Raw genomic sequence first — 61,685 nt, forward strand, 5'->3', positions numbered from 1 at the left:
AAACCAAACCAAACCAAGAAATAAGTGCCGAGGTATACGGTAACTTTCTGAATCACGGATAGAATCAAGGACGCCGCGGTTCTTCTACCGGGCAATTCCGCAGCTACAAATTTTTTATGATTTTCTTTTATAGAGATTAGATATTTTGCAGACGAAGTTACAACCTGCATAGAGGTAAAACATTCGCGATTGCAACAAATTTAAGTAAATAATAGGGTAGGGCGATTTATGTCACAGGAATTGAGAGGTTATATGCAACTAGAAGCACAAAAAATACTGTTTTTCAAGGCTGATTTCTTTGTTGCCTGTCTTCGCGTAACTTATTTTTGGCACCTCTATGAAAGAAATACTAGGTACTATGTGGTACTTACGTCTGCTATGTCGAGTACGTTGTTCAAGGTGATGTTGATGCAGTCTGTACAACAACAAAAAAGATCTGGTTTAACACTGTTTGGTGCTACATCAATTGAATGAAATACGCGCCTTACTGAAAAGCCAAGAAACATAACCAAAATCTAATACATAAAGCGGCTCGCTAATACGTAGTGAACCAACGGTGCGATCGTAATTTAGTGCACACCTCATGTCCATGTACCTTCCCCATTCTACGCCGTATAAGTGGCTTGTTTGCGTGCTGTGTTAAAAGTCCAAAAGGGGTGGCAAGCTCTGTCATTCTAGGGTCCATTTATTGCCCCAGTGTACTTATTGTAGTATCGCCGTTGAAGTGGGTCATCGGAGCAGGATAATAATAATATATTTTATTCATCTCAATTAGTATAATGCATGCTTCAGCCCGTTTAACCGTTATCGCTTGAGTGCGGGGCTGTGCAGCCGGGGTCTGAAGTGCACGGCTCAACAGTGAATAAGACACAAAAACACCAAACAGAACACAAACCAGATACAGACTCAGAAATTGCTTCCGTGATGTAATACAAGAAAGTGTTCTACCATTTACACTTTCATGCACAAAATAAAAACACCAAGAACATGCCAAAAAAAAATTATCTGCAATAGAGGATTCATTGATGAGATTTTTTTATTGCGAAAGCAATACTGCTTGCACTTTTCTGCCATCGATGGAGGTTCATCCTTCGCTCCGGCGCAGCTGCGGCGCGCTACCACGTGACCGCGTGACGTCACGACAAGAGGAGAGCTGGGGGCCCAACTCGTCTCATCGATGGAGGCCCATCCTTCGCTCTGGCGCAGCTGCCGAGTGAGGGCGCTCGCCAGACTGGCATAAAACGGGGCTGCGGCTGTGCTCCTCGCAGTGCTGTGCTATGTCGGAGGATGCGTACAAGGCGAGGCTGGAACGGTGTGCCGCGGCCAAGCGACGGCGCCGTGCCGAAGAAACAGACGAAGAAAGGGAACAACGGTTGGCGAAGCAACGTGCGTATGCCGCAGAACGGCGAGCACGCCGGCTTGCTGCGGGTGCATCTACAAGTTCAGAGGGAAGTTTAAAGCAGGGTAGTTTCATGGACGGTCTTAATGCCGAAGAAGAATCTGTGAGTAGCGCGGATCGATATAATCACAAGACAAGAAAACGCCGGAACCGAAAGAAGAGTGCAGTATACAGCCAAGAAGAAAGAGCAGGGCATTGTGGTGATTCGAGACGGTGACATCGTGGCTCAGCGACGTGAAGAACAAGAGATAAGAGTTGGCGAGTTCGAGTCTGCTACGCGTGAATTCGAAAAACGAAACTACCAGCAGAACCAAGCGCAGCCAGGTGTTATTGCTTTCGCAATCAGCCAGGTTTAACCAACCTAAGCCTTCAGCCAATTTTCTCATACGGCAACATGGTGGATCAGAACTTCTATCATTCATCTCTTCTTTTGACAACGTGCATGATGCCGTTACTCTTGTTTTTGGTCGCCAGCCAAATTTAGTTCTATAATGTGAGAGTATCAATAAAAAATGGCATTTAGCAATTACTGATGCCGGAAACTTAGTGGTGGTGGTGTAAAACATTTATTTGTACTATATACAGGGGTATTTCTTGGACCGCGCCTGAAGGGCCCGGCCCTCACAATCACTAGGAGGGATCCCTAGTCCGGGACCCCTGTGGCCTCCGCGGCGGCCCGGGCTCTTGTCACCATGGCTCGTTGCTCCTGGAGAGTTGAGCAGCCGAGCAGGGCAGCCTCCCAGTACTCTCGGGTGGGGTGGGGGTGGGGTGGGAAAGCAGGATTCGCCGGGCATGCCCACACCATGTGATATGTGTCCGCAAACACTTCCCCACAGTGTGGACACTCGCCCGAAAAGGCCGAATTGAAATGTTTGAGCACTGCCGGGCACAGTACCGTGTTGGTGTAGAGGCGAAGTAGCCAACGCTCCTCTGACTTATTGAGGCCTTTACAGGGGGGTGGGTATCGGCCGTGAGCGTTTTGATACAGGAGAGAGATCTCCCGAAAAGTAATAGCCGGATTAAAATCAGTAGCCGTATCAGGCGGTGAGAGAGGCGATGCCCGGTGGTTAAGCGCGCGGGTGATAGTGTCTGCTACCTTATTTCCCTCTATCCCCGCATGTGCTGGGGCCCAGATGATGGTGCGCCGGGTTGGGAAATCCCGGTACTCACATCTGTGTAAAATTTGGAAAGCACGATCTGGAATTTGGCCCTGTTCAAAATTGCGGCAAGCTTCTCTTGAGTCGGTGATAATGACTCGGGACGCTGGATCCGCAGCTGCAAGTGCGATAGCAACTTCCTCCGCGAATGTAATGTTGGGGGCACGGAAGGTGAGGCCCTGAACTGGGTTGTTTTGGTGGACAACGGCAGCCGTGTACCAACCCCCATGGTGTGGACCTGCCGCGTCCGTGTAAAATACCCCTGGTCGAGCACCATACTGCTTGGAAATGGCCTCCGCTCGCGCGAGGCGGCGGCCATCATGGGCATCTTTTGTCATGTTATTGGGGAGGGGGCGAACCTTTAGTGCGAAGCGCCAGGCCTCGGGCATGGATACCCGCTTCTCCTCTTGGGTTGTGTAATTGATGTGGAGGCGGGTCAGTAGGCGGCTACCCGCACGTGTTTTGCTTAACCGCAAGTATTGATTGCTGAGATGAACCTGGCGCAGCTCCCCAAAGGTGTTCGTCATCCCCAGGCCGAGAAGACGTTGGTTGGATGTTGCAATTGGGAGGTCGAGAGCTCTCTTATAGATTTTTCGGAGAATCACTTCGAAAGCGTTCTCATCGCATTTGTGACGGACTTGTATGCTTACATTTCAAAAGCACCCAGCCTACACAGTGGAAGGCTAGCATCCCTGCAGGCAAGCTGTGCGCCTTAAACGGATATATTCTGACGAACGCGACTTCGAACTGAACTTTACCAACCTCCGGAACGCCTTGATTAGACAAAAGTGCACAGCGCGACTAAACGATACTGAATAACGCTCAGGCCTTCATCACAGCGAGGTAATCCTCAAAGCAGAAAGCCACCAAGTCCATCAATCACAAATCAGCATGGTACTAACCGATCCAGCTTCGGCTCCGAACGTCGCGATGATTTTGAGAAAAAGCACGATGTCATTATCATGCAAAGTGATCGACTGAAGCACATTTTTCAGCAAGCCCCCCCCCCCCCCCATGTTGAATTTCATCTAAAAGAAACCCAAGTGTGCCAATCGGCTGTCATACGTGCAATAAATTTTATTGCAAAGTTTGCACGCAGATGAGGACATCAGTAGTGGCTTCCAGCACTGCATCGAAATTTAATGAAAAAATTCGGCGTTACAGCAACGTCATCTCCGAGCTTCGATGTTGAATCTGCAAAATTCAATATGTTGGTCAAGCAAAAACTTGGCTGCAATATCCGTTTCAATAATAATCAAGCTCATAGCAAGACTACCTAACCTTCCTATCGCTGAACATGTGAACAATAAGCACCCTTTTGAAAAAAAAATTCAAGTAACTTTGCTGGAATCCGAACAGATCGCCTATGTAAACTGAACCTGGCAACATTTAACGCTAGAACCTTATTCAGTTAGTCTAACCTAGTACTGCTCTTCGGTGAAGTAGCAGGTATTAAATGGGAAGTCATAGGGCTTACTGGCGTTAGGGGGACAGATGAGACGTACACAGTACCAAGGAGAGGGGCGTACTGTGCTACCGTGGATTAGCGGACAGACGAGAACTAGGTGTGGCATTCCTCATCATTCAAGATATAACTGGGAACAATGAGGAGCTCTAGAGCATTAACGAGAGGATGGCAGCTATCATAATTGGGCTTAATAAGAGGTACAAGCTGAAGGCTGCATCAAGCTATGATGACCAAATCTTTGAAAGCTTCTATGAAGACGTGGAATACGCAATGAATCAAGTAAAATCAGAGTACACTGCACTGATGAGCGACTTCAATGCGAAGGTAGGCAAGAAGCTGGACGGTGACCAGGCGGTAGGCGACTCCAGGACTGTACGCTCCAGCAAAAGCAGTGGAGGGTTATTAGTAGAGTAGGCAGAGAGAAATAATTTACGGGTTATGAATACCTTTTTCCAGTAACGAAAGAACAGGAAGTAGACGGAAAAGAGCCCCAGTGGGGAGACTAAAAAAATTTACGACGCTTTAGCTTTGGTCAGAACGAGTGAGAAGGGGCAGCTTCATAATGGCTTAGCATGGAGAGCACCAAAGAAACGCTCAACGAACAGCATAACACCTCGTCAGGCTATCGTGAATTTGTCACGATAGTTCAGCCTAGAAATGTCTAAAGCACCTTTAATTTTATTCAAACGTCTAGATGTTTAACTAATGAGTACACTTGACATGTGAAGCAATCTCTTTTATTGCTGACTCTTCAGCAGCGCGGCGGTCGTGGCAGCGTCGGCACGTCGCCGCTTGACGAGACGTTCTTCATGCTCTTGCAGTGTCTCGGCTGCTGTCTTCGCTTTCTCCCGTTTTCGAATTTTCCGCAGACTCTCCTGGCGAATAGCAATGCTGCCCGGATCGTCAGACGAGGCGAAGCGCCGTTTGTAACGCCGCTTTAAGGCTCCTCGGCGAGCCCAAAGTCGATCACGTGACCAAATTTTGATGACCTTCACGTCTCCGGCTTGAGCTTGTTTTAACCTTGAAATGACCTTGATCTTGACGTTTGACCTGTCCGATTGCTTGACCGTCTGTCTGACCATTGACCATCCATCGGTTCTCCAAGCTTATAAACTGAGGTTTAACCTTGGCTAAGCCTTGAAGGTCATCGGCAACCCACGGCGATCTCAGCCCAAAACGTCCAGTAGTGACGCCACTGCTTCGAAATAGAATAGACTTCATGCTATGCGCTTACTCTGCTATCGTGCAGGATCTGGAGGGCCTTGGAAAGGTATACGTTGTAGCGACCACAGAAAGTTAGGGTCCCGAATTAGTTTAGACCTGAAAAGGGAACGGAAGAAATTAACGAAGCGGAAGCCCATTAACAAGTTAGCTGTAAGAGGGAAAGGAGAGAAATTCATGATACCGCTGCAGAACAGATATTCGGATGTAACTGAGGAAGATGATCTTAATGTTCAAAGATTCAACGATAATCTGACAGCTGTCATTACGGAGTGCACTATACAGGGCGTCCAGGCTAACTTTAGCCAAGGGCTAAAAAATAGGATAATTGAGGTAGGCCAGGGAAACCACTTACTTACTGCTGCCAGCCGGCTTGCGCATCTCGGGAATTTTTTGTACTGCTATTAATTAAGTAATAATTAAGATGATTTTTGAATGCGTAAACAATGACTACAGACTGCAGATGTGGATAGCAAAGTTGGAGGGCACCTTATGAAACCCCCGTTCTGTTTATTTTCGATAAAGAATGCCTAACGTGTATCTTTTTCCCGAGCTCCAAAGAATGCCCACGAAATACAAAAAAATCACGTGACTAGCGCATTCGCGCGCCACGATTGTGCTGCTCTCAATCTTCGCTTGAGTGAACGAAATCAGCTGCTGGTATAGCTCGACGACCCCACTGCTCCGGCAGGCCGGTACATCGACGATGGTTGCGACGCGTGCGCGAGCCAGTCTCCAAGCGCGACGGTGCAAGTTGAGCGAACGCACAGGGCATTGTGAGCGCGACGAAAAGCCCAAAGGTGGTAAATACAAATGCGACGAGTTTTATTCGTCACTGAAAGGTAAAACAAGCTAAGTAAAATACTTATCTAAGTAAAAACCATCGTCGACGTATCGGCCTGCCGGAGCAATAAGGTCGTCGCGCCTTGCCAGCAGCTGATTTCGTTCACACAAGCCACGGTTATGCGCAGCACGCATTTAGAATAATTATCTTAATTGCTAATTAACTAATTGCAAAACAAAAATTCCCTATGACGCGAAAGCCGGTTGGTAGGAGTATGTAAGTGATTTTCCGGTCCTAGATCAAATATTTTATCTTTTAACCCTTCGCTAAAGTTAGCCTGGTCGCCCTGTATAAGTAGGCGGTAGGATGGTTAGACAGGATACTGGCAAGCTATCTGAGGAGGCGAAAAATCTCATTAAGAAATGCCAAACTAGAATAGAAGTGGCAGAGCTATCAAAGCTAGCAAATAAACTCAAGGTAGCCGGCAAAAGGACGTTTACATGAGAAAATCGAGCATGCTCTAAAGAGCGGAGGTAGCCTAAAAGCAGTGAAGAGAATACTGAGCATAGAAAAAACTAGATGTACTCGCTAAGAGACAAAGAGGGCAATTTCACTGGCTACATTGACGACATAATTAAAGTAGCCGAAGAGTTCTACACAAATCTATAGAGCAGCGAATGTAATAAGAACGTTAATGGGAGGAGCAGTAGAGCCTACCAATGGAACATCCGGCCAGTAACGAAGGAGGAAGTAAAGAAAGCCTTAGGAGCAATGCAAAAAGAGAAAGCAGCTGGTAAGGATCAGATAACAGCAGATTTGTTGAAGGATGGAGGAGAGACTGTGCTGGAAAAATAAGCCACCCTGTATACGCAATGCGTTATGGCCTTTATCATACCAGAAGCTTAGAAGAATGCTATCATTACCTTAATTCATTGCAAAGGAGACGTCAAGGGCTTGAAAAATTACACCTATCAGCTTACCGTCTGTTGCCTACAAGGTATTGACTAAGGTAATCGCAAATAAGAGCAGGACAACCTTAGACTTCAATCAGCGAAATGATCGGGCAGGCTTTCGCAAATGATACTCGACAATAGACCACAATCACACTATCAAACAGGTGACAGAGATATGCGCAAAATATAACTGATCTTTATATATAGCCTCATTGATTATGAAAAAGCGTTTCACTCAGTTAAAACCTCAGCTGTCATGCAGGCATTCCGAAATTAGGATGCAGAAAGGGCTTATATGAAAATACTGGACGATATCTATATCGACTGCGCGGCCACCATATTACTTCATAAAGTGGGCAATAAAATTCCAAAGTAGGGAGTAAGGCAAGAATAAACGATATCGCCAATGATATTCACCGCCTGTTTACAGCAGATATTCCAGGGCCTGGATTGGGAACAGTTGGGGCCAGGAGGTCATTGAGAATGCCTAAGTAAGTTGCGATTCGCTGATGACTAGGCCATGCGAAGTTACTCAGGAGATGGGCTGCAAAGCATGATGAATGTGTTAAACAGGCAGAGCAGAACGGAAGGTCCCAATATTAACATGCAGAAGACAAAAGCAATGTTCAAAACACTCGCAAGAGGACAGTTGTTCACAATTGCTAGTGAGGTGCTGGAAGCCGTAAGAGAATATGTCTACTTAGGGCAGGTGGTGACTGCAGATCCAGATTACGATGGTGAAATAACCAGACGAATAAAAATGGGGTGGAGGGCATATGGCAGGCTCTCGGACATCATGAACGCAGTTTGCCAACATACCTCTAGAAAAAACTATAGAACAGCTGTATCTTACCGGTACTCACCTACGGGGCAGAACCGTGGAAACTAACGAAGAGGGTTCTGCTTAAGGTAAGGACAACGCAGCGAGCTGTGGAAGGAAAGTGATAAGTGTAACATTAAGAGATTGCAAGCACGCAGAGTGGGAGAGAGAACAGACGCGGAATAATGACATCGGAGTAGAAATTAAGAGGAAGAAATCGGCTTGCTCAGGGCATGTAATGTGAAGGCAAGATGACTTCTGGTCCTTAAGGGTAACGGAGCGAATTCCAAGAGAAGGTAAGCATAGAAGGGGGCACCAGAAAGTTTGGTGCGCGGATGAGATTAAGAAGTTAGAAGTTAAAGGGGGTACGGTGGCGGCAACTGGCAAAGGGCAGAGTTAACTGGAGAGGCATGGGAGAGGCCCTTGCACTGTAGTGGGCGTAGTCAGCCTGATGACAATGATGACTGCTACTATAAAATGATGACTGATGCTATAAAATGCTTGCATTATGTAGAGTACAGGCAACCAAGTGTTCATGACACGCACGAGACGTCAAAAGCGAGGCGATAATTTACAATACAATTTTAAGAACTTCCGCGCCTCGCAGTGACCAGCGGTGCCGAGCTTTCGCCCGAATCCGCGCGCATTGCGTCCCGTAGCGCTCTTTACGTCAGAAGCGCAATGCCATCATTGGTTGGCCGCGCCAGCGCCGTCGACGCCAAACCAGTTCAGGAGACGTTGGCTCCGCCCCCTGGGGAATTCCCGCGCGCGTCGGCGGTCGGCGGAGGGGCCGAGTGCGTGGAGCCGGCGGGCCGACATTTCAGCGTGCAAAAAGTGACGAGAGGTGCGGGAAAGGCGCGAAGACGCGGAAATTCAAATTTTTACTGCGAATAACTCAGCTTCCGCAAAACGCATAAAAAAATTGGCTATGGCTTAGCTTAGCTTAAAAGCCGAGCGCGCGCCGGTGCACACTCGGTAAACACGCGCAGAGCGCGCGAACGACGGCGAAGGTCGACCGACGGAGCCGCGCTCGGCGGCGGCTCCGCCGACCACCTGCGCCTCCCCAGTGACGTGACGCGGCGAAGTCGCGCACGCGCAGATGTGTCTAAAATTGTTCACGGCCATGGAGTTCTTTCTTCCTCCATGTTCACGGCGCACGCCAGGCCCAGTGTTGACTAGCCTAGTGAAGCTTTTCACTTCAAAAAAAATTGCTGGAGGATATTTGTGACTCGGCGTCATTTAGCATCCTAGGCATATCACATCTTTTTTGCGACCCCCTTTCACAGCCATTTTAAGTCTGCAGTGAAGCTACGCCACAGTGGTGATCTGGCATAGCTGATGTTGCCTAACATATATGAAAGATGGCGCAGCTATGTTACGCTGGAGAAATGGATAGGGTGATTTCATGCAAGATCGAAGAAAGCATGGCTGCTCGATCACTTAAATTTATTTTAATTTTTTTATGTATTGTTGCCTGATGACTAGAAAGAAGAGATCTACAATTGGTTTTACCCCAATTTTTTTCTTGGTGAGTACATACAGCACGCATGGCCTTCTGCAGATAAGGTTAACAACAAGTACCCACCAAGAACAAAAAAAGGGCTCCTACCCTTTGACTCTAATCACTCTAAACTAGTCAAGCGAGGTATTACCTAGGCTTGTTTCCATAACGCCGTGAAAAAATGTTGCCACACCGTGTCCACCAGTGTCACAACGAAAGCCCAATGTCTGTCTGATGCAGGCTTCCCAGCAGAAATGTCGAGAGCGGTTGCTGAATCCGTATTAAAGGAGGTGAACGGCATGGCCAAGAAGGGAAACAATAATGCCACTGACAAAAGGAAAAAAAGCCCAAGTGTCACCCACACTTCGCGCAATTTTAAGCGTGAAGTTCCCAGACACCTTTAGAGCGTGTGGGGGTAGCGGTCTCGGACTCAAAGGACCCAGACAACACCAAAGATCCGTAGGACGTCCCAAAAATGTACGCACGTCCCACATCCCTAACAGGACGTCCCTGGGACATCCGTATGAAGTCCGCACTGGGATTATCCCGGGAACAGTCGCGGCTCGAACGTTATACGGACATGGCGTCCGTATAAAAGCCGCGGTGGGATCATCCCTAAAACAGTCGCAGATCGGTTGTTATAAGGAAGTGTTTATATTCAGAGGGTCTGAGTCGTGCAGATGGCCATACAATTCTCATGAGCGCTCGAGTGGCACGCTCCACTGTCCTTTTCCGACGTCTTTGGCTAGCGGGCTTGATACAGCTGTTTAGAACAAGTAAACAATAATCCATGCGATGTATAAGCGCAAGATGTCACAAAGTAATACACAACTCAGTACACATTTTTTGAAAGAGCCAAAAACCGTTAAAAGCAGGGCGAAAATAAGCAATTCCAAAAGGGCCATTATAGCTGAATACAAAAACCCTAAACATTAAAACTTCGAAATTAGGGAACGGCGACCTAATTACTCGAAGTGAACCTGGCTCAAATAGTCTAATTCCCGTTTTGTTATAGCTATCGAGGGTGAGCATACACTTTTCTCCTCCAAGCTTACAACATAACCACCTTGACGCCAATTGTATATTCTAGGCACTATACACCATTTTACGAGGAGCGGGCAGGAGAGGGAGAAATACTCTCAAACACGTGCGCTGCGCGACACCCCACTGTTGCCGTCCTCCCCTGGGCTGATAATCCGGCGCTCGGAGCAGCGTCCGCGGCTGCTTAGCTACCGGTCAAGCGCGTGTTTGCATCTGTACAACAAAAGCAGCAATGCTGTACGGAACACCAACGTCTTCTAGAGATCACTGTTTTATTGTCGGTAGCGGAAAGAGTAGACGAAAGTAGAAAAAAAACAAACGCCGCCAGTATGTACGCGCACCATGTTATGCGAAGGTCTCATCACGTCTGCGGTGTACATTTCTTCACCACTTTTCCGCCGGTCCCGAGTTGCATTGGCAGTGGACGTAGTTGGTGAACAAAAAATACTTGAGCCAACAAAAAGCTAAACGTTAGCGCAGTTTGTGAACGAAATGCAGACAGAAACAAACCCACTGCCTGTGCCTAATATCGGGCGCGGAACGAAGCGCAGCGCCTGGGTTACCAAACTATAATCTGTGCATAATTTTAAGAGATCAAGTATTTGGACGGCCTTGGCAGAGCTTTTTTTTAATTCAGCAGTACACTATATGTGAGGACTTCAAAAATTTGGCCACAACTTCTTTTCGCCGCCCCACATGATCGTCAATATCGGGAGGGTGTGGTGATCGCCACCTGAAAAAAATAAATATGTCGTTAGTGCAAAAATACTAATTTAATTTGCACAGCATGGCATGAATAGAAGCGGCGACATGAACTTTTAGCCAACTGCAAAGTGAGAAAAAATGCAGCCATGGCAACGTAAGATGAAAAATATACGGCATGCACAGGACGGTGAACTCTGCCATGCATTGTAATAAATTATTCGACTGAAATCGCATCGAATGCACTGTAAAAAAAAATCCATACTATGCATAACCGTGCCAGAGATACAACAAACGCAGCGACTTGAGCAGTGCACCGATCCGATTGAGATTAGAATTCTCAACACAGGTCGGCGATTCTGCCTGTCAGTAAGTGGTAATAGCGTTCCATTAGCGTACCAACCTATAAGATCATGTAATTGCACATTTTCTGGTATTTGTGCACCAGTAAGTGCTGGCGGGAGCGGAGAAGGCGAGAATGCGAATCACTTTCAGTCAACTGGCTTGTATCGCTCGTAGTACGAACAGCAAGCGGCAGGAGGGGCCGAATTTCAATTTCATAGCGCGTATCTCCGCAAACAAACATTCTAATCATCAGAAGTGGATTCGTTTCGATCATGTACTTGCTGTTTCCAAAATGTTCAGTTTGTAAACGGGGTACTCTGTCGCAAGCCTAGCATCTAAACTGTCACACTCGCCATGTCCAAGCAGGCAGCGAAAGCGTTCATGAAAAACTGCGCTCCACGAAGAACTAGATAATAATTGCCCTCCGCGATCATGTGTTTCAACACATTTTGCTTTCGTTTTTCTAACATGCAACACCGTGCCTTGTTTGTCCTACAGGCAACCGGCAACAAAAAAGCACGCGTGAACTGCGAGCATGGCACTCACCGTGCTGATCGTTCGCTGCGTCGAGAAATGGTCGCTTGCTCCCAGTTGGTTATTGCAGGAGCTAATGGCATAGCACACACGAGGATGGACACGAGGCGAACGCCCACCCAAAATTTCTAGGCTTGGCAGGAATAAAACGGGCGAATGACACTTTCAGAGATCGCACGCTGCTTCGGCTGCAGCCCACCGGCTGCAAATTATCAGCCCAAGATGGCGTCGGCGGTAGGCGGCGCTCGAGTAAAACAAACATGGCGGCGCCCAGGTATCGAAACTAAAATCATGTATACCAATTGTATTCCCGCCTTCCGACCATAAAAGCCACTGACGATGATAGTGACACCACCGCAAAAACAACTGGCCACTTGTTCGTGCTCTTAGAGCAGTGATCATGAAAATTAATAACGCACATCCTTTTTTGCAGTTATTTTTTGGTTTATTTAGGATCACAGTTTTATTTTTGTCTTAGGTGCATGTTGCTTAAAAAGGCTCTTTGCTCATCAGCTCAATGGCACCACCATCGTCATCGCACTACTGAAACTTGGTGGTTTGAGACATATATAGTGAACTAGAATACTATAGAGACATAGGTTTGAGACGTGTATCCACGTGTATCAGCCAGTTTTCCGTTTTTTGGACCAAAATTTCAGGTAATTATTGACGTTCCTACTGCATGTTGGTTGCATAACGAGTGTAATTTTTTTTACGTATTCAGCAAGGTTCCAGCAGCGGGAAACACGGATGGCACATGCGACAAGTGAAAGTAGTGGCAGTCGGTAGTCCTCGCCTGGTGTGTGAGCCGTGTAGCGTGATTTCTAGCTTTTGAAGTAATTTTTGCGGCGGCATTAAAGTTCAGTGACTGATGCTGGCTCAACATGAGCAGAAGCTTACTGGGGGCCAGTATATTAATCTGGCGACAGCATAATGGCTACAGTGCCGAGGAGTACTGCTTACAGGCGTGCACGCCGAGAGGCACGTCGTGATATTGAGCTAATGGCGTCGGGTGCTGGCGATGATGTTGCATACGACCCTTCTTAATCTGATCCATGTGCTGCTGCAAAGTCGCAAGAGCAACTAGATCCTAGCTCGTCGCATGTTCCGTGCCTTCAACATTCGACTTAATATGCGCCTAAAGCTCCTGTTCTAATTTTGATTTGGTTTATTGGTTTGTTTGGGTTGAACGTCCCAAAGCAACTCAGGCTCAGAGGGGCACCGTAGTGAAGGGCTCCGGAAATTTCGACCAGCTGGGGTTCTTTAATGGGCACTGACATCGCACAGTACATGAGCCTCTAGAATTTCACCTCCAACGAAATTCGGCCGCCGCGCCGCGGATCGAACTCGCACCTTTCGGGACAGCAGCCGAGCGCAGTAGCCACTGAGCCGGGGCGGGGCTGTTTTAATTTTGTATTCTGTTTATAACTGTTGCATGCGCACAGTTTTCTTTTATTGGTTTGTAACCTAGATATATATATATATATATATATATATATATATATATATATATATATATAGTATTGAAGAGAACTATTGCAATTTCATTTGAACTATATGTGTTGTTTGGGCCTTTTGCATCCAAAAAATGAGGTCATGCATGTTTTTACATATGAATTTTTTGCTGGCGAGGGCCAAATCTGCCCCTGTGTCATATGGACGGCTCATAATGGAGGGCATATGCATGTTAAATTGTACCACCTAGGGATACCTCACAACAGCATGCCAGCTGCCTTCAATATGATAAAAACTGACTATAGCAATAGAGTTCCCCACTGTTAACTTGAGAAATCCTGATTTTATTTTCTTGGTCTGATTTCGAACCTAATTCTGTTTTGATCTAGAGAAATCACATGACTGTGCAAGATGGAGACACTGCAAGAAAAAAGACATCTCGCATTCAGCGAAATATTCTAACATCTGAACTAGCTTCTATAGCTACAGCTGGTATGGCGCCAAGGGAAGAACAGGCTCTGTGAGCTGAATATATGCAAAATCATGTGCAGTAAGTATTATTTGGAGGAAGCTATTTCAAATCTTAAAGGAGCACAGATATAAAATTTTAAAACTCAAATAAGTGATCCAATCTTTGTCCTGGGCACAAAGGGTTTTACTATTCCGAATTCTCTGATTTTACTGATTCCACATGCCAAAAATCATTGACAGAGGAGCTGTTAGCCAATGCTGACATCGATCATCTATATATAGACTGGTTGACAGAGTCACTAGCAAAACATGGGTAAGTCCTAATCATGCGATCACATGATGCCATAATGGACTCCAGCACTGGCATTGACCTGTCAGCGACCAAAAGTACTCATATAAAACAGTTTAACTGTTCACACTGTGGACTAGATATTTCAGCTCATTTCCATGATTAATAGGCTTTTACGTCTCATTAAAAGCAGAAAAATGAACACCCCAAAACACTGTGTCTGTATCCCTTTAAGACGTCGAATATAAATCGGATCACAGAATCAATATCTACATTAAGTGTTTATAACTGAATTCGTAGGTCTTGGTAGGATTGCGTCAAGACCAGTGATATTTGCTTCGAAACAAAAGTGCCAAATTTTCATTGTTTATTTTCAGTCTGCACATTCACGCACTTCACAACTAGCCACATGGATTTTTGTTGTCAGCTGGTTCATTGGCTCATTGCTGCAGTGCCATGAATGTTACCACAAGTTAGAACAAGCTATAATTACAGATTTCATAGTGTGCATTTGGGATTGTTCTCATAGAAGGCATGGCCCAGCAATGGAATTGGTAATAAGATGTGTAGAAATATGCCATCCTTTGTTACTCAAGCCCATGCCCTTTGCCTGCTGGTTCAAAATTAAGGAAATGCAGTAAAGTTTGGCTACAGAAATTTTTAGAGGTGAGGTATATTTTTCTATAAAAAAATACATAACATATACCCTCTCATTTGTATATAAGTTGCCTAACCGACCAGCAGACCTCAACTCAGGCACAGCAAACTACGCTGAAAGAAATCGAAAAGCCAGCCATGTCATGGTTTCGGCATGCAACTGAACGGGTAATGCGCAAGAAAACTGGCGAACAAAGCTGTGCTCCTGAGCAAAACTGAATGGTGAATGTGTTGCTAGTGTGCTACATTTTTTTGTTGACATTAACATCTTGGGTCGAGGATTTTTCATTCGAAACTGTTGATATTTTTCCTGTGACACTGTGCTCAGAGGATATTGATTTTGAGAGAGCACAGAGTTCAATAGATTATTTCAATAGATACTATGAAAACTTCTGCATATCAGCCATTGTGTAGTTAGGTAGAATCATGAAATGTATCTTTAAGTTAACTTGGGTATTCTTAGCCTACTAAGTCCTCACGCACCTCTCTTTACTTGGCCGTCTGTTTGGGGTGGGTTTACTCCTGGAAGTATGTACATTTACTTGTGCAGGGATTAATTCCTTGCCGCAAGTACCATTTGGTGCCAACACCATGTGAAGGTGCTGCAATTTGTGTATTGTGCTGCAAGTTTTTTTTTTTTTTTCAAATGCAGTCAGTGATTTAAAAAAAAGGTGAACTGAAAGAAGTGTCTATATGTATAGGGTCTTTTTTGTCTTCCTTCCAGCAAGGCAGCCTATTTCAGCATTGGCCCAGGTGGCAGGATTTCTGCTTTACATGTATACATGACTCTTCTTTTCGATGACACTATAGCAGAACCGAGAAGAAGACTGCCTAGAATGAGAAGCCAAGCAATATATTGACAACTTGTCACTTTATTGATACCTAGCAGTTGTAGTATACTTAAGTGTCTAGAAATGCGATGCTTTGTGCATGAACAATTTTTTTTTCTCTGACCAAGCTGGGCATTTTGTTGCCAATCTGAAATTTCCTTGTATCGAGCTATACTTGCTGTTTTGGTCTCTAGTCCCACTATGCTTGTGTAAACTTGTTCCTGACTGCTACTACAGAGTTATTTTTCACCCCCATAGTGCGTTTGTATTGCTGTTCCAGCAAAAATAAAGAGGATATGTGGATTTTAATGATTTTTATTGTCTATGTAAGAGACGACCATAGTTTCTGTGGCTTGTAGCAGTCTTATAACTTGTTAATGTTAATATCATACTATATGCAGCGTGTTTTAGATTTTTTTCTTCTGGCCGTGCTAGTTGCCTTAAAGCCCTTCTACTGCTTATGCACTCTTATACGTGCTTTTTATTTCTAGTCCTGTGCTTGCTGAAATGTGATTCTGAATTGTAGTGCTTGTGTCAATATTTTAACCTCTGATCTGTGCATGTATTGCTGTTATAGCAAAAAAAGGCTCATTTGTGACTTAATAGTCTGTATTGTTTTGAGTGAGACAAGCATAGTTCCTGTACCTTGTAGCAGTCAGACAACCTGTCTTATTTTAGTCATTCCACATGCAGCTTGACTGAAATGTTTATCTTCTGACCATGCTGATTGCCTTGAAGGCCACCTACTACTTATGCACAGCTATATATACCTGCTTTTGTCTGTAGTTGCATGCTTGCAGAAATTTGATCCTGACAGATAGTTCTTATGTTATTATTTTAATCTCTAATCTGTGTAGTTGGGTCGTATTGCTGTTATAGCAAGAAAGGGTCATTTGTGTTTTAAGAACATTGAAGAACCAAATAAGACAATAGTTCCTATGCCTTATTGCAGTCATATAATTTGCCTCATTTTAGCTATGCTACGTGCAGTGTGATCGATTTTCAACTCTGCTGCGTATGCTGGTATTCTTGTTTCAGTAAAAAAAGTTGCATTCGTGTTTTTGGTTTGGTTTTTTGGCGTTTTACATCCTAAAGCGACCCAGGTTATAAGGGATGCCATAGTGGAGGGCTCCAGATAATTTCGACTACCGGGGGTTCCTAGCGTGCACTGACAGCGCACATTGCACTGGCCTCTTAACTTTTCACCTCCTTCAAAATGGGACTGCCGTGGCTGGGATCGAATCCGCGTCTTTTGGGTCAGCAGCCGAGTACTATATGACCAATGAGGCACTGAGTGACATATTTATTTATGACATATAATATTTATGCCTTACAGTATGCCGCTACTGTTTGTTTTAATGTCATGCTCTTTGCAGTGCAATTAATATTTTTTGTTCTGACCAAGATAGTCATCCCGAAACCTGTTTAGACCTTACATGACTTATATGTATAGCTGCTGTTTTAGCTGTATAGTTATTTTGCATCTCTCTATTTTACAACTCTGCATCTGGGGTTGGCTTGGCTACTTATGTATTGGAATCCTACTGCTTCAAGTTTGAAAACGTGATAATTTTGGCTCATACTAACCAGACAAGCTAAACAAAATTAATGAAGCCTATTACACACATTGCGAAGGAAGGTCTATGTGCACACCATCCATGACCTTGCTCTCAATAACGAGAAATGCCTGAAAGCTGTGTTGGTGCTTCCTTTGTGTTAGTTGTTCTGTTTCATGTGCTGTTATTAAAAAATAAAGTTCAGCTGTGAATCAGCATTCGGCCTGATCATCAGCATGCCCCATATATTTGAATAAAACTATTTTAGCCAAAGCTTTGTGTTTTAAATCACTGTGCAGCATAATCCAGGCCTGTGTTCTAACTTAGGGTCGTTTTTACTATAGCATCGCTCTCGGCCATATGCAATTGGCCGAAATGCAAGAAGCGGAAGCTGGTTCTGTTGCGGCTATGAGGCACTGCTTCTGCTTCTGGTATTTTGGTCAGTCATGCGTGACCAATAGCGACACTTTTGAAAAGGATACGAGTTTATATTGGGTCCTGGCGAAGAAAAAAATAACGTCCTATTGCAGTCCTGCGAAGGTCCTAAAAATGTACTCGTCAGACATCCGAAGGACTTCTTTCGGCGTTTCACTTCGGATGTTTTCAGGATTTTTTCGGGACATCCGCGGGATGTGCGTAAAGTCCTGCCGCGGACTTCCCAAGGACGTCCTTAGGATGTAGGTGTGTTGTCTGGGGAGATGCCCTCGACTCAGCGTGGCAAGCTCAGCGGAGACCAGCTACCAGTGACAAGAGGTTTTTGGTCGTTTGGTTCCTTGCTGTCTCCGGTCGCAAGCCAGGGAATGGGTCGGAGCCAAAGGTTCACAAAAAAAACAAAGTTTATGCAGCAAAGAGACGATACAGAGGATCTCACAATCACTAGTACAAACACATACAAAGTGAAAACGATGCAACTCGTGCAAAGTTAAAACTCGAGAGAGAATATAATACATAGGGAATATTGCACCTAAAGTGCACTAACACACGAGAGAGGCAATCAAACAAAACAATTTGTTCAACGGGCACTGCGGCAGTCCGACGACCAGAGGTCCACGAGGATGCCGTCCCGCAGACTGGCGCAGGCAGCCTCGTTGGTCCGATGGTGGTCGAGTGGTGTGGTCCCGGGAGTCAAGCGGGCGCGCTTCTCCGAAGCATAACGGCGGCTTGGACTAATCTGATAGCGGTCAACGTCCTTTTTTTTATAGGCTCGCTTCCATGTCTGTTTGTTCTACGCGCCAAAGTAGGCGCGCACATACACGCAGTATCGGGTGAGCAGTCTCACTTCCCTCTTCACACCGGCCGCGCGTCGCCATTGGACAGAGGTCGGGGGTTCCATCTCGAAGGTTTGGGCTAGTTCTGGCATGGCGCCGTCCCCGACGTCTGAGTGCAGAGGAGGGGGTCATGTCTTAGCTCATGCAAGGCTACCCCTTTTCCCCCGATCAGCAGTAGAAGCGACTCGGACGTTTGAGAGAAATCGGCGTGGATGACTCATTCCCTCCGCTCACGCCGTGTCGGTGAGTGGTGGTGGAGGGGAGAGGGAGCCACGCACACAGGCTAGGCGCTCAGCTGGGGTTTCCTTCTCCCCCGTTAGGCTTGCGCCGGCGAGACGCCGTGCGCGTGGCGCTGTTTTGTTTCTTTGTGTCTTTCAAAAATGCGCCGAATTTTGTGACACCAAGTCGTGCCTTATTTGCAAAGTGGCGCTCAATGTTAAGAAAGTCGCCGAGCGCTAAGGGGTCAATTTGGTTTTTTCTGCGCCAGTTAAGCTTTCAGGTCTTTGTGCACGAATTATGCCTGGCGGAAATAAGGAGCGTTGCACGACCAAACATAGAACTGTGTACACAAAGTGCCGGACCGAAGTGATCTACAAGATCCCGCTGACCTGTGAAAATTTTACATAGGTCAGACGGGGGACTGTGTTAACGAGAGGTTGCAAGCACAGAACAAAAGTCGGTGCTGATGAAGATGGTAATCCACTGTAATAGATGTCCCGGCAAATGTTCCCCACGCTTCGCAGATGTCACCATCCTAGGCTACGGAAAAACACGGAAGGCTCGTGAAGTCTTTGAGGCCTTTCAGATTGCCAAACATGGTGATGCTTGCGTCATTTCACCATCGATAGCGTTGACGACAAAACAATTTCATTATATGAGTGATCATGTTTGAGTGTTTGCCTTGGCGCATGGGTGATGATTACGTGGCGGTCTGTACTCGATGAAAAATTCAGTTGTCAGTCCAGCCGTTGTCCTGTGTCGTTCTCTTCTTGTGTTTTCGTCTTTTCTGGCTGGTTTTCTCCCTTGGCACCTTGAGGGGTTCCAAGCTCGCCGAGTGTATAAGGTGGTGTGCTCAGCTCATCTACAGGGTCTGTCCTGAAAGTAATTAGACTAGTCGCGGTGTGGCGCGTGCATGCGCTTGATCAGGAAACCGCTTTTGGGGGAAGGAGAGGGAACCCTCAGTTGTCTTCGAGCAGATCAAGTGAGTGGACGCGTTCAAACGTGTACCCCTGTTTCGTCGCTGCCTCGAGGAAACCATGGAGCAGCGCGACGCGATGAAGCTTTGCAATAAATTGAGTAAATCGCCGACCGAGACATTTGACAGCATGTGGGAATGATGCAGTGTCCAGATCGCAAGGGTTCCAATGGCATAAATGGCCGTGGAGACGTTTAGGACCCCACAGTCAACGTTACCGTCCGTAACCGTCATCGACAGGCGCCCGGATCGTTGCTCGTCGTGAACGTCGTCACTACCGTTTGTAAATGCTTTGTGCCATTAGAAACGCGACGTGGACATCACATCTTTCCCACATGCTGTCTTGATCACGTTGATGGACTCGGTAGGTGACTTACTGAGTTTATTGTAAAGCTTCACCTCGTAGCGCTGTTCCAAATTTCGCTCCATGGTTTTCTCGACGCAGCGACGAAACATGGGTACACGCTCGAAGACGTCCACTCGCTTCGCCTGCTCGCAGCCAACTAAGCTCGCCGCATTGTGAAGCTGAAGGCTCCCCGTCGTTCCCCCAAAAGCGCTTTCCCAATCTAGTGCATGCACGCGTCACGCTGCGACTTGTGTCATTACTTTCAGGACAGACCCAGTGCGGCCCGAGAGAAAGGCGCGAACGTAGTTGTAGGTATTAGAGCCTACCTATAGAGCTTGCAGGTCTCGCAAAATGACATCGTGTCGAATCCCTGTCAAATACTTCTGTGAGATCAACTGCCGGAATAGCTCTAGTGGGGTGGGAGATCGTGTCATCAAGCACGTCATGTGTAATTTGTAGTAGGGCATCCTGTGCTGATAGATGAGCATGAAAGCCCACCATGCTGTGCGGGAAAAGGTGGTTGTCTTCCATGTACGTGGTTAGGCGGGCAAGCATTATCTGTTTCACTTCACTTCACTTCATTTCACTTTATTACCTTAAAGGCCCCCAGGATTGGGGGTATTACATAAGGGGTGGGTTACATTGAAAAATCAAATTGAACAAAGAAAAAACGTAAGGTACAAATATTATTCGCTGTTATAGGTAGCTGCTATACAGTTCGCAAATGTTGATGGGCAGGTGATTGCGGCGATGTCGTGTGGAAGGCTGTTCCAGTCGTTGGCTGAGCATGGAAAGAATGACGATGCAAATGTAGTTGTACGCGTACATGGCCGGGCTACTTGAAGAGGATGACCAGTGCGGAGGGAAATTTCACCTGATTTCAAATGCGTGCCGGAGGATTTACGTTGGGCGGACGACGAAGTGAGCTGAAATAAAATTTGTGAAACAAGCACATACTAGTAATACGACGCCTACTAGCCAGGGATGTTAAGCCTGCCTCTGCTTTTAGTGAGGATATACTGATATTATATGAATAGCACGAATGTACATATGAATCTTGTGGCTCGATTTTGTACTGATTGTAGGGAATTTATTAGATCATTTTGGTTAGGGCTCCAAATAGCAGAGGCGTATTCTAATTTAGAACGGTAGTGATTTGTAGGCAAGTAATTTTAGGTTTTGTGGCGCATGACGTAGATGTCGTTTTAAGAATCCAAGGCTTCTGTTAGCGGATGATATGATTTTAGTGACATGCGCGCTCCAGGTTAGATCATTGGACAATGTTACTCCGAGGTATTTGTAAGTCTGAGCTAATTCTACCGTGACGTGCGAGATTTTATAGGAGAAGAGGGCAGGATTACGTTTTCGGTGAAATGACACGAGTTTGCATTTATTGGGGTTTAGTTCCATGAGTCATTTGTTACACCAGTCCTGTACGCTCATTAAGTCATTCTGGAGGGCGAACTGATCAGAGGCGTTGTTGATAGTGTTATCGATGACACAGTCATCGGCAAAAATACGGACGTTACAAGAGACTTGCGTTGGAAGGTCATTAATGTATATTAAAAATAATAGCGGACCAAGGACTGATCCTTGCGGGACACCTGATGTTACCGGAACAGAGCTAGAGGCTTGATTATTAAAGTAAACAAACTGGGTGCGGTTAGCCAGGAATTCGCTTATCCACTGCAATATTGTTACGAGGTGGCAAGCCTAGAAAAAGGACATGATGACAGATGATAATATGATTTAATGGCTGTGGGCCTAGCGCGAGCGCTCTGTCCCGCGCCACTGCCCTCTTCTTTTTCGTAACATGACCCGGGTCCTCCAAGCGAACGTCCCGATCAATTGCTTAAATTTTCAATGATGAGGTGGCGATGGCCATGATCACAAAGGATAGAAGAAGATGAAAGGCTTGCCACCAAGATGAACGAGATGATCTGGTGAACGGTTGTCCCTGGAGCTTCAGGTCCATCGGTCGGTCGCCACAGCCGAAGGTCAGGGATTAAGGACTCGCCGGACAGCTTTGGCGGGGGTGCCGTCTTGATTCGGGTCGTCGTCGGGTCATGCTGCGTCTGGTCCTGGTCGTCGTGTCTTGTGGTCGGGGCTGGGGACGGGGCGGGGCAAAGCGGCTGGTCGGGCTCGGGTTGAGCCGGCTGCGGAGTCCAGGTCCCCTCGGCCAACGACGAAGGCGAGCAGAAGGTAGCGATGCTCCAGGGACCAGGATGACGATGAGGAACCCGCACCTCACACCAAATGTTGCGAGGTGGCAAGCCTAGAAAAAGGACGACATGATGACAGATGATAATATATGGCTGTGGGCCTAGCGCGAGCGCTCTGTCCTGCCCTCTTCGTTTTCGTAACAATATGTTAGGATGAAGGTTTAACCAGGAAAGTTTTAGTAGTAAGCGTTTGTGGGGTACTTTGTCAAATGCTTTCGCGAAGTCCAGGAATATTGCGTCAGTTTGGAGGTTACAGTCAAGGTTCACATGCAGGTCATGGATGAAAATAGCCAATTGTGTATCGCAGGATAGGTTCTTATGGAAGCCGTGTTGAGCAGGATAAAAAAAATTTATAGAGTCAAGAAAGTTCATTATATGAGAATAAATGACATGTTCCATGATTTTGCATGACACACTTATTAAAGAGATCGGACGGTAATTAAGGGGTGATTCTGTTACCTGATTTGAAGACCGGAACAACCTTCCCCACCTTACAATCACTGGGTATGCTACCTGTGGAAAGTGATTGTGCAAACAGTTTTGACAGATACGCTGCGGAAGCATGGCAAGTATGTTTTATGAACTTGGGGGTGATATCACCAGCACCCGCAGGAGATGACATCTTGATATTTTCAATAATAGATATAATGCCGTTCGAAGGCCTCACTGAGAAAAGATGTGAGAGAAATTGGTCGGATATTCTCTTTTTTGATGGGTTTGTGGGATTTATGAATAAAGATGATTTTTTCATGCGTCCAGGTGACAGGGAGGGTACCTGATATCCAGCACTCGTTAAAGTGGGTGACTAGATGAGATATGGAGGCATCGTCAAGGTGTCCGATGGCAGCACTGGTAATTTGATCTTCCCCGGTTGCACTATTGAGTAATTTTAAAAGCGCTGTCCGAAATTCTCCCTCTGTAATAGGGGCGTCAAGCTGGGGTGGAGGTGGACCCGTGTACTCGGGGTGCTTGCAAGGGTCACCTGGGGGCGTATATGTTGATTTCACCTGCGCGAGGAAGGCGTTCATGTCCTTTCTGTGGTTATGAGTAAGGCGGCCAATGCTAAGGCGTGTCTGGGTTTTAGATTGCGGGGGGTCTAGCATGTGGCGTAAGAGGTGCCAGGCACGGGTTGTGGAGAGATTGCCGCGGAGGTTCTCACAAATCTGACTCCAGTTAGCTTTGCAAAGAGTGGCACTATGGTGTTGTATTTGGGTCTGAAGCTGTGCGAGTTTGAGCTTTAGTTTCCTATTATGTTTCTGACTTTTCCACCTTGGTGTTATGCTTCCTTGAGCTTGAAGGAGGTGCGCGAGTTAACTGTCAATTACGCGGGTGTCTGGGGTAGTGTCTAGCGTTTGGGTATGTTGGCGAATGTCCTCCTGTAACTGAGTAGTCCAGGTGTCTAGGTCGAAGGCTAGCTGTGTTGACTGTACATGTTCTTGGCGAAATTTTCGGAGCAGGTCCCAATTAGTGTGTCTAAGGGTAAATTTGCGCTGAGGGCGGCGACAGTTTAGTGTTATGCGAATTAGGTGGTGGTCGCTGCCTAGTGTGGTTTGCGTTCTTTCCCACTGCAGGTGGGCCACATTTCTTCCAAGCGTGAGATCTGGGCTGGTATCGGTAGTAATACTGTTACCAACCCGCGTAGGCAGGCTAAAGTCATTGAAAATGGTCAAGTGGAGCACCATCATTTCATTACAGAGAACTGTGCCTCTGTGGTTGGTGCGCCGATAGCCCCAGTTCACGTGGGCGCAGTTGAAGTCACCGCCAATCTGTAGGGGATTTGATCCAGCCAGTTGCTTCGCGGATTTGAGGAGTAGAGGGAGTAGGTTAACTGGCTTTCGTGGTAGAAGATAGCAGTTGAGAACGAACATGGGAGATTATGCAGGGTTTGGAGGTAAAATTTCGATGAAGGTGTAAGCGATAGGAGTGGTAATTGTGTGTTCCATGTAATGAAAAGAGATACAAACGTATGTGACCACCCGAGGAAGATCAGTAGAGTCCGAGGGGATCAGAGCATATCCTGGAAGTTGTTTACAAACGTTTGCGTCCTGAATTGCGATGATATCCGGTGGGGATGAGGAAGTAGCAATAATTTGCTGCAGAGGATAGCCATTACGCCGAAAGCCCCTGCAGTTCCATTGAAGAATCTGTAACGAATTATGGTCCGTCGGAGCTAGGAGCCATGCTGTAGAGTGGAGGGGCGAAGGAGGGGTGTGGGGGATGGCACTGTGGGAGGAGAGGCTTGTGAGAGTCTAGGAATAAGGTGAGGTAAACGCTTCTCTACCTTGGTCATGGTGCTAGTGATGACAGTATCCGTTAAACGGGTAAGGATAGCTTCAATCAAAATTTGGCACTGTGCAGTGACCTGTGCAGTAATGCGCTCTGCAGCCTGGCTTCTAAGTTTTCGGCGAAGTCCTGAAATTTAGCTTCCAATTGTTTATGGGTTGCGGTGGCTTCTCATCAGGTCTCCTCTTTTTCGTAGGAGGTTGGACAGATGGCGAGGTGGGTGGAGAGGATGGGGGTGGCGGAGTGGGGGGTACAGCAGGGGTGGAGATAGAGATGGTTGCCTCGAGCTGCCCAAGCAACCACAGATATCCGTCGGACGTACGAGCTAGATCCGAACGTCCTTTGCCGAGATAAGACGTCCATCGGACGTACGAACAGAATCCGATTTCGGATATCCGTATTCGTACATCCGCCGGACGTACGGACAGTGCCCACTTTTGTATATCCGCATGAGAGACGAGGTGTACGTCCGAAGGATGTAAGGACGAGTATTTTCCCAGGCCATGAGTATGGACGTTTTTTATTTCACAGAAAATTCGCGTCTTTCGTGTATGTACATTGTTTTATTTGCATCAGTTGGAGGGTTTGACCTCGATTTCTGTAGGGGGTACAGACCCCGTCAAGCCAAATCCATTTGGCTTTTTGTCTGCACTCCCGTCATCTGTACATGTATAGATGCAAATAAACTTGAATTGAATTGAAGATGTTTGTAAATTGGTGCGATTCCACTCCGTCCTGCAGTGCAAGAGCCACCAACGAGCAAAATTTATCTAAGAGGAGAAGCAGTTGTTGCAGAATTTTGCAAGAACTCATGACTAGTTTTATATATATAAAACTTCTCCAAATTAGTGGAGTTGTGCGACATGTCCACCGTTTTGCTAGTTAAACTACTTGCCATTGAAACCATACGCAAGTATTAGTAAGTATCAAAACCATCATCATAGATGTCATTTCGCGGTCAGTCCAATCCAATCCATCAGTACGGCTCCGTAGCGCTGTTGGTTTGTCGCGTAGTGTTGTCGCGCAAGAGCCTTATAGCTCTTTTATTATAATGTGTGGCTTTGTTCAGTCTGTGGACGACAGTAGTATGTAACTTAAGCAATTCGAAAGATACGAGAAGCGCCTGCAGCTCTTCTGGAACACCGGAATCCCGTACTGCGTCGACCTTGGTTTAAAGAAGGCTCAGTGCACATGTGATTGCCTACGAAGGTATGTATCCAGTACACTTCTTGGAACTTGCTTCTAGGACAATGCAGCATGCTCATATAGCATTCGTTCCCAGGACAGTGGGAGCAGTAAGCGCGAGGAGATGGCTTCCACAAGTGTGTGCGGTTCTCACACTTTCGGGAGCCTACATCACACAGCTGCGGGAGCCCTCAATTCGCGCAGCTAATTCCCACTCCTCTTCAAAGTTGCGGGACGGAGTATTTTCGCATCTTGTTAATTTTTAAGGCATCGCTAGGTTCATTGTGCCTATATAAAGAGTGACAACGCGCGGAAGGCAGACCATAGGAAGCACGTGTAGTTCGCAACGGAAGCTTTGCGGCTTTCTGTGCACAGTCGCGTACAGTGCTGCGCAGGTTAGTGCCCTAAGGCCCATGAGAATAAATAAAGAACAGATACATTGTCAAATATGGTATGGAAAAGTGAGAGCTGTTATTGCCTTAGTCTTACTGAGGTGTCTGCTAAAGTGCATTGTCTGTTATACTTGCAGCATTAAACACTTCTATTAATTGGTTCCAATGTTTTTACTTGGGCTGCTGCATTGTGCAATTTGTTTCACGTGACTGATTTTTGCCGCGTTCTTTTTATTTCAGAAATCCTGTGGGTGGGAAGATTACGGATGTGTGTCCCAAGCTTGCCACATTTGAAGAGACACATTTAAGAAATTTTCCGAATATAACCCATTGCTCTGCTGATGTATCATCAACCACAATAAAATATGCGTGCTATGCATCAAATTGTGTTTGGTTTTATTGCATCGCGCGGAGTGAAAAAAGCACGCATGCACCATATATGCGAATATTCGAGGAAGATCCGCCAGTGGACGTACTCAACTGGACGTCCGTCGGCGGGCGAACCGTATACCTTTGGACACCTTTCGGACGGCCGACGGACGTCTACCGGCTGTTTGCGGATGTTCAGCGGACGTACAGAACATCCCAAACAGACCTCTGTCGGCCGTCCGAAGGATATCGGTGGTTGCTTGGGTGCCTACCTCTTCCCGCAGAGCAGTCGCTTCCTGGTCCTGGGAGGTCGGGGTAGGAGTCTTGGCGGCCTTGGAGGCCCACGTAGAGGTAGGGGGGGGGGGGGGTGTCGTTTGCAGCGGGGGAAGTCCTTCTTGCTAAAGGGCTTAGTCTTCTGTGGCGGTGGGCTGCGTTGTTTCGGGGTGCGATGTCTTGCCACAGAGAATGCCCCACAGAGAATGCAGATCGAGATGCAGGAAGGAACAGCTTGCGTGTCACGCTTGTCCCCGCACCGCGGGCAGAGACCAGTCTTGGGGTGGGGGTAGACGTCATATCTGCGACCCGGTCGACGACAGTTTGTGCAGGCATCTGGACTGCCCTTGTACGCCGTGCATATATACACCACACTCATGTAGCGTATGGTGTGATGGACTGGTCTGTGCGCAAAAGTGATCAATATTGAGAGGGTCCTCCCCATTGTGCGGGCCACGATAATATCAGCGTCCGTGTTGCGGGTCTGGAGGTCCTGTAGCATCTGATCCGGGGTTTCCGCCCTGTAGGCCTACGAGATGACTCCGCGTACAGCTGCGGGCGGCGGTGCGGTGTAGGCGGCGACATGGTAACTGGTCCCTTGAAGTACCACTTCCTTGAGTTGGACGAGGTGCAGGGCGGTTGTCTCCTGGGGGGTAGCGACGGTGAATGTGTTGTTCATAGGGCGGATCCGGAGGTGGAAATCCCCTAGGTCCCGGCCATCGGCGTTGACTTGCAGGGCTTGCATAAGTGACTGCGCCATGGCTCCGTTCAAAGCGAGCCCGCCTATCGGTCGGAAAACTACCCGTATAGTGCCGGGCGGGAGTGGAACAAGGTGTTTACATCGCTGCGAGACTGCGTGCGACACGCGCAGCTGTTGCTGTTGAGTGCGGTACGTAGGCTTAAAGGGCGCAGGGGCAGCCTCGGCCTGAGCACCGAAGGTGGACACGGCTGTTTGGGGAGGTACAACCAGAGTTTTCGGGCTTGGTTCTCGAACCTGGTACGCGCGGAGTACTGCGGTCCACTCAATGGGTCTGGACGTTTCAGGGTCGAGGTTGTCGCCCTGCGCTTGCACCTTCATGGCTGTTGGGGTAGGTGCGCTGCAGTTGATAGGCCTAGCCTCCAGCGAGGCGAGGCCCACCGCGGCGGCTGGCGAGGAGCGAACTTTACGACGTCGGTGCGGTCAGAAAACAGGATGGGATCGAATAATGGCTGTAGCGGTTGGAAAGCGCTCACCTTTAGGAAACGTTGGACATGAGAGGTGAGTCTCTTGGGCATTTGGTGCGCATGAAAAGAAGCCGAGAAGCGGTGACAGTACCGAAAGGCGGCCGGAGCGGAACCATCAATAGAGAAGAAGGAAGGAGGCGGAATGGATCTTATTGCGAACCCAACAATTATATGGTTTTCTACTTGGATCAAGTTAAGTGAAAGTGCTTGCGTATGCTGATGATGTGACGGTGTTCTGTAATAACCGTGGAAGTATTAGTGCAGTTGCCAAGATGGCTAAATCTTCTTGCACTTAAATTGGAAGTATTATTAACTGGGACAAGAGCTCCGAATTCCGGCACGAGTACTGGGTGACGGCGAGCACTGGTCACCTAGCTTGGCCGACCAAATATCTAGCAGTGTGATTGGAAGTCTAGAGAGAGACGAAAGAATACTGGTACATGGAAACAGAAAAGATAAAAGAAGAAACTACCGCATGGGGCAGCCATGACCTGTCAATGTTCGCGCGGGCGACGATATGGTATGTGTTGCAAGTGCTCTGTATGGCGCCTGTCAATGTGCAGAAGCTTCACAGAGTGTTCGCGGTGTTTGTGTGGAAATCAACGTGACAACGGACTAGGCGCACGAATTTGTTCCGCTCTGTTCCAGCCGGAGGCATAGGCTTGTCGCATTTGTTTATAAGGCAACTAGTGTCACGTTTTCTTTTCCTTCATGACCAGAATAACTTTTCTTTGTGCACTGTCATTTGGCTACGTTTGTGCAACCACTTGCCAGGTTTTGTGTCGTCCTCAAACAATTACATATGCAACCGTATTGCAAGCTTCCTTCGTGAAGTTGCGCAGGCAGCGGAAATTCTGAGCTCGCGTTTTTCAAGAGAGTGTCTGTCGACTGTAAAACGCAAAAAATTCTACAAAGATCTTGTTGACATATTGATGCCTGCACCAACGTAGAGATCGCTATTTAGTTCTGGTCCTGGACAGGACGTACTATCACGGGTTAAAAGAATAAGCGCAAGGCCTGGATCCATTTGACATATTTTTTTCCATGTGCATTCCGAAAGCGTATACCAGTAAGACTTTTTTTTCTCCCATCTGCATTCCGAAACCCGACTAGTTTCTATCCCGGCCGTGGAGGTCGAATTTGTATGGAGGCGAAATTCTAGGGACACGTGTACTGTGCGATGTCGTTAAAAGAACCCCAGGTGGTCGAAATCTCCGGAGACCTTCACTGTGGCGTCCCTCATAGCCTGAGTCACTTGGGGACGTTAGACCCCCATAAACCATAAACCCTACCAGTAAAACAGTGGCTAGCTGGTAAAGGTATATATATGTCCAATGGACAACGAACTGTTTACTGTGCAAAGAACACGAAACTGTTGGGTCTCTGTGTTCCAATGTGACATCCTCCAATGTACCTAGAAGACCTGCCCATTAGCAGTTGTGGCGTCCGTTCCTTGCCAGTTGGACGCCAAGACGGTATCCCGTCCGATATGTTCATGCTTCTGGCATTGCACAGTACATGGCTGACACGAATGGCGTTTCTTCACGCGGATCATGATATACACCCTGTCCGGGAAAACAATATAGCGAGCATTGACTTCATTAGAGAACTATACAGAGCACAACCTGAACCCGCAGAATGTTTGCCTGTTCTACATTATCTGTGCAATACGAAGAAGTTTTAATGTATGCACGCCATGCGAAGGACCTACCAGTGTGATTCTTTAACATTGTCACACGTGTTTGAATTTTCCTGTACGAGCAAGACTGGAAATAAAGAAAACAAGAGCAATACGCTGGGGCAGCGTATGAGTATCGAGCGTTAGCAATGTCAAACGAATATTGCGTCATTAGCCATCTTTGCTATATCCGCTAAAAATTTGCGTTGTAGCCGGATATCCCACACAATTTAACTTTGTTTAGCCGAATCAGTTGGAGGGAGCTTGTCGAGCTGCAAAAACAGGAATCCCCCGCCACCCCGAGGGGGCCCCCTTTCTTACGAAGCGATATATGCGTTTGCTTACGGATTGTGGAAAGGTCTTCATGGTTTTCTGTCCATCCCCCCATCTAGCCACATTTCAAGGTGTAGTGTGTTTGAGAATCCTGGCATCGGCATAACAGGCGGGGCTTCTGCCTCGTCGCCAAGCATTCTGCTGGCACTGCTTTCATAATCCGCTAAAAATCCACTAATTAATTTTTCAAACCACATATGCAGTGCGGTGTTAGATGTAACAAAATACTTGCTTTGCGCCCTCTGCATGGCTTACGAATGTAAGGAAATGCAGCGCTTTAGTGTCACAAGTATGATTAGAGCAGGGTAGGCAAAATCGAAACTAGAATGCGCAGCGGAATTTTCAGCGGCGCCTACTTGAGCGAGTATCATATACAGACTGTTGAGAAAATAAACGCGCAGAGTAGAATGCTTCCCTCAGCTACACGGGTGGATTGTTCGAGTTCAAATATCGCACAGTATGACATAAGGTCGTCATAATCGTTTTATACAATACCGGGTTTTCTACTTTATCGTTACCGAATTGGAAAACAAATCGGGCTGTGCTAGCTTCTTGGAAGTCCCACAGTTTCATTTTGTGCTCAGGCGGCCACTATAGAATGCGAAACACTCGTTTACGGGCTTTAACGTCCCAAATCAAGACCGGCTATGCAGGACGCCGTAGTGGAAGGCTCCGGATAATTTCGACCACATCGAGTTCTTTAAAGTGCACTGATATCGCATTGTGCACGGGCCTCTAGCTTTTCGCCTCCAGCGAAATGTGACCGCCGCGGCCGGGCCAATTTATTTTGTTCTTTTTTCTTGGGGTTGGTGTTGTAGAGCCAGGTGAAATTTAATTTTTGAGGAAATAAAAGACGCAGTTACTGCCTCACATCTAGGTGGACACCTCAGCCATGTCTTGAGGGGAGGGAGGAAGGTGTGAATGGAAGGAGAGAAAGAGGTGCCGTTGGCCGGGACCGAATCCGCGTATTTCGGGTCAGCAGCCGAGCACCATAGCCACTGAGCCACTGTGGCAGCAAAACAAAAGAGCAATAGCGTAGTCTGATGGGCGAGTTGGTACGACATTATATAGGAAAAAGCAGCTCACTAGCTCAAACACGAGGGAAGAAGGGACGAGACACAGCGCTAACAACTGAAGTTTTATTCTGAGCGCCTCTGTTTAAGTACAAGTAGCCGCATATAACAAAAAACAGGGGAAAACGAGACAATAAAATCTACGATGATACAACAGAAGCCAACAGCCACAGAAACCAAGGGGCACAGGGGATTATTATTTTTTTTTAATTTATTTATTTTGTGGTGTTGATGAATTTAGAATATTACTGAATATGTTATCGATTAAAGCTAATTGATAGAAAAGCAGAAGAAAAAACAACCACATGCCGCCGGTGGGATCCGAACCCACGACCTCCGAATTACGCGTCCGGTGCTCTACCTCTGAAATACGGCGACGGCTGTCAAACCTTCTGCTTTCGGGGGTATTTATGTTTACAAGTAACCTAACCTTGAGAGTGTTCATCAGCGCCACCCACGTTCATAAGCGGCGGACGTAGAACGTCCTGTGTTACCGCAGGTGTGACGTAGAACGTCATCGAACGGAGAGGGTGGAAGCTGCGAGAGAACCCTCTTATGCTTCCTATGGCGTCAAGGCTGCCAGAACCAAGGCCCTCGCTAAGCAATTAAGCAAACAAGGGAAGGGGGATGAGGGGCTCGTTATAAATATGACAGAAGCCATTTATAACGAGCCCCTCATTCCCCTTCGCTTGTTTGCTTAATTGCTTAGCGAGGGCCTCGGTTCTGGCAGCCTTGACGCCATAGGAAGCATAAGAGGGTTCTCACGCAGCTTCCACCCTCTCCGTTCGATGACGTTCTACGTCACACCTGCGTTAACACAGGACGTTCTACGTCCGCCGCTTATGAACGTGGGTGGCGCTGATGAACACTCTCAAGGTTAGGTTACTTGTAAACATAAATACCCCCGAAAGCAGAAGGTTTGACAGCCGTCGCCGTAGCTCAGAGGTAGAGCACCGGACGCGTAATTCGGAGGTCGTGGGTTCGGATCCCACCGGCGGCATGTGGTTGTTTTTTCTTCTGCTTTTCTATCAATTAGCTTTAATCGATAACATATTCAGTAATATTCTAAATTCATCAACACCACAAAATAAATAAATTTAAAAAAAAATAATAATCCCCTGTGCCCCTTGGTTTCTGTGGCTGTTGGCTTCTGTCATATTTATAACGAGCCCCTCATTCCCCTTCACTTGTTTGCTTAACTACGATGATACAAGACACTCATGTTCTTTTTTTTTGATATGGCGATGGATGGAGTGCTAACGCATGCCGGACGTAGCTCTACTCTCGCCCTCTGTCCTGTGGCAGCTACTATGTTGGTGAATCGAGTCGTTGTCTTGGTGACAGGCTGAGGGAATACTGCAATAACGTAAAAAATGCTGCTCGCAATTTCGAGATTCATTGCCGTGATTGTGTTTGTCATCCGCAGGTCGAGAAATGTGAAGTTGTACCGTATCACAAAGATACGGTCACAAGAGAGATCCATGAGGCTTCAGAGATTGCGAATCTATAGGCCGGCATGCGTTAGCACTCCATCCATCGCCATGTCAAAAAAAGAACACGCGTTTCTTGTATCATCGTAGATTTTATTGTCTCGTTTTCCCCTGTTTTTTGTTATATGCGGCTACTTGTACTTAAACAGAGGCGCTCTAAATAAAGCTTCAGTTGCTAGTCAGCGCTTTGTCTCGTCCCTTCTTCCCTCGCGTTTGAGCTAGTGCGCTGCTTTTTTCTAGAAAAAAAAAAGAGGCGCCGTTGTGGAGCGCTCAGGATGCACCCTGGCCAATCTCCGCCGTGGGTATGTGCCATTAAGCCTGAGGATATAATCATCATCATCATCAATAATATCGAACACCCGGGGATTCTTAACATGCTCTGAAATCGCACAGCACACGGGCGCCTTTTTGCATTTCGCCTCCATCAAAACGAGGCCGCTGTGTGGCTGGGTTTGAACCCGGGTGCTCGGCTCAGCAGCCGAGCACGCTCACCACTGATCCAGGACTTAAATTCTGCTATTCAAATGTCCCCCATGAGGGCAGTAGTAAACTTTCATTGTGTAATCAAATTAATTTTAATAACATTTAGTAATACCCTCTCGGGGCACTAATTAACGAGTTTCTGTTTCCTAGCCCCTGCCGGTGCACCCAGCTCAACTGTAGGAAGCTAGCTCAGCCTGCTTTTCTCTAATGCGTTAGCGTTAAAACAGTGCTGCGAACAAAAACCCGTCTGTCGGCTTGTGTACGGTGTCATTGAAAGAGGAGAGTAGGCGGGGCGTGCAGCGCGCTGCAATGCAGCCCCGCAAGTTGTCCGTCGGCTCACGTGGCTCTTTCCTGACGTTCGGCGCTCGGCCACAGACGGACTCGTGTCGCGCGTTCCAGGAGTCGCGTTCTGTTTTGTGCGCTGTAAAACTAATGCTAATGCGTTACTGTTGCACGAATCTCATTGATCGCACTTCGTTCTTTTTAATTAGGTGGAATTACAAGGAAACATGGAATATATTCCAGCAGTGTAGCAGGAGGCAGGGGGGTCAACGGAGGTAAAGGGAGAGGGGGCCTACATGCGCATTAGCTCAGGGCCTCCATTTATCTTAATCCGGCCCTGTCCGAGAGAGAGATAGAGAACAAAGATTTCTTGCCCAGCAGAGAAGGTGGGTGCCCCAACACCAGGGGGAGACACCGCCTTGGATGCGAAAACTGAAATGTTTAAAAGAGCGTTCTTCTGGTGTGCTTCTTTGAATGCATCAAAACCCAAAAGGAATTCAAAAGTAATTGCGTAACTTTACGAGAGTGCTTCTACAGTAATGTCAATACTTTTTATAGGCAGGTATTTGTAAGATGACGACCGTAATGTTGAAACAATGAACAATCCTCTCACAGATATCATAACGGAGTGCGGCGTAGAAGTAGGCAGTAGGATGGTTCGACAGGATACCGGGAAGCTATCTCAGGAGACTAAGGATCTGATTAAGAAACGGCAAAGCATGAGGACGTCTAACTCCATAAATAGAATAGAGCTAGTAGAGCTGTCCAAGTTAATAAATAAGCGCAAGGTAGCCGACATCAGGAAGTTTAACATGGAGAAATTCGAGCTGGCTCTAAAGAGCGGAGGATCAGATAACTCGCCAACTCGCCCAATTTTCAACCCTTTTGATCAGATAACAGCAGATTTGTTGAAGGATGGAGGAGAGATTGTGCTCGAAAAACTAGCCACCCTGTATACGCAATGCCTTGTGACATCGAGCGTACCTAGAGCTTTGAAAAACGCTAACATTATCTTAATTCATAAAAAAGGAGACGCCAAGGACTTGAAGAATTACAGACCGATCAGCTTACTTTCTGTTGCCTACAATGTATTTACTAAGGTAATCGCTAATAGAGTCAGGACAACCTTAGACTTCAGTCAACCAAATGACCAGGCAGGCTTTCGTAAAGGATACTCGACAATGGACCATATTCACGCAATCAATCAGATGATAGAGAAATGCGCAGAATATAACCAGCCCATATATATAGCTTTCATTGATTACGAGAAAGCATTCGACTCAGTAGAAACCTGAGCAGTCATGCAGGCATTGCGGAATCAGGGTGTAGAAGAGTGTTATGTGAAAATATTGGAATATATTTATAAACATTGCACAGCTACCATGGTTCTCCATAAAGTCAGCAATAAAATTCCAATAAGGAAAGGTGTCAGGCAGGGAGACACGATCTCGCCTATGCTATTCACTGCCTGTTTGCAGGAGGTATTCTGGCGCCTGAAATGGGAACAGTTGGGGATAAGAGTTAATGGAGAATACCTAAGTAATTTGCGAGTCGCTGATGACATTGCCTTGCTAAGTCACTCAGGACATGAACTACAAAGCATGATCAATGAATTGGACAGGCAGAGCAGAACGGTGGGGCTAAAAATTAAAATGCAGAAAACCAAAGTAATGTTCAACAGCCTAGCAAGGGAACAGCAGTTCGCAGGTGGTAGCCAGGTGCTGGAATTAGTAGGAGAATATGTCTATTTAGGACAGGTAGTGACAGCTGATCGAGGTCATGAAAGGGAAATAACTAGAAGAATAAGAATGGGGTGGAGCGCATATGGCAGGTTATCTCAGATCATGAATGGCAGTTTACCAATATCCCACAAGAGAAAAGTATACAACAGGTGTATCTTACCGGTACTCACCTATGGGGCAGAAACGTGGAGGCAAATAAGGAGGGTTCAGCTTAAGTTTAGGGCAACGCAGCGAGCTATGGAAAGAAAAATGATAGGTGTAACGTTAAGAGATCGGAAGCGGCCGGAGTGGGTGAGAGAACAAACGCGCGTTAATGACATCCTAGTTGAAATCAAGAAGAAGAAGTGGGCTTGGGCAGGGCATGTAATGCGAAGGCAAGATAACCGCTGGTCCTTAAGGGTAACGTAGTGGATTCCAAGAGAAGGCAAACGTAGCAGGGGGCTGCAGAAAATTAGATGGGCGGATCAGATTAAGAAATTTGCGGGAATATTGTGGCCGCGGCTGGCGCAGGACAGGGTTAATTGGAGAGACATGGGAGAGGCCTTTACCCTGTTGTGGGCGTAGTCAGGCTGATGATGATGATGGTGATGATGATTTGTAGTGTGATTATGTTTGCGAGATTTGTAGAGAAGGAATTGGTAATATAATTGTTTTCGAATGCAGTCTTGCTTGTATATGCATCTGACGAACGATTGGCAAATGATGCCTAGCAACTGCTGGCTATGTGGTAAGTACTACCGTGTTCAAAAGAGTGCACTTGCTCGTGTGGTGCTAACGGAAACAGTGAGGATTGAACTCACGACCGCTGGCTTACAAGACCAGCGCTCTGCCACTGAGCTATTTTTTTCTTTATTGCCAGGCTTTGACACCGAAAATTCAAGAAAACAAACAATCAACAAAACACAATAAACGCTATGCATATACGACTCGTGGTCATCCAGCATGAACCTGGCTTCGTCAAATTGAAATTCACGCAAAATACAGAGCGGCTCTAGTCTTGAGAGCCACTCCGCAGGCTCCACAGCGGCTTTCTGAATGGCCAGAAACGTGTCCATACTTTCGCGAAAGTAAATTCTGGCAGGTCTTGCGTCTCTGTCACAATGACAGCCTGCCATTCCGGAGCGCCATATACAGTGGAGGCCTGTCAGCCTTATTACGTCAAAAGGCACCCCATCCTCATTTTCAACACATAGTACCGGATGCCATACGGTTCTAGTGGAAATTTTTTCTTTAGGGTTCGCTCCAATACATCCCAAAAATAAACCCCTTCCCAGCAGCGTAAAAAAAAACAAAAAACATTGTCCATTGTTTCCGGCTTTCTGCAAATCAAACAGTGAGATCCCCATGGTAAAAATAATTCCTTTCCCTCAAATTTTTTTTTTTTAACCGGTAAGGTTCCGGTGTGCCGCTTGAAAAGGAAGATTTTTGTTCCTGGCGGCTCCTGCGTTTTTTCACTCTCTTTAAAACATCTCTGCCTGGGCCTCCACTGTACAAGGCCCTGTACAAGGGCACTGGGAACACTAAATCGCACAAAGCACGGTACAGTTTCTTCCGTTTCACAGTCAACAGAAAGTCATTTGAAAACCGCGCGGACAGGAACCTTACACTGGCTACGATTTCCCGGTAAAAACCTCTGATCCTACTGTAAACCTCGCAGCAGGCATCATCATCATCATCAGCCTGACTACGCCCACTGCAGGGCAACGGCCTCTCCCATGGCCTCTCCTTTGTCTCTCCAATTAACCCTGTCCTTCGCCAGTTGCGGCCACTGTATTCCTGCAAATTTCTAAATCTCATCCGCCCACCTAACTTTCTGCCTCCCCCTGCTACGCTTGCCTTCGCTCGGAATACACTCCGTTGCCCTTAGGGACCAGCGGTTATCTTGCCTTAAAATTTGCATTACAGCAGGCGCCGCAGCCTAACTTGGCATATACGGTGCGCGAAAACGGGTCTCTTGTCCCGAAAAAACAAAAAAAACGATTGACCAGCTGCCGCAAAAACAAATGGCCGAGTCCCAGCCCTCCGTCTTGTACCCGTCGGAACAGGGTGGTCCGGCTGCAGCGCTCCCATTCAGACGACCAAATGATTTTTTTTCTTTATTGTTTATACGACCAAATGAAGACGGCGAAAATTTTGTGTAGCTTCTGAATGCTTAACCGCGAACAGGGCAACACCTGAATCACGTACCAGAGCCTGCTGATAAAGAACAAGTTGCAAACAGTGGCTGTGGCAAAAATCGACAAGGTCGTGGAAAGTGGAAAGCACTTATCCGCTCTCTCCGGTATCTCTTTGACCTGTCCTGTCCAATACTGCTCACTGCCTCGGTAAGCATCAAGCGGAACGCCCGAGTACTTATCTGGTGTCGTCGTCCAAGGCACGCTGGCAAACCGTTCAGGCGTAGATGCTCACCTTTCATGCCAAAGCCCGAGGCACTTCGACCAGTTAACCCCGCTGTCTGTAGCTTGGCTGAAATCGCGTACACATTTAACAGCTTCACTTATGCCTCCCTCGTCAACGGCAAACACAGCAATGTCATCAGCGCATCCCCAGGATTCCGGCCCATGCGCCTCGGAAAACCGGTCGCGCCATCTCGCGACAGCCGGCGGCGCGGCGGCGCGTAACTGAATGGCGATGAAAAATAAAAAAATCAATATCTCGTCACGCATAACAGTTACAAGCGAGCTCTGACCCTGAGCGGTTAAATACCTCATAAAGTTTCTTTTAATAAAGTTTCATCACTGTGGCTTAAATATTCCGTTTACCCTGCGCGATGAGATATGCTCGCATGAAGTCTATGACGAGGTCGCTAAAAAAAACCCACTTGTCCTCACTTGATCACTCACCGCTGCCCTGATTTGCAATATATCGGACTGCTCAAGGAGCTTTAGGTATAGCGAAATGCCCCTTCTTTTAATAGATGTAAAGTATTTTACATTTGAAAGAGGCAAATTTTTTCCCTGGCTATTTTTCTATTCATCATGCATCCTCAGCAACGGCAAGAAACGTGTGGCGCCCTCTCTCGGTGCGTTTGGCTAGGCGCACGTCTAGGCTTTTTTTGCTTGCTTTAGGGAGATCAAGTCATGCCTTGTGAATGCGCGCTTTTATTAAAAGTGTCCCCATCGGATGCAGGGACACAAACACGGGTCGCTACAAGAAAGCGCTCGCCATGTATAGGTATTAGAGAGAATTATAAGGAAACTCTGGAGCTTTACAGATACATTTTGCGCATGTAATTTCGAAGTTTTTGTTGCATGATGTCCCCCCTGCTGTAATGCCTAAAACAGGCGATGCAGGTAATAAATAAATAAATAAATAAATACTATTGCAAACGCATACAGTGGCTACTTGAGGATGAGTGATAGTGGAATTGCGTTCGCATTAACAATACGAAGCAACGAAACTTAGGCTTAGGTATTATCTAGCGCATTAATCGCTAAGTCTTAAAGCTCAATAGCGGTCAGCTCTTCGAAAGTTTAGGCGATGTGGTCAAAATGCAGCAGGGATGCGTTGAGGTCAGTGTACCTCTGTAGTCTCTTTATTGAATATAAAGCTATTTCTGTAAGGGTACAAGCCCAATCAAGCCGAATTCGTTTGGCTACTTGCTGTACTCCTGTCATCTGTACATATATAGATGCCCATAAACTTGTATGTTGCAAGTACTGCAGGATTCTATGCAAGGAACCTGGTGCTCCGTTTCATGCCTGTTTCACTAACTGATTGTGCGCATTAGGCAATTTTTCCAGTGTAACAATTCGTAGTGTGGTAATTCACAGCATTTCTTCTAGGTTGTTAAAGTGCTTCCAATTACTCGATCATTCGCCGTCGCTAAGGGCTTTGCCATTGCCGTAATCGCTGCTAATTTCCGCGTTCATGTCAAAAGTGTGTGCAAACTATGAAGCGATAACGAAGAGTTCATAGAACGGCATGTTGTGAGCTATTCTGACAAATTTGCCATTTGCTGTGCAGGGAGCTACGCCTTTTCCCAAAGCTGCAACCCAGAGGCAAATCCAATTTAAATTTTATGATTATAATTTCCATTGAATTGAGAAGTAATCGCCAGCCAAATAAGTTCTTGTAGGATAACACGACGTTTCAAAACTGGCTCTGTTTCTGCTTTAAGGCGGCCGCTGGGCGCTCCAACCGGGCCACTTGCGCAATGCGCCGCTCGCGCTGTCCATTAGCAACAGGACGTTACGTGCACGCGGCCTTGAATATGCAGTGAATTTACGCGAGTCGTAAATGTGTACAAGAATGCTTAGGTACTAGCTTGCGAGTGGCGCGAACTTGATACTTTTTTGTATTTTTTTAATTGTGTACAAAGCTACCCCGTCTTTTCTGCCGGTCGCTTTCCTCCCTACTTGTCCTCGCTATCCTCTCCCTGTGACTAATTCCGCCGGCTGTGAATTCCGTGAATTCCGTCGGCTGCAGCTCTCGTGCTTCCTTTTTGTATTTTTTTGTCAGTAAACCATTTCTACTACTTCTTGAAGGTGCGACTGCGGGCGCGTTGTGGAAGATTTTTTAAGCCCACATAAGGTCGACCACAGGGTCACGGACCTGAAACCGTGGATGTAGGAAAAGGGAGTGGTTCCCAGAGAACATTCAACATTATCTTCCGTCATGACTCAAGTAGAAGGCTTCTGCGCAGTTTGGTTCTGTTTCCACCACAATAGTGCCGTCAAAGCAGTGTTGTCGCTAACGCGTTACAAGTAACGGCGTTACCGGTAACGCGTTACTTTTTCCGGTAACTTAGTAACGTGCTCGTTACCATTTCGGAACTGTAACGGGTAACTTACTTACGTTAACATTTTTCGATAACGGGAGGTGTCACGTTACTAGTTACTTTTTATTCCAATTGTCCACCTCCGCCTCTTTCTCAAAAAAAAAACGCCGAAAATGATTTTGAAAATAAACAAAATCTACAGGTGTTCTCGACGACCCGTGTTGCGGCTCGCATGCATGCCAAACAACCCCTGCCCTTGACGACGCACTCAACAACAAAAAAAAAAGCACGAACACGCAGTCACACACTTGTCTCCATCCCCAAACCACTCACGCACACTAATCTCTAAAGAGTGGACGCATGCCGAGCCACCAATGAACCATTTGCAGAAATCTGTAAGTCAGTTTCTGCGTAAGCTTATTTTCCAACCAAAAGGTCTCTTTCACAGGCGACACTCTCGCATTCTTTGTGAAAGCAGTTCCCTCTTCTGAGCAAACTCAGGAATGTCGCAAGTTCATGTCAAGATGGCCCGAAGAGAGTCTTCGAAAGAGTAAATGGTACAGCACAGAAAAGGGGATTGCAGTCAACCGGCTGTTTCTATCTGAAACTGCGGCTATGTTTCTGGTTATTGCGAGCGAAGCTGACCTTGAACACCTTGACGTAAACACTCGCATTTTTGCGATAATTATGCAGGTTCAAGTAAAAAAAAATTGTTTTGGTGCGCAAATTTATTTTTTCCGGAACTATGACATTTAGGCATTTCTTTATTGCTACACGATTTCCGCGTAATTTCTTAAGCAGAATCACACCAGAATTCCTGTAAATTTGTTGAGTTCAGCTGTTTTCTTTGTGAAGTTGGAATTATATGAAGCATGAGCTTTATAAAATTGTTATCTTGAGTTCTTACAGGGAAGACACACTTATTAAAATTTATGGTCATAGAGTAACGGCAAAGTAACGTGCGATACTTTTTTTCGGTAACGGTAGCGGTAACGCGTTACCTTTTTGTAGGTAACGTAGGGCGGCAACGCGTTCTTTTTTTAGTGTAACGAGTAACGTATTTAGTTACTTTTTTTCGGTAACGCCTACAACACTACGTCAAAGTCACCCCTGTGGTGGCATGGCTGGGAAGTACGACCACTGCGCTTCTGTTAATTTGCTTGACATAAGCTTTGTGCTGCTTGACCCTTTCCGTCATTTTGTTGTTGTCCCCAGCCTGAGCCTCGTTTACATGAGCCGGACTGCGGTATATTGAATCGGGGGGGTCGAGTTGTGTAAGGTCAGCCCGACTCGACGATTGCGTGTTTGCATGAACTAGATTTTAGCGAGTCGAGACCGGTTCAGCTGCAGCGACACCAAGCGTCGAGCAGCACAGCGGTGAGGGCAGTAGCAGCCTCCAAGATTGCGGCATGGCACCGCTGTCTCGCAGGCGCGATGGCGCAAGCGTAAAAACAGGATCGAAATTTATCCTCTCCCCTCCCGCTAACTCAACTCTTCGTCTCGATCCGGTTTACGTGTTATCTTCCGTTGGGGTTGAGCGAGTCAACCCCCCTCCCCTCCCCCCCCCCCCCCTTTCGGCAGCGGAGTCGACTGGACTCACTTCCTCGACTCCCGGAACCGACTGTGCGGTGTTTACATGAAACCAGTAACCGGTTTTCAACCCAAAGCAGGGTTTTTGCGTACCACGCCTTGCATCTTTTGTGTAGGACGACGAGTCTTTGGGGCAGTGGAGGAGGCGCCTGATAATGGTGTCCGGCTGGTAGCCAGTTTCCACCTCTTCCTTTCCGAGAATGCTGGCCAAGGTTTTGCTGACGCCTTTTACGTACGGATTGCATACGCGTTTTTGCTCCTGGCGTGTACTTAGCCTACGCGTAGAATTGTTTTCGTTCCGTCTTTTTCTATAAGGATGTTTTCTTTTGTTGACGAGTTCTAATGGTGCAAGGGCAGCCTTGCACCAAAGAGCGCCATGGAACAGTGTTTTCTTTTACATAAGGTTAGGTCAAAGACTTTTTCGAATCATTTCACCTCAGAGAAACCATGAGAAAATTTGTATGCATTGGAAACCGATAGGTACCCGGCGGCACTGGGAATCGAACAACCGAACCGCCCGCGAACCGCACGCGCAAAGCACTGCTGTCGCTGATTTATAATAAATAAGGAAGAATAGGGAATCGCTTTCAACCTAAACTTGCTTGAATTTCACCGTACCCTTCCGACACAACTCTTTGACAAAGTTCCTCTCAAAAAGGCTATGACAACGCGACACAAGATTCGCAGAATTAAATCGATGACGAATAGGGAGGGGAGATAGTGTTACATTTCAGAAGAGATGAGGCTTGGGCATGTTGGTAAGACATACTTAAGGGAAAAAAATAGCGCACACGAGAAGACGGGATAAGCGAGGAGACACAGACAAGCGCTAACTTTCAACAGACGGTTTATTGCAAAATCGGGAGCATATATACACATGTCCAGAATAGCAACAAAGAAGAGGAACGAAGATAACATCAACAAGACACACACCCCCTCGGTAGCCATCTGCTTAGCGTGCCAGATATGCAAGCTCTTTTTTGTGACAAATTAACGAAAGGTTCACTGACACAATCCGGTCCAGAACGCACGATGTTCGGCACTTCAACAATCTCCCTGGTAAGTTGGTCGCGGTGATGGTACAACATTACAGTATCTTCAGAAATTGGACGGCAAGGAGGTCACAGTCACATGTCTTGCAATGCAAAGGCAGATGCCCGTCGACACCACCTCTGACTTTCTTCGCGTGCTCTTTTAGGCGTACGTTGAGGCATCTGCCCGTTTGCCTGATGTAGAATCTACCGCATGACAAGGGCATCTTGTAGACTACCTCCAGCCGACAATGGACGTAGGTCTGCCTATGTCTGATAGTACAGTCGGGTCTACGCTTTATGACCGGGCAACTCATTCTGCACAATCTCTCCAGCCTCTCAGGAGCCGTGAACACGACCTTAACATGAGACCGCTGACCCACCTTCTTGAGGTTGTGTGATACCTTATGCATGTAAGGTATCACCGCCAACATTTCTTTGTCTCTTCTATCCTTTTTCTTTTTCCTGTCCTCTGCTCTTTGTTCATGACTCAGGCGAGAAGAAAGTCAGTGGTGGTGTCGACGGGCATCTGGCTTTGCATTGCAAGACACGTGACTGTGACCCTCCTTGCCGTCCAATTTTTGAAGATACTGTAATCTTGTACCATCACCGCGACCAACTTACCAGGGAGATTGTTGAAGTGTCGAACATCCTGCGTTCTGGACCGGATGGTGTCAGTGAACCTTCCGTTAATTTGTCACAAAAAAAAGCTTGCATATCTCGCACGATAAGCAGATGACTACCGAGGGGGTGTGTGTCTTGATGTTATCTTCGTTCCTGTTCTTTGTTGCCATTCTGGACATGTGTATATATGCTCCCGATTTTGCAATAAACCGTTTGTTGAAAGTTAGCGCTTGTCTTTGTCTCCTCGCTTGTCCCGTCTTCTCGTGTGCGCTATTTGAGGGGCACAGGGGTACGTGTGTGACCGGTTGCGGGGGTAAGGGGGAGGAGAGAGCAAAGGGCAGTAGGGAGAGGGTGCTGTCTCCTGCTGTACCTTTGCGTGCGCCTTTCTTTTTTTCCCCCTTTTACTTCTCCTCGAGCCGTGGACCGCAGGCCGCGAATTCTTCTAAAGTGCGCTGTTTTTTTACTTCCGACGCTGAAGAACGACAAAGCTGGCGCGTCTGCCAAACCGGTCCTGACAGGTCTCATGCATGAACGCAGCTTTACCGGCTCACGTAAAAAAAAAAAAAAAACCTTCACAGCGGCTAATGTGTCACTCCTGGCGAAGGGTCAGTCAAACAGTGAAGCGGTCAAACATTTCTGAAAAATCACATCAGAGTTTTTGGAGAGAATCAGTTGCATTCTTTGAGTCCTGATACTCAGGACTACCACCAGCTTTGTGAAGAGCGCAGTGCAAGGCACAAAGAGTGGCACAAAAACAAATTTTGGTCGATTTGGCGAGGCTACGGGAAATGCGAATTTGGTGCGTTAGCACTGCGGTTTCGATATTGGGATCCACTGCGCACGGCTGGAAGTTGATGCAGAAGATACCCAAAGCACAGCGCGAGAGACTGCTAGTTTAGGACACAGGACGTTCGGCTGCGGCGATGTAAGAGCGAGTGCTGTGCTGCTGTGCGGCGATGTGCTGTGCGGCGATGTAAGAGCGAGTGCTGTGACGTGTCATGTCGATCTGCCACTGTTTTCCTCATGGTTTGTACATGGTTCATGTACATATAACAAAAGGCGTTGATGTAGTGGTCTGATGCAGTGGCCAGCAAAACTAATCTAATCGCACCGTCCGGGTTGGAAACCCACTCGCGGCCGTAAGGTATTTTCTTTTAGTTAATTTTATTTAAGGTCAAGAAAACTCCAGACATACAGACGGACCTCGGCGAACACTAAGATTGAAAGCCTCACCGCCGGATAAAAAAAAACTCGATCGCATCAGGTCGCTGTTGTTCCACCGCCATGCTGAGGCAACGGCAAGGTTTTCTCCGGCCACCCGATGGAAACGCATCATCGTGCGGCCGTGGTTCTCGTCTGCTGACTTAATGAAGAAGACGGTACAAGAAAAGGCTCTACCTTAGAGCCTTTACTTCGTAAACAATCCATTACACAACAATTATGAACAGGCGAGACCAGAACCAGTCGAAGAAACCAGTCGTGTGAAGCAAGGTATCCATTTCTCTACAGATCATTTGTGCATGATGAAAGCGACACAGCCGGAGGATCTGGTTGCGTGTTGCGTTCTCGAATATCTTATTTACACTACCACTAGACAGGCGCCTGCACTTGCAAAGCATCACGTCCTTTGCCGATCCAACCCCTTCAAACCGCTGGTAAGGCTCCACCAGCGCTGGTGGAGGCCTATCGGTGGTCTAGCTCTTAGGCCTATATCAGATGCTAGCTGTGTGTGTGTGTGTGTGTGTGTGTGTGTGTGTGTGTGTGTGTGTGTGTGTGTGTGTGTGTGTGTGCGTGTGTGCGTGCGTGCGTGCGTGTGTGTGTGTGTGTGTGCGCGTGTGTGCGCGTGTGTGCGCGCGCGAAGAGTGTCAAGAAAAAGTTGCGTGAATGCAAGCGCGTGAATGCAACGAAACGAGCGCTTGGTTTAGAAAAAGCCCGCGCAGAAAAAAATCACATTAACGAAATAGAATGGGGAGGTGTTTCAAAAACGGACATCGATCACATCAAAGCAGCCTTTTTCCAGCATTACCAGGCGCTCTTCGCAGCGCATCCGGTAGATGTTATCACATTTAAGGAGGCGTTTCTAGCCGAGATGCCGCGTCTGGATGACGAAACTAAAGACAGATTAGAGCAGAAGATAAGTCAAGGGGAAGTTGAGCAAGCAATAGACAGTTTAAACCCTGGTAAGTCGCCTGGACCGGACGGGTTCAGCGCGGCATTCTACAAAGAATTTAAAAATGTAATTTCCCCGGTCTTGCAGGTAATCTTTAATGAAGCCTATAAAGTAAAAGCACTGCCTCCGTCCTATGGGTCGTCCCATACTGTGCTGATTCCCAAGACGGACGACATAGACAGATTACGAATGGTAACAGCATACCGACCCATAGCACTCACTAACGTCGAGTACAAAATTTATATGAAGGTTTTGGCACGAAGGTTGCAGACCGTGATTCATTTATTAGTTGGTCCGCATCAGACCTGCGGGATTAAAGGGCGGTCTATTTTTACAAATATTCACGTTGCGCGCAGTGTCTTAGAAACCTGTGATGACACTAATGGTCAGGTGGCTATTCTCCAGATCGATTTAGAAAAGGCTTTTGACTGCGATGCCCATGAACTTTTGTTTTCAGTATTAGGCCATGTTAATGTTGGTTCTGTTATATCCGCGAGGGTGTGGCCCTGGCATACCGGAACTGCACGACGAGATTGATCGTTAACAAGAGTCTGGGGGCCCCCATTAGCGTGCAGCGTTCGGTGCGCCAGGGCTGTCCGCTCAGCCCCCTTTTATTTTGTATTTATGTGGAGACCCTTTGTTTAAAGATACTGAACAGCAGGAGTATTAACGGATTCACTTTACAAGCAGCCGAAGTAAAGCTCTTGGCGTATGCTGATGACATTGCTGTGTTTTCCGTTGACGAGGGTGGCATAAGCGAGGCCGTTCAATGTGTACGAGATTTCAGCCAAGCTACTGGCAGCGGGGTTAACTGGTCGAAGTGCCTCGGGCTTTGGCACGGAAGGTGGGCATCTACGCCTGAGCGGTTTGCCAGCGTGCCTTGGACGACGACGCCAGATAAATACTGGGGCGTTCCACTCGCTGCTTACCGTGACAGTGAACAGCATTGGACAGGACAGATTAAAGAGATACGGGAGAGAGCGGATAAGTGGAAAGGAACGACCTTGTCCATTTTCGCCAGAGCCACTGTTTGCAACTTGTTCTTTATCAGCAGGCTCTGGTACGTCATGCAGGTGCTGCACTATTCACAGTTAAGTATTCAAAAGCTACACCGAATTTTCGCCATCGTTATCTGGTCGTCTGAATGGGAGCGCTGCAGCCGGACCAACCTGTTCCGACGGGTTCAAGACGGCGGGCTGGGACTGGGCCATTTGTTTTTGACACAGCTGGTCAATCTTTTTTTGTTTCTTCGGGACACAAGAGACCCGTTTTTGCGTACCGTATGCCAAGTTAGGCTGCGGCATGTGCTTCCAGGGTACATAGTCGGAACTGCTGATGTTTGCAGTAGAGTCACCGGTTTTTACCGGGAAATCGTAGCCAGTGTAAGGTTTCTTTCCGCGCGGTTTTCAAATGACTTTCTGTCGACTGTGAAAGGAAAGAAACTGTACCGTGCATTGTGCGATGTAGTTTTCCCGGTACCCTTGTACAGGACCTTGTACAGTGGAGGCCAACGCAAAGATGTTTTAAAGAGAGTTAAAAACATGCAGGTGCCATCAGGAACAAAAACCTTCTTTTTTAAGCTGCACACCGGAACCTTACCGGTTAAAAAATTCTTAGAGGGAAAGGAATTATTTTTACCTTGGGGATCTCATTGTTTAATTTGCAGAAAGCCGGAAACAATAGACCATGTATTTTTACACTGTTGGGAAGGGGTTTATTTTTGGGATGTATTGCAGCGAACCTTAAAGAAAGAATTTCCACTAGACCCGTATGGCATCCGGTACTTATGTGTTGAAAATGAGGATGGGGTGCCTTTCGATTTAATAATGCTGACAGGCCTCAACTGTATATGGCGCTCCAGAATGGCAGGCTGGCATTGTGACAGGGACGCAAGACCTGCCAGAATTTACTTTCGCGAAAGTATGGACATGTTTCTGGCCATTCAGAAAGCCGCTGCCGAGCCTCCGGAGTGGCTCTCAAGACTAGAGCCGCTCTGTACGTTGCGTGAATTTTAATTGGACGAAGCCAGATTCATGCTGGCTGACCACAAGTCGTGTGTACATAGCGTTTATTGTCTTTTGTTGTTTTTTTGTGTTGTCCAATTTTCTGTCTCAAAGCCAGGCAATAAAGAAAAAAAAAGCCGCTATAGCTCAGTGGCAGAGCGCTGGTCTTGTAAACCAGCGGTCGTGAGTTCAATCGTCACTGGCGGCTTGAGGTTGGTGTCAGTTTTTTTTCGTCTTTTTTTTCATGACATGAACTTCCGTGCCTTAACAGACTTCTGCAAACTGAGAATAATTTTGGCGTGACTGGGGGACGCAGGAAGCGCATGCTTCGCTTACGCTTGGACTACGCTGTGCATCTGCGAGAGCGCATGAAACAGGTAGTAAAGACAACCAAAGCGCCGCTATCATTCTACTTCCGGCCACTGGCGTGTACGGACGCAGGATCATGAGCTCCCACGGAGCGGCGATAGCGGCCGTCGATGGCCGCGGAAACAGGATTGAAGAGAAGGAAGGACAGGAGTACGAAATCGTTTTGCCTACGTTGCCTACCGGTCGTGTTGTTCTAAACACCGTGTTTTTGCACGGCGACGTGCGAGTTAGGCCCTACAGGGTCGAGGATTTCCGCGACGCCCTCGCCAACGCTGGTGCGCTCCCCGACGTTGTGGCGTTGGGGGCGTATCAGGTAAACCACGTTTGGGCGGTTACGCTCAACAGCACCGAGGCAACGAAGAAGTTGGCAGCGTTAAAGGAACTGGATGTCAAAGGACGGCGCTGCATTATCATCGATCCTGCCGACCAACAGGTGAAACTACGGCTGCACTGGATGCTGCACGGTGTAGCCGACGACGACTTTCGAACGGCTCTTGCGGCTTTTGGGAATGTAACGGAGGTGAACCGGGAGCGTTGGCGTGTTTCAGGCGTCAAGGAGAAGGGGTCTACAACCAGGACTGTTCTCCTGAAGCTGAAACCCGGTATGAAGGTTGACGACCTGCCACACCAGTTACGGGTCGCCGGCTAGTTGGCCCTTGTTGTGGTGCCTGGGCGGCCTATGCAGTGCTTACGGTGCCGCGGCACGGGTCACGTTCGACGTGAATGCAAGGTACCCCGGTGCTCCAAAGGCAGGCGTTATGGCCACGGTGACAGCGAGTGTGTTCGCACATACGCGGTGGCTACCGGTGCGGTATCGAGAGACGACACGGCAGAGCTTCTGATGGACGTCGTCGAGGCGGAGGAGGCGGCGAAAGGAGCAGTGGAAGTTGGCAAGGTTTCCGGGACGACCGACGCATCAGGGCCTCCCAGCGGAGACATTAGTGGACCCGGCAACCAAAGGAAGCCACTCGAAGAGGAAGAATTACCTTCGAGTCAGGCGAGCACGTCGGCAGACGGGGAGAACGTCTTGGCAACTAAGGACGCCGAGCCAATGATCAGCGAGGAACAGCAGGACCAGAGCTCCGCCCGTTCAGTGAGCGGCACCGCCCCAGCCAAGCGCCCTCATGGCCTGACCGACAACGAAGGGGACAAGGCGGCAGCTCTCAGTGGTGAGGAGCCGCCAGCAAAAACTGCTCAATCCCGACGGTCATCTTTCAGACCGAAACCTAACGTTTTGGCGGACAAGCGTGCCGGCGATAAGGCAGCCCCGCGGCAAGGTCAGGGGCCTGCACCGGATGGCTCCGGTGGCAACGACGGCGTCTAGCCATGCGCTAGACGGATGGGGTAAGCACCATGCTCTTGGCCTCTTCACTATTTGCGACAATGGCTTCTGTAACCCCGTTGAAAGTAGCCACACTCAATGTTAGGGGCTTGGCAGGAAAGAAAAAGCAAAGCCAAGTTTACCGGCTTTTAGCAGAGCACGATATTGACTTACTGGCCGTGGAGGAGACAAAAGTAGAAGGGGAAGAAGAGACCGGGAGCATGGTGCGACGTTTCACGTCTAGATTCTACGCTGTAGTGAGTCATGCGATAGGTAAGTACATCTGCTGGCAGCGTCCTTTTTGTAAAGAAGTTGCCGGGTCTTGTCGTGCAAGCTCATTTCTCGTGTCCGTCAGGTCGCTGTGTCGCTATCGATTTTACATTGAAGAACATTGAGTGGCGAATTGTCTGTGTGTACGCACCAAATGTTACGGACGAAAGGGCTGCGTTTTTTCAAAGTGTTGAACAGCGTCTTTGTTCCGAGAAACAGCTTATCATCATGGGCGACTTCAACTGCGTCCTAAGTGGCTGCGATAAGACCAGTGCAAGGGTGTTCAGGGACGCGAGTACGAAGATACTGTCGCAAATGATAGATAAATGGAACCTTGAGGATGTGGCAGAGTGTTTGCAAGGCGCGCGCGGCGTGAAGTACACACACTTTCAGAGGACAAGCCATGCTCGGCTTGACCGCATTTATGTATAGCTGGATGTGATTCCAAAATGTAACAGTTACCATGTAGTGCCGGTGGCTTTTTCGGACCACTGTTTAGTAGTAGTGGGATAGGATTGAAAAAACGGGGCAGTGCTTTTAGTTGGGATATGTGGAAAATAAATAACAAGCTAATTAAGGACGATGGATTTAGCTGTGCAGTAATTGAAGAAATAAGCAAAATAGAGCCTAGTAGTGAACTGAGAATATGGCAACAGTGGGAACTTTGCAAAGAACAGGTTAAAATTAAAGCAGTCGAACGATCTAGTGCCATTGCGTACGAAGAGAATCTAAACGAACGCAATCTAAGATGTATGCTTGCAAAACTGCTAGAAAAGGAAAGTGAAGCGCCAGGTAAATGGATCGATGACATTAGGAAAATAAAGCAGAAAATTCAACTAATAGAACAGGACCGTTATCGTGGAGCATTGGTGCGGGCCAGAGCGGAAGATATAGCAGCAGGGGAGACGCCGTCGAAACGAGCGTTGGGAATTGAAAAGGCTCATGCTCGGCGAAATCACATTGATAGCATAGAATGGGGTGGCATCTTATCAGACGAAAGCGAACATATACAGCGTGCGTTTTTTGAGTACTATGAGGCGCTCTTCGCATTACAGGATGCAGACATAAATACGTTTAAGAACAGGTTTCTTGGGGCACTGCCGCGACTCAGCGACGAGCAGAAAGACGTTTTAGAGCTGGCGATAACCGAATCAGAGGTAGAAATGGCAATGGACAATTTAAATTCTGGGAGGTCACCAGGACCAGACGGGTTGAGCGCGGCGTTTTACAAATCATTTAAGAGCAGAATCGCGCCAGTGTTGAAGACGGTCTTTAATGAAGCTTACGACGTACGTGAATTGCCTCCGTCTTATGGTGAATCACATACTGTCCTAATTCCGAAAACGGATGAAGCTGACAAGTTACGACACGTAACAGGGTACAGGCCAATTGCTCTCACAAATGTCGATTATAAAATTTATATGAAGGTGTTGGCGCAAAGGTTACAGAGTGTAATCCAGGAAATTGTTGGCCCCCACCAAACGTGCGGGATAAAAGGCCGGTCTATTCTTTCTAACATACACAAGGCAAGATGTGTGCTCGAGTGCTGTGATTTTACAAATAGTCGCGTTGCCATCTTGCAGCTTGATCTCGAAAAGGCGTTCGACTGTGTCGCGCATAAAATTTTGCTGTGCATACTTGATTATGTGAATGTTGGGTATGTTATCCGGGAGGGAGTCGCCTTGGCGTATCGGAACTGTACGACGAGATTGATTGTTAACCAGAGTCTGGAGGCCCCATTCGTGTGCAGCGTTCGGTACGTCAAGGCTGCCCCCTCAGCCCTCTTCTGTTTGCTATCTACATCGAGACTTTGTGTTTAGACATCATCGGAAACGAGAGAATAACTGGTTTTCGACTGCAAGCTGCGGAGGTGAAGCTGCTGGCATATGCGGATGACTTAGCGGTTTTTTCCGTTAATCGAGAAGGCGTAGAAGAGGCCGTTGAATGTGTCGCTGAATTCTGCAAAATCTCTGGCAGCAGAGTGAACTGGTCTAAGTCAGTGGGGCTCTGGCACGGAGCATGGCAAACGACGATGGACCACTTTGCAAACGTACCCTGGGTGAAGACCCCAACGAAGTACCTTGGAGTACCGCTAGAAAGCTATCGCGATAGCGAAACATATTGGAGAGTGCAGACCCAGGATGCGCGTGAGAAGGCGGAAAGATGGAAAGGAACAGGCTTATCAATTTTCGCTAGAGCCACCGTGTGCAACCTTTTCTTTATCAGTAAGGTGTGGTATGCGATGCAAGTGTTGCATTGTGGAAGAATGAGCATACAAAAGCTACATCGAATTTTTGCTGTTTTTGTGTGGGCTGCACAATCGGAAAGGTGCAGCCGGACGAATTTTTTTAGAAAAGTGAAGGATGGTGGAGTGGGTCTGGGACACCTTTTCTTGCGGCAGATTGTTAACAGATTTATGTTTCTGCGTGATGTCAGTGATCCGTTTTTGCGCACCGTGTGCCAAGTAAGGCTGGGGCGCGCGCTGCCTGACTTTGTTGTTGCAACCGAAACCCTGTCGGGCGGAATTTTTGGGTACTTCAGAGAAGTTGTCGCAAGTGTCCGATTTCTCTCAACGAGGTTTTCCAACGAATATTTATCTACAGTGAACAAGCAAAAATTGTATAAGGATTGTGAAGTTGTCTTGCCGGAACCCATGTATAGGGCCTTGTACAGTGGAGGCCCTGGAAGGAATGTGTTAAAGAGGGTAAAGGGAATGCACGTTGACCCAGGGGTTAAAACTTTTTTTTTTTCACGTTGCACACTGGAACGTTATCAGTCAAAATGTTTTTACAGGATAAGGGCTTATTTCTTCCGTGGGGTCATCACTGCCTTATCTGCAAGCAACCAGAAACGATAGATCACGTTTTTCTGCATTGTTGGGAAGGGGTTTACTTTTGGGACGTACTTCAAAGGACTATAAAGAAACAATTTCCACTTCACCCCCATGGAATACAGTATCTGCCCATTGAAAACGAGGACGGAGTACCTTTTGATCTGATAATGTTACTGGGCCTCCACAGTATTTGGCGCGCGAGAATGGCAGGATATTACTGTGATCCCGACGCGAGGCCAGCACGAATTTATTTTCGTGAAACTGTGCACCGGTTTGTTGAGAGTGTCAAATCTGTTGGCGAGGCTCCGAGTGGCTGTCAAGGGTGGAGCCTTTGATGGCCCCAAAGGAATTTTAATGTGACGAAGCCAGCCCCTGGCAGGCTGACTATATTGTGTCCCGCCATTTTGTTGTGTAATGTCAAAGCCAGGCAATAAATAAAAAAAAAAACAAAGCGCCGCTATAGCTCAGTGGCAGAGCGCTGGTCTTGTAAACCAGCGGTCGTGAGTTCAATCGTCACTGGCGGCTTGAGGTTGGTGTCAGTTTTTTTTCGTCTTTTTTTTCATGACATGAACTTCCGTGCCTTAACAGACTTCTGCAAACTGAGAATAATTTTGGCGTGACTGGGGGACGCAGGAAGCGCATGCTTCGCTTACACATGGACTACGCTGTGCATCTGCGAGAGCGCCTGAAACAGGTAGTAAAGACAACCAAAGCGCCGCTATAGCTCAGTGGCAGAGCGCTGGTCTTGTAAACCAGCGGTCGTGAGTTCAATCGTCACTGGCGGCTTGAGGTTGGTGTCAGTTTTTTTTCGTCTTTTTTTTCATGACATGAACTTCCGTGCCTTAACAGACTTCTGCAAACTGAGAATAATTTTGGCGTGACTGGGGGACGCAGGAAGCGCATGCTTCGCTTACACATGGACTACGCTGTGCATCTGCGAGAGCGCCTGAAACAGGTAGTAAAGACAACCAAAGCGCCGCTATAGCTCAGTGGCAGAGCGCTGGTCTTGTAAACCAGCGGTCGTGAGTTCAATCGTCACTGGCGGCTTGAGGTTGGTGTCAGTTTTTTTTCGTCTTTTTTTTCATGACATGAACTTCCGTGCCTTAACAGACTTCTGCAAACTGAGAATAATTTTGGCGTGACTGGGGGACGCAGGAAGCGCATGCTTCGCTTACACATCGACTACGCTGTGCATCTGCGAGAGCGCCTGAAACAGGTAGTAAAGACAACCAAAGCGCCGCTATAGCTCAGTGGCAGAGCGCTGGTCTTGTAAACCAGCGGTCGTGAGTTCAATCGTCACTGGCGGCTTGAGGTTGGTGTCAGTTTTTTTTCGTCTTTTTTTTCATGACATGAACTTCCGTGCCTTAACAGACTTCTGCAAACTGAGAATAATTTTGGCGTGACTGGGGGACGCAGGAAGCGCATGCTTCGCTTACACATGGACTACGCTGTGCATCTGCGAGAGCGCCTGAAACAGGTAGTAAAGACAACCAAAGCGCCGCTATAGCTCAGTGGCAGAGCGCTGGTCTTGTAAACCAGCGGTCGTGAGTTCAATCGTCACTGGCGGCTTGAGATTGGTGTCAGTTTTTTTTCGTCTTTTTTTTCATGACATGAACTTCCGTGCCTTAACAGACTTCTGCAAACTGAGAATAATTTTGGCGTGACTGGGGGACGCAGGAAGCGCATGCTTCGCTTACACATGGACTACGCTGTGCATCTGCGAGAGCGCCTGAAACAGGTAGTAAAGACAACCAAAGCGCCGCTATAGCTCAGTGGCAGAGCGCTGGTCTTGTAAACCAGCGGTCGTGAGTTCAATCGTCACTGGCGGCTTGAGGTTGGTGTCAGTTTTTTTTCGTCTTTTTTTTCATGACATGAACTTCCGTGCCTTAACAGACTTCTGCAAACTGAGAATAATTTTGGCGTGACTGGGGGACGCAGGAAGCGCATGCTTCGCTTACGCTTGGACTACGCTGTGCATCTGCGAGAGCGCATGAAACAGGTAGTAAAGACAACCAAAGCGCCGCTATAGCTCAGTGGCAGAGCGCTGGTCTTGTAAACCAGCGGTCGTGAGTTCAATCGTCACTGGCGGCTTGAGGTTGGTGTCAGTTTTTTTTCGTCTTTTTTTCATGACATGAACTTCCGTGCCTTAACAGACTTCTGCAAACTGAGAATAATTTTGGCGTGACTGGGGGACGCAGGAAGCGCATGCTTCGCTTACGCTTGGACTACGCTGTGCATCTGCGAGAGCGCATGAAACAGGTAGTAAAGACAACCAAAGCGCCGCTATAGCTCAGTGGCAGAGCGCTGGTCTTGTAAACCAGCGGTCGTGAGTTCAATCGTCACTGGCGGCTTGAGGTTGGTGTCAGTTTTTTTTCGTCTTTTTTCATGACATGAACTTCCGTGCCTTAACAGACTTTTGCAAACTGAGAATAATTTTGGCGTGACTGGGGGACGCAGGAAGCGCATGCTTCGCTTACGCTTGGACTACGCTGTGCATCTGCGAGAGCGCATGAAACAGGTAGTAAAGACAACCAAAGCGCCGCTATAGCTCAGTGGCAGAGCGCTGGTCTTGTAAACCAGCGGACGTGAGTTCAATCGTCACTGGCGGCTTGAGGTTGGTGTCAGTTTTTTTTTCGTCTTTTTTTTTCATGACATGAACTTCCGTGCCTTAACAGACTTCTGCAAACTGAGAATAATTTCGGCGCGACTGGGGGACGCAGGAAGCGCATGCTTCGCTTACACATGGACTACGCTGTGCATCTGCGAGAGCGCATGAAACAGGCAGTAAAGACAACCAAAGCGCCGCTATAGCTCAGTGGCATTCTGCTTCCGGCAGCCGAGCTGAATGGATCGGAGGGTCATGGGCTCCAGCGGAGCGGCGATAGCGGCCTTTGAGGGCCGCGGAAACAGGATCGATGACTGCTATGATAAGGATTACGAGATTATTTTGCCGACACTGCCAACAGGACGTGTTGTTTTCAAGACCGTTTTTCTTCACGGCGATGTGCGAGCGAGGCCGTTCCGAGTCGAGGACTTCTGTGACGCCCTGGCCGAGACCGGTACGCTCCCCGACGTGGTCGCATTGGGGGCGTACCAAATCAACCATGTGTGGGCGGTTACCTTGCGGACCACGGAGGCAGTTAAGAAGTTGCTCGCCTTCAATGAACTGCAAGTCAAGAAACGCCGCTGCCTCATCATTGACCCCGGAGACCAGCAGGTAAAGCTGCGGCTACACTGGATGCTTCACGGTGTGGCCGACGACGACTTCCGGACGGCATTCGCGGCGTTTGGAAAAGTGACCGATGTTACGCGCGAGCGGTGGCGGAATCAAGGCGTCAATGACAAGAGCTTAACGGCAAGGATTGTCCTACTGAAATTGAACCACGGCTTGAAAGTGGAAGACCTGCCACACCAGGAACGTGTCGCCGAAGGAACGTATACGGCCACGCGGATAGCGAGTGTGTCCGCACTTACGCGGTGGCCGCGGGCGGTCCGTCGAAAGACGACTCTGCGGAACTACTGATGGATGTAGTCGAGGCCGAAGAATCAGCAAAAGGCATCGAAGAACCCGAAAAGCAAGCAGGTCGACGGACTCCTCGGGGCACTCCAGTAGCAATGCCGGACGGAAACCTGAAGGAGCAGAACCTTCTAGAAAAGAGGTGGAGGCGTCGAGTGATGGAGTAAGCGTGACGGGGCTCCTGGAAACCGAGCCAGCGACTCTGACCGAGGAGAACCTTGACCAGAGCGGCGCTCGCACGACCAGCGTCCCTGCTCCAGCGAAGCGGCCACACGCCCAGACCGGAACCGAAGGAGACAAGGCGGAAGCCCCCAGCGTCGAGGAGCCGCCGGCAAAAACGACCCAAGGACGGCGGTCCTCCATCCGGCCACGACCAAATGTGTCAACGGAGAGGAGAGCCCTCGAAAAACCGCCCCCGCAGCCAGGCCTGGCACCAGCACCGGATGGCTCCGGTGTCAATGATGTCGTCTAGCCAAGCGCTAGACGCGAACGGTAAGCGCCATGTTCCCGGCCTCTTTATTCTGCATGAAAATGGCTCATGCGTTCCCCATAAAAACTGGTACACTTATTGTCAGGGGACTGTCAAGCAAGAAAAAGCAGAGCCAGGTGTACCGCCTTTTGACTGAGCATGACATTGACGTCCTGGCAGTGCAGGAAACAGAAACTGACGGGGAAGAAGAGACCGGGAGCATGGTGCGACGTTTCACGTCTAGGTTTTTTGCAGTAGCAGCCCACGCCGTAGGCACGTCTGCGCGTTGTCTCATTTTTGTAAGGAATGTACCGGGACTTGAGGTTCAGGCATATGCGGCGTGTCCATCGGATCGATTTGTTTTGATTGACTTCCTGTACGACAAAACATATTGGCGCATCATTTGTGTGTACGCCCCAAATGCGGTGGATGAGAGGACAGCCTTTTTTCAAAACGTACAAAGGTACTTCAGTTGTGAGAAATCCCTGATCGTCATGGGCGACTTCAATTGCGTCCTCGGAGGCTGTGACAAAACCAGTGCACGGGCGTTTAGGACAGAAGCACTGAGGTACTCTCAGAAATTATAGACACGTGCAACCTCGATGATGTGGCCGAATGTTTAGAAGGCACGCGTTGTGTGAGGTTCACACATTTTCAGCGGTAAAGCCATGCCCGACTAGATCGCATTTATGTGTCGTCGGACGTTATTACGAAAGCAGTAGCTACAGTGTAGTACCGGTATCATTTTCTGATCATTGTTTAGTGTTCTGTGGGATACAAATACAAATGCAGTTTATTTCATGTTTTTGTTTTACAAAACATGGGGAGGTGAGAGAAAAAAGCTGCTGAACAGCAGCTTGACAAGCTCCCGCCCCCCGTGGTTACAATGGGAGCAGCAGAGCGCACAGAATGCATATACATACAATTCATTATGTACAACTTTCATGAAGCGTTGTTACATACAATGCTGCATAGACAGTCCTGTTCAACATGACATGAAATATTGATCACACAGAACATTGGCGATGAAGAAATAAAAGTAGAATGGATTATTGTAAGGAAAAAAAATCTAATTAGGAAAAGTTCTTTCATAAAAGGTGTTGAACATATATTACATTAGTTATTAGAGCAATTGCTTACATGAACTTTCTGTGGATTACTTTTGGATGCGTACTAAAGGCATAAATTTCTGAACTTTGCTCGAAATGCGTGTCATGTCAGTGCCCTTTTCGAAAAAGTAATTTAAGATAATCGGCAATGTGTGTCGCAGCATTTGGTCTCCATAATTAGTGCGGCTACGTTGCACTGCCCAGTACTCAGGATGTCTAGTTTTATAATAATGCATACTTCTTCGCAAGTTTGCCAGAGTAATTAGGAGGTTATTGTTTTGTTTCTTTTCATCTCTTAATTTTTTGCAAAGGCGATAGTTATACATGTTCTCGATGCTAATTAGATTCATTCTCTTGAGTAAGATATCTGCTGAGCAGTCTGGGGGTGAATTTGTAATGATCTTGATTACTTTATTTTGCGTTCCTGCCAAGATTCTATTATTTGTTGATGTTGTGTTACCCCAAACTAAAATACAGTAGTTTATGCGAGATAAAAACAATGAATGATAAATTAGCAGTCTTGTGCTGACTGGAAGTAAGTCTCGATTTCTATATAATATTCCTATAGTGCGAGCTAGGTTTGTTGTAATATGATTCGTGTGAGAGTCCCATAGCGTACATTCTGAAAAAATAACGCCTAACGTTTTAAATACCTTAACAATTTCAATGAGTCGACCATTTATATGCAGGAAATAATTAGATGCAATGTCTCTGCCTTTAGCCCGGAAAATGATTGCTTTAGTTTTTTGTGTATTAGGTACCAGACCATTGCAGGAACACCAGTCATCAAGTTTGCTTAAAGTACTGTTCGCGCGATTAACAAGCATTTTGTAATCATTACCCTCAAAGAAGAGACTCGTGTCATCTGCATAAATTATGAATTTCGTGTCATTATCAATGTTGACAATATCATTTATATAAATATTGAAAAGATATGGACCCAAAATACTACCCTGGGGAACTCCAAACATAGTAGCTTTTAGTGAAGAGGAATCATTATTAATTGATACAGACTGGGACTGGGTGCGATTAGCAAAATACGATTCAATTAGTTTCAAGGCAACGCGGCGTATACCATAAAATTCTAATTTTTGAAGTAAAATACTACGGTTAAGAGAATCAAACGCCTTTGTAAAATCTACAAAAACACCCAGTACACATTGCTTTTGTTCGAGGTTTTCAAGAATGAACTCTTTTTGCTGAAGTAGAGCAGTCTCGGTGGAACAGTTTTTTCTGAATCCATATTCATATTTAGTTATTATGTTGTGTTTATCTGTAAATGAAACTAAGCGGGAATGAATGGCGTTTTGAAAAACGAGGAAATCAAAGAAACGAGGAAATCGATTTTTTTGGGAGATGTGGAAAATAAATAATAAGCTCATTACAGACGACATTTTCAGCAGGAAAGTAAACGAAGAAATCGGCGAATTAGAGACGAGCGGGGAACTGAAAGTATGGCAGCAGTGGGAACTGTGCAAACAACAAATAAAGATAGCAGCAATCGAAAGGTCAAGCTGTATACGACAAGAGGAGAGGCGTGAGGAGGATAATTTAAGATCCTTACTGGCTAAACTTCTCCAAAAAGAAAGCGAACAGCCAGGCAAATGGATGGACGACATTAGAAAAATAAAACACAAAATTGAACTCTTGGAGGAAGAACGCTATGGCGGTGCACTTGTGCGGGCTAGGGTGCAAGAAATAGCTGTTGGGGAGATACCTTCAAAACGAGCTCTAGGAATCGAAAAAATGCATGCTCAGCGAAACCACATTGAAAAGATTGTATGAGGCGGGGCGTTATCTGGGGACAGCGGGCATATCCAGCAGGTATTTCTTGAATATTGTTGCGGGAAAGAATATATTTACAGATATTTACAAACAGACAAGAACAGCTGCGAGCGGCACCGAGAACACAGTCCGAACTTCGTTGTCGTCTTCTACTCTTCCCACTCGTGCCATCGCTCTTTGTCGTCGTCGTCCACCCGCATCAGGACCCCCGGCTGCTGAAACGCCGTCTCGGCGTTAGGGCGGCGACGTATGAGCGTCGTGATAAGATTTAAGGCGACAGACGTGGACGATGTCGGTGGTGGCGCCAGAGGAGGATGGCGAGGTTTCAAGGGGAGCAATTTCATAGTTCACGTCGGTAACACGGCGCACGACACGGTAAGGGCCACGGTAGTGCGAAAGGAGCTTCTCGGAGAGACCGACGCTGCGAGAGGGCGTCCAGAGAAGGACCAGTGATCCTGGGGTAAATTCGACGGCCTGGTGACGGCGGTCGTAGGCTAACTTCTGGGAAACTTGGGAGGCTTGGAGCCTGCTACGTGCTATTTGGCGCGCCAGCGTGGCCTGGGAGATGGCGTCCCGAGCGTAAGCAGTGGTGGGGGCTGAAGAAGGCGGCAAGAGTGTGTCCAAAGGCAAGGTGGGATGCCTACCAAACAAAAGGTAGAAAGGAGAATAGCCTATTCTGTCATGAAGGGAAAAGTTATATGCAAATGTCACATAAGGCAAGGCTGCGTCCCAATCTCGGTGGTCTGTCGATACGTACTATCAGCAACGAATGAAACACGAACAAGAAAACTGAGGTGGCAGCACAAAAGCACCAATGTATTAGCCCATCTATTGGAAATACAAACGCGGTTGAACAGAACTTCTAAAGAAGAGTCTTCGTGCATTCGAAATTAAAAAAGCAGGAGCTAGTATTCAGCTTCCCCTGCCAAAGAGCTGCTTATTTTGCAGTCCGTGGCTCAGTCGTCTTGTTCGCGTTTCATTTCTTGCTGATAGTACATGGCTAACATGTCGGTGAGCGTGCGGTTGAACCTTTCCGTAAGCCCATTGGTTTGTGGGTGGGTGTCTTTTAGATAAAATACTACATTTGCGAGCATAAGGGTCGGATCCCAGCGGTTGTAGGTACTCACTCGCTCGTACATGTTGATCCAGTCGTCGACGTCAGTGTTGTCGGTACCAGAAAACGTCCCAGGGTCACGAGGGGGTGACAGAACGAGTGATGTCATGGCCGGGGCTGAGGTTTGCTGGGCGGCGTCTTGAGTCATGATGAGTGAAGGCAACTGGCGGCCGCTGCGGAGCTCCGTCGTCGGTAGACGTAGGGGAAATCCGCACCTCCACCAAATATGTTGCGGGAAAGAATATATTTACAGATATTTACAAATAGACAAGACCAGCTGCGAGCGGCACCGAGAACACAGTCCGAACTTCGTTGTCGTCTTCTACTCTTCCCACTCGTGCCATCGCTCTTGGTCGTCGTCGTCTACCCGCATCAATATTATGAGAGGTTGTTTGCGAAGCAAGAAGTGGATGTGAGCGCATTTAAGGAAAAGTTTCTTAGTGCTTTACCGCGACTAGATGACGAACAGAAAGAAAGACTGGAGCTGTCGATAACTGCGCCAGAGGTCGAGCACGCGATAGAAAATTTGAACTTGGGAAGATCTCCAGGACCTGATGGGTTCAGCGCGGCTTTTTACAAAGCATACAAACACGAAATAGTGCCAGTACTGACAGCAGTGTATAATGAAGCCTACAAAGTAAATGAATTGCCCCCGTCTTATGGTAAATCCCATACAGTGCTAATCCCTAAATCCGATGAAGCAGAAAAGTTAAAGCAGGTCACAGCATATCGTCCTATCGCCCTCACAAACGTAGATCATAAAGTTTTCATAAAGAATTTAGCGCGTAGACTACCGTCAGTAATTCAAGATATAGTCTGTCCCCACCAGACGTGTGGGATCAAGGGACGCTCTATTGTTTCCAATATTCATAGAGCGAGGTGTGTGCTGAAATGTTGTGATAACACAAATAGCTGTGTAGCCATCCTTCAGCTATATCTTGAGAAGGCATTTGATTGTGTTTCGCACGATATCTTGTTCTGCATACTCGACCATGTGAATGTAGGGTCCATTATTTGCGAGTGAGTGGCCTTGGCGTACCGGGGCTGCACGACAAGATTAATTGTAAATAAGAGTTTGGGGGCCCCCATTAGCCTGCAGCGTTCGGTGCGCCAGGGTTGTCCCCTCAGCCCTCTTCTATTCTGCATTTACATTGAAGCGTCATGTTTGAATATCATGGAAAGTGAAAAAAATTCGAGGCTTCCAGCTACAGGGGGCAGAAGTTAAGCTGCTGGCTTATGCGGATGATGTCGCGGTGTTCACAGTGAACCGAGAAGGTGTAACCGAGGCCGTGGCATGCGTAAAAGAATTCACCAAGGTCACCGGTAGTAAAGTGAATTGGTCAAAGTTCCTGGGGCTTTGGCACGGAGAATGGCCCACAAAGGCCGGCAATTTTGCAAACGTGTCCTGGGTGACGACCCCAGTAAAGTACTTAGGCGTCCCACTGGACGGTTATCGCGATAGCGATTCCTACTGGAAAGCCCAGACGCAAGCCACGCGTGAAAGGGTGGAGAGGTGGAAAGGGCGACATCTTTCAATTTTCGCAAGATCCACAGTGTGTAATCTGTTTTTTATGTCTAGGCTGTGGTACGTGATGCAAGTGTTGCATTGTGCAAGGATGAACGTACAGAGACTGCACCGGATCTTTGCCGTTTTTGTGTGGGCTGCGGACTGGGAACGCTCCAGCCGGACCAATTTGTTTAGGCGGGTGAAGGACGGTGGCCTGAGTCTGGGACACGTA

At 47.4% G+C, this 61,685-nt stretch overlaps 1 protein-coding gene, 10 non-coding genes and 1 pseudogene across 11 annotated transcripts in view; 11 read left to right on the top strand and 1 right to left on the bottom strand.

Annotated features, from left to right (window-relative positions):
• Positions 1-5,626, bottom strand: part of LOC149334483 (uncharacterized) — a 14,414-nt gene extending 8,788 nt beyond the window's left edge. The window contains exons 1-2 of the mRNA XM_089557938.1: positions 5,605-5,626; positions 372-415 (exon numbers count right to left, since the gene is read on the bottom strand). Of these exons, the coding sequence (XP_089414064.1) occupies positions 372-415; positions 5,605-5,626 (66 nt within the window). The remainder of the gene's footprint in view (positions 1-371; positions 416-5,604) is intronic.
• A 41,669-nt stretch (positions 5,627-47,295) lies between these two features.
• On the top strand, positions 47,296-47,367 carry TRNAT-UGU (transfer RNA threonine (anticodon UGU)). The gene has a single exon. It is a non-coding gene; the product is annotated as a tRNA-Thr (tRNA).
• A 237-nt stretch (positions 47,368-47,604) lies between these two features.
• LOC149334485 (uncharacterized) lies at positions 47,605-48,955 on the top strand (annotated as a pseudogene).
• Positions 48,956-52,405: 3,450 nt separating this feature from the next.
• On the top strand, positions 52,406-52,477 carry TRNAT-UGU (transfer RNA threonine (anticodon UGU)). The gene has a single exon. It is a non-coding gene; the product is annotated as a tRNA-Thr (tRNA).
• Positions 52,478-52,666: 189 nt separating this feature from the next.
• TRNAT-UGU (transfer RNA threonine (anticodon UGU)) lies at positions 52,667-52,738 on the top strand. The gene has a single exon. It is a non-coding gene; the product is annotated as a tRNA-Thr (tRNA).
• Positions 52,739-52,927: 189 nt separating this feature from the next.
• TRNAT-UGU (transfer RNA threonine (anticodon UGU)) lies at positions 52,928-52,999 on the top strand. Its single transcript has one exon. It is a non-coding gene; the product is annotated as a tRNA-Thr (tRNA).
• Positions 53,000-53,188: 189 nt separating this feature from the next.
• Positions 53,189-53,260, top strand: TRNAT-UGU (transfer RNA threonine (anticodon UGU)). The gene has a single exon. It is a non-coding gene; the product is annotated as a tRNA-Thr (tRNA).
• A 189-nt stretch (positions 53,261-53,449) lies between these two features.
• Positions 53,450-53,521, top strand: TRNAT-UGU (transfer RNA threonine (anticodon UGU)). The gene has a single exon. It is a non-coding gene; the product is annotated as a tRNA-Thr (tRNA).
• Positions 53,522-53,710: 189 nt separating this feature from the next.
• On the top strand, positions 53,711-53,782 carry TRNAT-UGU (transfer RNA threonine (anticodon UGU)). Its single transcript has one exon. It is a non-coding gene; the product is annotated as a tRNA-Thr (tRNA).
• Positions 53,783-53,971: 189 nt separating this feature from the next.
• On the top strand, positions 53,972-54,043 carry TRNAT-UGU (transfer RNA threonine (anticodon UGU)). The gene has a single exon. It is a non-coding gene; the product is annotated as a tRNA-Thr (tRNA).
• Positions 54,044-54,231: 188 nt separating this feature from the next.
• Positions 54,232-54,303, top strand: TRNAT-UGU (transfer RNA threonine (anticodon UGU)). Its single transcript has one exon. It is a non-coding gene; the product is annotated as a tRNA-Thr (tRNA).
• A 187-nt stretch (positions 54,304-54,490) lies between these two features.
• Positions 54,491-54,562, top strand: TRNAT-UGU (transfer RNA threonine (anticodon UGU)). The gene has a single exon. It is a non-coding gene; the product is annotated as a tRNA-Thr (tRNA).
• Positions 54,563-61,685: the final 7,123 nt, after the last annotated feature.

Source organism: Amblyomma mixtum, chromosome 8 (genome assembly GCF_055824585.1).
Source record: "Amblyomma mixtum isolate Tamu chromosome 8, ASM5582458v1, whole genome shotgun sequence".
NCBI classification, from domain to species: domain Eukaryota; kingdom Metazoa; phylum Arthropoda; class Arachnida; order Ixodida; family Ixodidae; genus Amblyomma; species Amblyomma mixtum.